Source organism: Pseudophryne corroboree, chromosome 7, assembly GCF_028390025.1.
Source record: "Pseudophryne corroboree isolate aPseCor3 chromosome 7, aPseCor3.hap2, whole genome shotgun sequence".
Classification (NCBI taxonomy): Eukaryota; Metazoa; Chordata; class Amphibia; order Anura; family Myobatrachidae; genus Pseudophryne; species Pseudophryne corroboree.
Window position 1 is genome coordinate 195,619,579 of NC_086450.1, and position 72,089 is coordinate 195,691,667.

General features: G+C 47.8%; 1 long non-coding RNA gene across 1 annotated transcript; it reads left to right on the plus strand.

The window, feature by feature from the left end:
* The first annotated feature begins 33,725 nt into the window (after nt 1-33,725).
* LOC134943510 (uncharacterized) lies at nt 33,726-46,866 on the plus strand. Its single transcript, XR_010181581.1, has 3 exons — nt 33,726-33,831; nt 46,049-46,166; nt 46,496-46,866. It is a non-coding gene; the product is annotated as an uncharacterized LOC134943510 (long non-coding RNA).
* The last annotated feature ends 25,223 nt before the right edge of the window (nt 46,867-72,089 follow it).

Genomic DNA, 72,089 nt, shown 5'->3' on the forward strand with positions numbered 1-72,089 from the left:
AAGAGTACCACCAAAAAGGGGTATTATGTTCGGTGAGGAAAAACTACCCGTAGTTTTCCTGAATCTGAGAAATTAAATGAGGTGTGTGATGATGCGTGGTTTTCCCCCGATAACAACTGATAATTTCTAAAATGTTATTGGCATTATATCCTTTCCCGCAGAGGTTAGGGTGCGTTGGGAAACACCCCCTAGGGGGGATAAAGCGCTCACACGCTTGTAAGGGCTCTACCCTCTCCTGAGATGGCCGCCCTTAAGGATCCTGCTGATAGAAAGCAGGAGGGTATCCTAAAATGTATTTACACACATACTGGTGTTATACTGCGACCAGCAATCGCCTCAGCCTGGATGTGCAGTGCTGGGTTGGCGTGGTCGGATTCCCTGACTGAAAATATTGATACCCTAGATAGGGACAGTATATTATTGCCTATAGAGCATTTAAAAGATGCATTTCTATATATGCGTGATGCACAGCGGAATATTTGCCGACTGGCATCAAGTCTAAGTGCGTTGTCCATTTCTACCAGTAGAGGGTTATGGACACGTCAGTGGTCAGGTGATGCGTATTCCAAACGGCATTTGGAAGTATTGCCTTATTAAAGGGAGGAGTTATTTGGGGTCGTTCTTTCAGACCTGGTGGCCACGGCAACAGCTGGGAAATCCACGTTTGTACCCCAGGTCGCCTCTCAACATGAGAAGACGCCGTATTATCAGGCGCAGTCTTTTCGTGGACAAGCGGGCAAAAGATTCCTCATTTCTGCCCCGTGACAGAGGGAGAGGAAAAAGGCTGCAGAAATCAGCCAGTTCCCAGGAACAGAAACCCTCTCCCGCCTCTGCCAAGCCCTCAGTATGACGCTGGGGCTTTACAAGCAGAATCAGGCACGGTGGGGGGCCCGTCTCAATGAATTTCAGCGCGCAGTGGGCTCACTCGCAAGTAGACCCCTGGATCCTTCAGGTGATATCTCAGGGGTACAAATTAAAATTCGAGACGTCTCCCCCTCGCCGTTTCCTAAAGTCGGCTTTACCAATGTCTTCTTCTGACAGGGAGACTGTTTTGGAAGCCATTCACAAGCTGTATTCCCAGCAGGTGACAACAAGGTACCCCTCCTGCAACAGGGAACGGGGTATTATTCCACACTGTTGTGGTACCGAAGCCGGACGGCTCGGTGAGACCGATTCTAAATCTAAAATCTTTGAACACTTACATACAGAGGTTCAAATTCAAGATTGAGTCACTCAGAGCAGTGATTGCGAACCTGGAAGAAGGGGACTACATGATGTCTCGGGACATCAAGGATACTTACCTTCATGTCAAAATTTACCCTTCTCATCAAGGGTACCTCAGGTTTATGGTACAGAACTGTCACTATCAGTTCAGACGCTGCCGTATGGATGGTCCACGGCACCCCGGGTCTTTACCAAGGTAATGGCCGAAATGATGATATTCCTTCGCAGGAAGGGAATTTTAGTTATCCTTTACTTGGACGATTCCCTGATAAGGGTAAGATCCAGGGAACAGTTGGAGGTCGGTGTAGCCCTATTTCAGGTAGTGTTGCGGCAGCACGATTGGATTCTCAATATTCCAAAATTGCAGCTGGTTCCGACGACTTGTCTTCTGTTCCTAGGGATGATCCTGGACACAGTCCAGAAAAAGGCTTTTCTCCCGGAGGAGAAAGCCAGGGAGTTATCCGAGCTAGTCAGGAACCTCCTAAAACCGAGCCAAGTCTCAGTGCATCAATGCACAAGGGTTCTGGGTAAAATGGTGGCTTCCTACGAAGCAATCCCATTCGGCAGATTCCACGCAAGAACTTTCCAGTGGGACCTGCTGGACAAATGGTCCGGGTCGCATTTTCAGATGCATCAGCGGATAACCCTGTCACCAAGGACAAGGGTGTCCCTCCTGTGGTGGTTGCAGAGTGCTCATCTTCTAGAGGGCCGCAGATTCGGCATTCAGGACTGGGTCCTGGTGACCACGGATGCCAGCCTGCGAGGCTGGGGAGCAGTCACACAGGGAAGGAATATCCAGGGCTTATGGTCAAGTCTGGAGACATCACTTCACATAAATATCCTGAAGCTAAGGGCCATTTACAATGCTCTAAGCTTAGCAAGACCTCTGCTTCAAGGTCAGCCGGTGTTGATCCAGTCGGACAACATCACGGCAGTCACCCACGTAAACAGACAGGGTGGCACAAGAAGCAGGAGAGCAATGGCAGAAGCTGCAAGGATTCTTCGCTGGGCGGAAAATCATGTGATAGCACTGTCAGCAGTATTCATTCCGGGAGTGGACAACTGGGAAGCAGACTTCCTCAGCACGACCTCCACCCGGGAGAGTGGGGACTTCACCCAGAAGTCTTCCACATGATTATAAACCGTTGGGAAAAACTCGACAGGTATTGCGCCAGGTCAAGGGACCCTCAGGCAATAGCTGTAGACGTTCTGGTAACACCGTGGGTGTACCAGTCAGTGTATGTGTTTCCTCCTCTGCCTCAAGGTACTGAGATTGATAAGATGGAGAGGAGTAAGCACTATATTCGTGGCTCCGGATTGGCCAAGAAGGACTTGGTAACCGGAACTTCAAGAGATGCTCACGGAGGATCCGTGGCCTCTACCTCTAAGAAGGGACCTGCTCCAGCAAGGACCCTGTCTGTTCCAAGACTTACCGCGGCTGCGTTTGACGGCATGGCGGTTGAACGCTGGATCCTGAAAAGGCATTCCGGATGAAGTCATCCCTATCCTGATCAAAGCCAGGAAGGATGTAACCGCAAAACATTATCACCGCATTTGGCGAAAATATGTTGCGTGGTGCGAGGCCAGTAAGGCCCGACGGAGGAAATTCAACTGGGTCGTTTCCTACATTTCCTGCAAACAGGAGTGTCTATGGGCCTGAAATTGGGGTCCATTAAGGTTCAAATTTCGGCCCTGTCAATTTTCTTCCAAAAAGAACTAGCTTCAGTTCCTGAAGTTCAGACGTTTGTAAAAGGGGTACTGCATATACAGCCTCCTTTTGTGCCTTCAGTGGCACTTTGGGATCTCAATGTAGTTTTTGGGTTCCAAAAGTCACATGGGTTTGAACCACTTAAATCTGTGGAGTTAAAATATCTCACATGGAATGTGGTCATGCTGTTGGCCCTGGCCTGGGCCAGGCGTGTGTCAGAATTGGCGGCTTTATCCTGTAAAAGCCCTTATCTGATTTTCCATTCGGACAGGGCGGAATTGAGGACTCGTCCTCAGTTTCTCCCTAAGGTGGTTTCAGCGTTTCACCTGAACCAACCTATTGTGGTGCCTGCGACTACTAGGGACTTGGAGGACTCCAAGTTGCTAGACGTTGTCAGGGCCCTGAAAATATATGTTTCCAGGACGGCTGGAGTCAGGAAATCTGACTCGCTGTTTATCCTGTATGCACCCAACAAGCTGGGTGCTCCTGCTTCTAAGCAGACTATTGCTCGTTGGATTTGTAGTACAATTCAGCTTGCACTTTCGGTGGCAGGCCTGCCACAGCCAAAAATCTGTAAATGCCCACTCCACAAGGAAGGTGGGCTCATCTTGGGCGGCTGCCCGAGGGGTCTCGGCTTTACAACTTTGCCGAGCAGCTACTTGGTCAGGAGCAAATACATTTGTAAAATTCTACAAAATTGATACCCTGGCTGAGGAGGACCTGTAGTTCTCTCATTTGGTGCTGCAGAGTCATCCGCACTCTCCCGCCCGTTTGGGAGCTTTGGTATAATCCCCATGGTCCTTACGGAGTCCCCAGCATCCACTTAGGACGTTAGAGAAAATAAGAATTTACTTACCGATAATTCTATTTCTCGTAGTCCGTAGTGGATGCTGGGCGCCCATCCCAAGTGCGAATTGTCTGCAATACTGGTACATAGTTATTGTTACCAAAAAATCGGGTTATTGCTGTAGTGAGCCATCTTTTCTAGAGGCTCCTCTGTTATCATGCTGTTAACTGGGTTCAGATCACAAGTTGTACGGTGTGATTGGTGTGGCTGGTATGAGTCTTACCCGGGATTCAAAATCCTTCCTTATTGTGTACGCTCGTCCGGGCACAGTATCCTAACTGAGGCTTGGAGGAGGGTCATAGGGGGAGGAGCCAGTGCACACCACATAGTCCTAAAGCTTTCTTTAGATGTGCCCAGTCTCCTGCGGAGCCGCTACCCCCCCCCCCCCATGGTCCTTACGGAGTCCCCAGCATCCACTACGGACTACGAGAAACAGAATTATCGGTAAGTAAATTCTTATTTTCTCCCCCCTCCCCGCGGCCGGAAGTCCCGCTGCCTTGGATGCCGCGGGAGGGCCCTGCCGTCTAGCCCGCTCCCTCTGGACATCACCCGGCTCACGCTGACTGTGCACCGCCGTGGAGAGAGACACCGGGACTCTGCGCTGCGGGCAGCCCTGCGACGGACGCTCAAGGCGCGCAGGTGCACGGCGGCCATCTTTGTGGAGGAGGACTCGGGCAGAGGACATCGCGGCACACAGCGGGAGAGCGTTGCCCCCCAAGACTATCCCTGCATTCACTTCCTGGTCGGGAGCCTGCTGCAGCAACTCAGAGGTGAGCTCCGGGAGCGCCGTGCAGCCGCGGTGGTCCCCTCTTCTCATTGCTCTACCGGCTCCCTCCGTCCTTCCCTGCGAGCCCCCTGGAGCCCTGCAGACCGCTGCCTCTGAGCCGCACTGATCCCTCTGGCGGCCCGTGGCCCTCTGGCGGTGTCCCTGCTGTGGATCCCTCAGGCGCACACTGCATGGTGGCTGGGGGCCTGAACACCCGCATTGGCCCTGGTCTCGCTAATTTTGGTCCCCAGTGCCCTCTACTACCCCCGTCACCGTACCTGCCCTGGTCCTCGTAAGTGGCCTTTCTGCTGCTGCGGCCTTGGTTCCCGCGACTACCACCCCTTTCCTACTGCCCCCCGGGCCTTGGGTGTGTCCCGGTCACTGGCTGGTCCATGGCCGGGCCTCACCCTGTGGAGCTACCCCATCTATTGGCCCTGAACAGGAGTGAAGTCTCGGGGAGCACTTTGACATCTTCTGCAGCCACTGTCCCCTAGCTGTCTGGCCCCCTCTCCTGGTGGGTAGGCCCTACTGTACCGGGCTCCGAAATCCCCATCAGTGCTCAACGCTCAGCCCTACCTACCTCCTCAACCCACGTGGCCTCTTTACAGAGCCGAAGATCCCTGGCCCTGCCTCACCCATGGCTCTCTGCTGACCCCTTTATGACTCTTCCCTAACTTTGCACCCTACCCCCCCCCCCCTGGTCCTGAGCTAAACTGCTGGAGCACCCTTTCTCACTCCTATCTTGTCGACTACCCCCATCTCCACCCGCTCAAGATGCCTAGAGGTGGTAAAAAATCACAGGGGTTTGACCTCACGCCCTTCCTTACTGAAAAAAGCACCTCAGCCAAGAGTAAATCCGACACTTCTGAACTCTCTCACGGTCTCTCTGACTCTGACCCTGAAGATGACGATCTCACACCCCTCACCCGCCAAGACTTTCTCTCCCTCCTTAAGGAGGTCAGAGATGTAAAGACCTCGGTTCAAGCTCTCCACTCCCTGAAGTCCAATATTGCGGAAATTGGCCAAGAACTGATCAACATGAAAGGAGGGTGGAGGAGGTGGTGACGTTCCAACAATCGGTCGAGACCGACTTCCAACAGCTCCGTCAAGATGTTGCCCAACTGTGGGAGGAGCATGAGGATCAGGACAATAGGGCGATTAGAAATAATCTGAGGATTCGGGGTATTCCTGAAGAGATTGAAACAGCCCACCTTGACCTTTACCTCAAGCGCCTCTTTACCCAGCTGTCCCCTAGCACCCCTGAAGATCATCTCCTTCTAGACCGAGCTCACCGAGCCCTCCGACCTCGCTCCCAAGATTCTTCCCAACCTAGGTGTCACGTTCAGCGTAAGTTGGGGCTCCGATAACCGAGTTTTGGCTAAAGGGATAGCTACCTGTGAGGAGAATAAACGAGGTGGCTGAATGTAATTCCTCCTCATGAGGTGGAAGCCAAACTAAGTGTTAACATTGGCCGGAGGGAGTAAAGAAAAGGAGGACTTCCCAGGAAGATAACTGTAGTTTTAATAAATAAACAGGCTGTACACGAATATTGGAGCAATTGAAGAAACTGGAAGAATTAGAGTCTATGGTTAAATGACTTGAAGAGTGAAGCTGAAGAACTCCGGTAAAGAATAACTGAAGACCGTGTTTTATGATTAAAAGACAGTGGCTGAAGAACTTGGACTTTGAAGAAATTAAGACTGTGGTTTGTAATTGAAAGACGAGGCTGAAGAACTTGGACTTTGAAGAAATGAAGACTGTGGTTTTTGATGAAAGACGAGGCTGAAGAACTTGGACTTTGAAGAAATGAAGACGTCTGCGGGAACCGCCGTTAGCACCTGGAGCTCCTCTATGACCTGGAACCCCGTGAGCGCTTCCACGAGTGGCAACGGACTTAGACAGCAGGACTGCAGCAGCGTTTAGCTAACCGATGGATGAGAGCAACCAGGACCAGGGAACCAGAAGTAACCTGGGAGCACAGAGCTGGATAACCTTTCACAAGGAGGTAACATGAAGCACTGGCACTCTACCTCTGAGCCAGCCCCCTTTTGTAAGGGGAGAACACACAGGATTGGCTGGACACAGATTGGGAACTTAATTGGTAATACTCTGGTCTCCAACATGGCTGCCCCCAGCACAGGAGACATACTTAGCTGTTAGCACACAGCTTTAGCCAGCTTCTGTCTCTGACACACTATACTGTGCCACCACTAGAGGACCTTACCGCAGCGAGCCCCGCCACAGCGCCTGGCACTCCAGACCCTCGGCCCCCGGCCCTTGGCAGCCGCACATCCGTCCAGAAGGACCCGCCGCCAGCAGCTCCCTGCCGCCGTATTATTTCACTGCAAAAGAGGCCATTATGAGAGAAGTCCGGCGATTGGGATCTGTTTCCTTCCACAATGTCTCCCTACAGATTTTCCAAAACCTATCCCCGCTCACCCTGGCCAAACGTAGAGTCTATAAACCCATCACTTCCTTGCTCTCCCAACATAACATTAAGTACCGCTGGGGCCTCCCCTTCCGCATCCTCGTATGGCATCAAGGAAAGCTACTCACAGCCAGAAATCTGTCTGAGGCCCAATCGTTGTTATCCAGGCTAGGCATCCACACCGATGAGCACGCCTGCCTCCGCGGACACAGCGGAAGTGCCCTCCGCCTCCCCGTTCGGAGTGGTTTACGGTTCCAGCATCTGCGGCCTCTCCAGCTCCGCCTCCAGTACCCTGATTTAACTTCACGTTTTCTGATTTGTTACCCTGTATCTTTGTTTATGTTGACCTGTATCTGTCGTACTCCCTAGCTGGGGAACTGTTTAACTTTAGATTTACCATGTTCTGGTTTCCCGAACCTATAGTCGATTTTCTACTGTTATGTTACTAACCTTTATTGAAATGTGATATTTCGTTTCTTCTATGTTCTCTTTTTCTTTTCTTATCTTTTTCTCTAATACTAGCGCTCCATCTGCACTTCGATTTTGTCTTTTTTCTAGTTTTTTCCCTCAGGTTCTTCGGGGGTGTCTGTCTCGCTACGCGCTCTGTGATGCACTGCCTGGACGCCTTGCTGCGCCCCCTCAGGGCTTATAGCCCCTTAGCTGACCTAGGTGCCTTTCTGACACCTAGTACCCATTCCCCCTGTCAGCGCCGCCGGTCCTGGCCTCCACTGCCGGATGACCACCTACCCCTCCCTCCCTTCCAGTTTTCCTCTCCTCCTCCCTTCCTCTTGACCACACTGTCTTATACCTTTCATCTCCCTCTTCTTGTTCTCTACTTCTCTACGCTACCTCTATGGATCTATATTTTTTCTATCTTGCCTGCTTCTTCGCTGTTTGCCCATGGGTCTCCGGGTCCTTTCTTTTAATGTAAAGGGGCTAAATAGCCCCCAGAAACGAGGAAAGCTCTTTGCATCTCTTAAACTTCATAAGGGCGATTTGGTCTTCCTCCAGGAGACTAATTTCCTGCATAAGTCCCACTGCAATGTAAACCATACCCTGATTCTTTCTATGCATGTAACCATACGGCAAAAAAACAGGGGGTCGCGATCCTGATTGCCCGTTACCTCACGTGTGAGCTTATTGATTCCCAAGTTGACAAGGAGGGACGGTTTCTTATTTTGGTGGGGAAACTTAACAACAAAATATGCACCTTAGCTAACATTTACGCCCCTAACCAACATCAAGAGTTGCTTTTTGCCAAATTGGATACCCTCCTTACTCAAGTCCGACAGGGGGAACTCATACTCGCAGGGGATTTTAACTCTGTTTTAAACCCTACCTTGGACCGCTCTCGATCTCTGCCCTCTGCCTCCTCGTCAGACTCTCTCCGCTCTAAATCCTTCCTCCGTCTCATGAAGTCCCAGCTCCTCGACAACTCTTGGAGGATAAAAGACCCCTCTGCGCGTGACTACACTTTCTATTCTTCGCCTCATAACTCCTACTCTCGCATTGATATGATCCTGTTCAGCCACAAATTTGCCTTGAATCTCTATTCCGCCTATATTTATCCTCTTATCTGGTCTGACCATGCCCCTATATCTTGTGACCTCTCAGGCCTACTCTCTCGCCCTCGTCCCATGACATGGCATCTTAACGACTCCCTGCTTCACAACCCGGTCCCACTTTCCGACTACTTTGCCTTGAATGACTCCCCAGATATTTCTAGATCCACTCTTTGGTTAGCACATAAGGCGGTTCTTCGGGGACACATCATTAGTCTGGCCTCTAAGACCAAAAAACAGTCTCTTACTCAGTTTAACAAACTTTCCATTAAACTTCATAGCCTTGAAGCTCAGCATAAGACGTCTTCTGACCAGGCTATTTTGTCTGAACTCCGTAAAGTTAATGCGGAACTTGATCTCCTTCTCTCCAGACGAGTGGCCAAACGTCTTAAATGGCTTTGCCAGTCTTTCTATGAGAAGGGGGATAAAGCAGACAAAATCCTGGCGACACAACTCCGATCCACTAGGGCCAAAACAAATATTATCTCTATTAGAGACCCCCCACAATTATTTAGTTCATGATCCTGTTGCCATTAGGGCCGCCTTCCAATCCCACTACGATGGCTTGTACAATCTACCATCCCCTTTGACTGCTTCATCTTCCCCGTCCCACTCCGACCTGATTTCTCACTTTCTCTCTGCTTCTAGTCTGCCTAAACTTCCTCAGGATGCTATGGGTCATCTTAACAGTGAGATCTCGGTGGAAGAAATTGCCCAGACTATACTCACGCAATAAATTGGAAAGTCTCCTGGCCCGGATGGGCTTACGGCTTTGTACTATTAAAAAAAAATCTGACCTTTTCTCCCCCCCACCTTCAGTCCCTGTTTAATAAGATTATCCATGGCGACTCTTTCCCTCCTGAGATGTTAGAGGCTAGAATTGTGGTGATCCCTAAGGAAGGCAAGGATACCCTTAACTGCGCTAGCTATCGACTTATCTCCCTCTTGAACTTGGACTTAAAAATATTTGCTAAAATCTTGGCCAACCACCTGAACCCATATCTCCCTTCTGTCGTTCACTATGACCAAGTGGGATTTATTCCGGGCCACCAGGCGAGGGACAACACCAGATGTGCTATCAATCTTATCCATATCTCGAACTCCAGGGGGTACCCTACTATCATGCTCTCCTTAGATGCTGAAAAAGCTTTCGATCGGATCTCCTGGAGGTTCCTGAGAGACGCCCTGGAGGCCTATGGCCTGTCTGGTGTCTCTCTCACTGGTGTTCTGGCAATATACTCCACCCCCTCCGCTACGGTCTTGACCAATGGCGTCCCGTTGCCCCAGTCCGCATCTCTAATGGTACACGTCAGGGATGCCCTCTATCCCCATTAATATTTGCCCTTATTATTGAGCTGCTCACCTCCCAAATTAGATCTCATCAGGATATACATGGAATACACGTGGGCCATACCAATCCTAAAATCTCTCTCTTCACGGATGACATTCTACTTCCCTGACTCAGCCGCTTATTTCACTCCCAAATTTATTCTCCATCCTCCAATCTTACAGTCTTATATCGGGCTACAAATTCAATTACTCTAAATCAGAGGCTATGCTGCTTCATGTCTCCCCACGGGAAGCTGAATCCCTTCGCGCCAACTTCAACTTTAAATGGCAGCCTACAAAAATCAAATATCTGGGGATCTATTTGACCTCCCGCTACGACTCTCTCTTTCATGAAAATTTTCCACCTCTCCTCACCAAAACTCAAACTGATTTAACGTCCTGCAATAGTCTGTTCATTTCGTGGCTGGGTAGGATTATAGCGGTTAAAATGAATATACTCCCCAAATGGCTCTATCTTTTTCAGACCCTCCCTATGGCTGTCCCTGCTTCCTTCCTTCGTAATATTCAGAAAGCCCACATTCATTTTATTTGGAATCACAGCCCCCCCCCCCCCCCCCCGCATCGCTGCCAACACTCTGAAAAGACCGTAGGGGTCTCCCCGATATCAAACTCTACTACCTGGCTTCCCATTTCTCTCATATTGTCACCTCCTACGCTCCTCCTGGTTCTGTCTCCTGGTTGGATATTGAATCAGCCTATAGTAACCTTCCAGACCTGACCCCCTTGTGGGGTTTATCCTCCACTTCCCGACCCTCAACATCCAAACTGCTCCCCACTATCAAATTTAATCTTAAAATTTGGGACTTTCACTCTCTGAAGATGAACCTTACCTCCACTCCCTCACCCTTGACCCCTACTTGGCAGAACCCTCTGTTTCCTCCTGGATTCTCGATTATGAGGTTTCGTGCATGGACACAGCTGGGCTTTAAATTCCCGGTTGATTTTGCCGATTGGGGCCAATGGTTGTCCCTATCTGATCTTCAACAGAAGACCCCTTCGCACACACTTAATCCCTTCCAATTCCTACAAATTCATCACTTTTTATGTTCCTTGCCCTCCTCTGTTTTACTCCGTGACCTCACCCCCTTTGAAAATATGTGTAAAAACTCCCATCTCTTCAAAGGCTTGATTTCCCAACTTTATTTCCTTCTACTATATTTTACCCTTCCCTCTTCCTGGTCCTACGAACTCGCTTGGGAACGTGATCTTGGACACCCCCCAGAGAGTGAGGACTGGGATGACATGAGACTGGGGATAGTTAGGAGCTCTATTGCAACTGCTTTCAAAGAGACTGCATACAAGATTTACTATCGTTGGTACTATACCCCTGATAGACTCAATACACTCTTCCTGTCTTCCTCCCCAAACTGTTGGAGGAATTGCGGCTGTAGAGGCACTATGCTCCATATATAGTGGACCTGCCCAATCATTGTTCTCTTCTGGAACATAGTCCACTCCCTCCTGACCTCCCTTCTGGAATCTCCCGTGTTGAAAGATCCTTGGATCTTTTTGCTGTGTTATCCTCCCCCGATCCTTGATAAATGCTCCAAAAAATTGGCTTTGCACAGTCTAACTGCGGCGAAATCGCTGATTGCTCTCAATTGGAAAAATCCTTCTCCTCCTTCTCTCTCTTCCCTTAAAGCCAAAATCTGGCATATTGCAGCAATACCTGCTGATATCTGATTGCACCGTGGTTCCCCCCCCCCCCCCTTCCCCCCAACCCCCTTCTTTCTCCCTCTTCCCCCTCTTCCCCTGCATTTGATACTTTATTACCAATGTTTCTTTTTAATTGTTCTTGTTCTTTATTCTAAAAATTATGGTTTCTGCTGGACGATGGTTCTTTGACCATTTGTTCTTTTTTTCAGTGTATTGTTTAACCATTATGTTTGACCACACAAAAATAAAGAATTTAAAAAAATAAAAAAAATAAACAAAAAACAGACAGAACGAATGGGTACTATAACCAAAAGCAGACAGGGGCAGCATGGTACACACTTGCAACAAGCCCTTCTATGGGGTACATTTTCTAAAAGTTCTAAAAGTGAAAAGTGGTGATGTTGCAACCAATCAAATTCAGTCTATCATTTTTTAGGATGCAATAGAGAAATGACACACATAATCTAATTGGTTGCTCTGGGCAACATCGCCTCTTTTCATTTATAGAACCTTTAGTAATTTCACCCTATGACAGAGCAAAATGTTGCAAAATTCTGCAGGAGTGATTTCATTTCTCCTTCATGGGAGATATTAATAGAAGAGGCTGGCAGAGCAAGCTGATATGTCTAGTACATAAGAAATAACAGGTCACCTAAAAATGTTTTTTGTTTTGTTTTTTAATGTCCACTCAGTTCATCATTCCTCTTTGATATAATAAAAGTACACAATGTTACATGTGATCTTAGGCTGGTTACACACTTGACGATGCGCATAAGATGCGAGGGGTTAAAGTGAGAGGGAACAAGGTGGAACAGAGTTCCACCACCTGTAATGGTCGGGGGAACTAGTTCCACCACCTCCTTTGCCCTGCACAGTAATTCCAACAGAAAAACCTGCCCCATCATCTACATCAATATATGATGCAGATGGCGCTAGTGTTACTGATGAGCTGCAACCACCACCCCCTTCCTCAGGTCCTGGTGGCTTCATGGTCCTCCTCCATATACAGTCCACCCCTTCTGGCACTCACATACGCTATGGGGTATATGCAATTGCGGTCGAATTGCCGCAAAAGTCGAAAAACGGGGCATTTTCGACAAAAAAAAATGTCGAATTGGATTCGACAATGCAATACAGTACTTTTCGCCAAAATACCTGCCGTTTCAGATTCGACTTTTTGCATATCGACATTTTCAAAATTCGACATGTCTGCAATGGTCAAAATGCGGCTTTTCGACAAAAGTATATTCAATTGAAGAATGTCGATTCGACAACAGTGCTTTTCGACAGTAATTTCGTCAATTTCATTCCGCCTCACTTTGCTGGCGGAATCTAATAAAAAAATTTAAAAACATGTTTTTTTTTGTGTTATTTTTATTGCTAATAGCATATCTATTTATATTAGAAGGGATTATGTACTTGGTTGGTCTATTTTTGACCCACAAGTATTTTTTAATAGATTTTTAAAAATAATATTTTTTTCTTCACTCTGCTGAGGGGAATGTACCCATGCTTCAACAGTTTTACCCAGGATACACTTCTGCAAAACCACTCCAGTATTGGACCAGTTTACCCCACTCTACCATGGACGTCCTACTTGTGATGTGGACCTGAACCACCGCCATGTTAGAGTCACTCTTTCAGGTGAGATGTATTTGCCAAAACTCCATCTTGTCTGAGTAACACGCGCAGTGTTGCTGGGACCTTTTGTTCTTTCCCAGGGTGGAGGAAACACTCTCAAATTACCTCCTTATTCTCTTCCGCAGGTCTTGTGGAGTATCCTTCACGATTAGCAGACCCCCCCCCCCCCCCCCCCCTCAGGTGAGATGTATTGCCCAAAACTTCCTCTTGACCAAGTAACCCCGGCACGTCCAAAGTGCAGCCCTCCGGCATTTGTAAAACTGCACATCCAATCATGCCCTGACACAGCAATGCTTACGCTGTTTCAGGGAATGTTTGGATGTCTAGTTTCTCAAGTGCCGGAGGGTTGCATTTAGGACAAAGGCCGATGTAACCTGTTTGTACCTTGTCTTTGGATGACACAAATACCTGGAACCTCATACTATTCTCTTCCACAGGTCTTGCTGAGTATCCTTCCCAAGTTGCGTGGAAGTGAAGGGACACGACTGTTCCCCTGCTGTACCATGGGCGACCTACTTGTGACGTGGACCTGAACCTCCGCCATGTAGCAGACAACCCCCTCAGGTGAGATGTATTGCCCAAAACTCCCTCTTGACCAAGTAACCCCGGCATTTGTAAAACTGCACATCCAATCATGCCCTGACACTGCAATGCTTACGCTGTGTCAGAGAATGTTTGGATGTCTAGTTTCTCAAGGGCCGGAGGGTTGCATTTGGGACAAAGGCCGATGTAACCTGCTTGTACCTTGTCTTTGGACCTCATACTATTCTCTTCCACAGGTCTTGCGGTGTATCCTTCCCAAGGTACAGGAACCAGCGTGGATGTCAAGGGACAAGACAGTTCCCCTGCTGTACCATGGGCGACCTACCAATACTACTGCATCTCTGAAATGCCATATTTTACATTTTATCAACTGATAATTTAAAGAAAAACCACACAAAACTTCTCATTTTAAAAATTTTTTGAAGAATTAAAATTGTATTTTTTTTGGATTAAAAAATAAATTTAAATAAAAACAAAAAAAGTAGTGTTTGTTCTTTTTTACATTCTTTTCTTGTGTAGAGATCTGTGGGGAAAAAAAGAAATTCCATATTTAGTAAAGACACTAATGATGTCATGTTCATTCCTTTCCCTAAAACATTTGTGGAACCACACAGTCCAGCATGACCCATTGCTGGACTGTGTTGTTCCCCAAGGGCAGGCAGTCCAAAGTGGCAGAGTGGTGTCAGTGGTCAGCACTTTGACACGCCTGCACTTGTGGAACCACACAGCCCAGCATGACCCATTGCTGGACTGTGTTGTTCCCCAAGGTCAGGCGGTCCAAAGTGGCAGAGTGGTGTCAGTGGTCAGCACTTTGACACGCCTGCACTTGTGGAACCACACAGCCCAGCATGACCCATTGCTGGACTGTGTTGTTCCCCAAGGTCAGGCGGTCCAAAGTGGCAGAGTGGTGTCAGTGGTCAGCACTTTGACACGCCTGCACTTGGGGAACCACACAGCCCAGCATGTCCCATTGCTGGACTGTGTTGTTCCCCAAGGTGAGGCGGTCCAAAGTGGCAGAGTGGTGTCAGTGGTCAGCACTTTGACACGCCTGCACTTGTGGAACCACACAGCCCAGCATGACCCATTGCTGGACTGTGTTGTTCCCCAAAGGCAGGCGGTCCAAAGTTTCTTGAATATATACATTGAAACATGGCTTTACTCACCTTGGTACGCACAACACGAACTACGCCGTCCACTTCAATTTTCCACCAAATCCTATGAAGAAGCCAAAAATAAACACTAGTGAATAGTAAATTCACACAACAGTGAAAGCCTATTTTACACCAGTACAAAAAGGAGTTTGTTTTAAAAAAAAAAAGTGGTATCAGAATAACTCTTTGGTCCATCATACATGTAGCCACAAGGAGCTTTCATCAGTTACCACACGCGCCCGCATACATGCCCGCGCATGTATGCCTAGACATAAAGCTCCTTGGTAGTATCCGGTTGGGGGTGGGGAGCCCAACACAAATATAAAACAATATTAAGAAAAGAAAAAAAAACTAATGGGAGGGGGAGAAAGGGAAACATGAAAAACATAAGAGTAAATAATAAAACAATAGGACCGGGCTTATGGTGGTTGTCCGTCCGGATCCTCTTCTTCCTCCTGATGGGGCGTCGATGCCCTGGGCGACTGTGGAGTGCGTTGACTTGGCCTCCGTGGCCGTGCTGGTGTAGATGATGTGGCCGATGTTGGTGGTGGAGCCATCTGGTAGGTGGGGTACATCCCTGTATATCCTTGGTACAGCTGTGACCGTCCATACCAGGATGGTGGTGGAGGAAGGGCAGGAGGCGTCCATGTGGCTTGTGATGGCGGATGTGGTGGTTCACCAGCGTGTTGATGAGCTAGCTCTGGGAGCTTATCGTACATCATCTACAGTGTGGTTGCGATGATCTGGTGGCTGGCTGCCGAATGTCGTTGGCTCTCCGACATGTTGTCCACGCTGTGTGCCAGGCATGATGTGTTATCCACTAGCCGGTTGATGGATGTGGCCAGAACTTGAAGGATGTCCATAGTCTCGCTGTGATCTTCTCGTCTGGTCTTTTGCGTTTCTGCCGTGCTGTCGGCAAGAGCCTTTTGCATTTCAATCAGACCATTTGCCATCTTCTTCATTGTCTTCTCAATGGCGTCCAGTCTGGTTTCAACAACATTCGTGTAGGTATCCTGGCGGGCAGTCATCTCTGCTGCCAGGGTGTGTATCCTCTGAACATTTGAGGGATCCTGCCCTTCCTGTACGTCTGCCACCAATTGCATTTGTGCAGTTGAAAAGAAAATTAGAAATTAGTATACACATTCATACATTTGTTTGAAGGCTCACAATTTGATAATTACTCACACAGGGATGTAGAAACAGCGGGCTGCTGCACTTCCACTTCGTCGTCCGACGAATCCTGTAGGAGATCCGGCCTGAAGGAGGGACCAATCCCAGACGCAAGTCCGCTGCTGGTCCGTGGCACCTCTATTTGCAAAAGAAGAAAAAAATAAAATAAAGTTAATAAACTTTCCAAAAATGGCACCGCGACCCCCGCTCCCCCCCAACCCCCCCCCCCCCCCCCCCAAAAAAAATAAAAAAAAATAAAAACCTTCTCCATCCGGTGGTGCTGCTGCTCCAGGAGCTTCACTTGTCCTCAATTCTGGAGACTTTTCAAGGGTATGGCTGGATACGTCTGCACGGCTGTCTTCAAACCCAAGAAAAGTCTCGTCCGTTAACCCTGTTGACTCAAACAGTTCGGGTGATGGGTCCACAAGGGTAGTGTCTTGTTGAGGCTCTTCGGTCACAGTCCCAGAGCTCCTGGAGAGATGACGAGCTGGTGATGGCATGCGCGCAGGAGATGTAGTTTGGCGCCCAGCTGGTGGTGTGGTCGCCGATGGTGTCTAGCGAGCAGGTGACGTTCTGCGCGCTGATGTCTGGCACGCAGGTGATGGTCTGCGCGCTGACGATGTCTGGCACGCAGGTGACTTTCTGCGCGCTGATGACGTCTGGCGCGCAGGTGACTTTCTGCGCGCTGACGATGTGTGGCGCGCAGGTGATGATCTGCTCGCTGCTGATGCTTGCCGCGCAGGTGATGGTCCGCGCGCTGCTGCCGATGCCTGCTGCGCAGGTGATGGTCCGCGCGCTGCCGATGTCCTGCGCGCAGGTGATGTCCTTTGGGCAGGCGTGTCTGGGGAAAAAGAACAAACACATTAGCAAATAAATAAAAAAAAAAATTAAGTACAGCTCATCTGAATGTATTCTTACCATCAGGCCTCCTCTTGGACTGCTTGTCTACCGCTGTCTTCCGTCTTCTGGGCGGTTCTTCCTCCTCGGGAAAGCCAGCAGGACGGCTAGAGTCCACACCTCCGGGAACTCCTTGGACCATAACAGGGTTCATGCGCCTTCTAATAACGTTCTCCCAGGGTAGCCACTTCAGATTGAAAGCCGGACCACCTCCCGTAGCTGTCTCATGTCGACGCTGAATCCCCATCTTCTTCTTGGTCTGTCTGCGGCAATCACTGTACCGCTTCATGCAGTTTCTGGTGCTCCGGCGGTTTCCAGATACTGCAGTGACTTGTCTCGCGATGGCATCCCAGATGTTTTGCTTGGTCTTAGCTGCTGTGCTCTGTGCCCTTGGTCCATACAGAATGTCGTAGGACCTGTCGACGCCATCCACTAGGGCACAGTTTTCCGCCTCAGTGTATCTGGGTCCACGCGGCTTCTTCTGTCCTGCGTCTTCACCAGAGGCTTTCTCCTCCGACTGATCCTCTGGCTGGCTTCTTGCCTTTAGGGATAAAAAAAAACCCATGCATTTAATAAGATCGGTATGTACCTGTGAGTGTGTCAGTATCCCTGGCAGTGCGCAAAGATACCTGTAGGTGTGCATGGCAGTGCGCAAACTAGGGTGTGTCAAGTTGGATGCTATTATGTCTGCAGGTGTTGACAGTATTTACATGTCTTGGCCTTTTCTTTTTCTTTTGCTTCTCCCTTTGGTTCCTTGACGACCGCGGCTGGTCACTGCATTCCTGGTCGGTCGTATCCTCCTCCTGGGTCTGTTCCCACTCCTCATTGCTGTGCAGGGAAAATTCTTCTGAGGGGTGAGGGCAGTGCCGTTTCTAGCGGCGGGCGAGCCGTGCAACCGCACGGGGCGCCCGCCGCGGCACTTTGTGACTACTCCTCTCCTCCCTCTCTCTCCCCCCGAGCGCTCCTGCTCGGGGGCGGGGCTTCGCGGAATGACGCGCTTGCGTCGTGACGTCACGACGCAAACACGTCATTCCGCGAAGCCCCGCCCCCCGAGCAGGAGCGCTCGGGTGGAAGAGAGAGGGAGGAGAGGACTGGAGATAACCATCGACGGAGGAGGCGGCCGGCGCGCGGGACCCGAAGAGCGGCAAGTTGTAAGTACTCTCTCTCTCTCTCTCTCTCTCTCTCTCTCTCCCCCCCCTACCCCTACCCCCCACTTGACACCTGCCGCACTGTGTAAAATGGGGATACCTGCCGCACTGTGTAAAATGGGGATACCTGCCGCACTGTGTAAAATGGGGACACCTGCCGCACTGTGTAAAATGGGGACACCTGCCACACTGTGTAAAATGGGGACACCTGCCGCACTGTGTAAAATGGGGACACCTGCCGCACTGTGTAAAATGGGGATACCTGCCGCACTGTGTAAAATGGGGATACCTGCCGCACTGTGTAAAATGGGGATACCTGCCGCACTGTGTAAAATGGGGACACCTGCCGCACTGAAAATGGGGGCACCTGCCGCACTGTGTAAAATGGGGGCACCTGCCGCACTGTGTAAAATGAGGATACCTGCCGCACTGTGTAAAATGGGGGCACCTGCCGCACTGTGTAAAATGGGGGCACCTGCCGCACTGTGTAAAATGGGGATACCTGCCGCACTGTGTAAAATGGGGACACCTGCCTGCGTACTGTGTAAAATGGGGATATCTGCCTGCGTACTGTGTAAAATGGGGACACCTGCCTGCCGCACTTTGTTAAATGGGGACACCTGCCTGCGTACTGTGTAAAATGGGGATATCTGCCTGCGTACTGTGCAAAATGGGGACACCTGCCTGCCGCACTTTGTTAAATGGGTACACCTGCCTGCCGCACTTTGTTAAATGGGTACACCTGCCTGCCACACTTTGTAAAATGGGGACACCTGCCTGCCGCACTTTGTAAATGGAGACATCTGCCTGCCGCACTTTGTTAAATGGGTACACCTGCCTGCCACACTTTGTAAAATGGGGACACCTGCCTGCCGCACTTTGTAAATGGGGACACCTGCCTGCCGCGCTGTGTAATATGGGGACACTTGCCTGGTGTAATGTGTAAAAAGGGGACTTTTTTATTTTTATTTTTCCCCCCTGTGGTGGGTGTGATATCAGACGAGGCCACGCCCACGGTAATGAGACCACGCCCATTTTAATCAGGCCACACAGCCTTGTCGGGAGCGCGCGCGCCTTTGGCGCGCGCATGCTTTTTTTCTGGCTATATGGGGGGGGGGCACGCAATTTTTTTTAGAGCAATGGGGGGGGGGGGGGGCGCATTTTGAAATCTCGCACTGGGAGCCAAATTGTCTAGAAACGGCCCTGGGTGAGGGGAAGGTGGGAATCGGGGCCGCTTGTCCCTGGACATCTCTGTTATAAAAAGAAAAATTATTTTTACAAATTTAAACACACATTACATAATTACATGCAACCACACGTCATGCTGTTGGGACCCCAGTGCTCAAGCAGGACCAAACACAAAAATTTTTTTTTTTTTTAAAACCTCCGCCAAACAAGCCAAAACCCCTGCACATGCTGGAGGTCAACCAGTATTAAAGTAGGAGCAAAAAAACACGTTTTGGAAACAAACGACAACACATGTCGGCCACATGGCTCATACCGACATGCTCAAAGTCAGCCCAAACAAGCCAAACAGTACCTCCAGCATGTGCAGGGATGCACCAGTGCTAAAATAGGAGCAAAAAAACATGTTTTGGGAACAAACGACAACACATGTCGACCACATGGCAGATACCGACACACTGAAAAGTCACCCCAAACATGCCAAAAAGCATCCCTGCACATGCTGGAGGTCAACCAGTGCTAAAGTAGGAGCAAAAAAAACATGTTTTGGAAACAAACAACACCACATGTCGGCCACATGGCAGATACCGACACACTGAAAAGTCACCCCAAACATGCCAAAAAGCATCCCTGCACATGCTGGAGGTCAACCAGTGCTAAAGTAGGAGCAAAAAAAACATGTTTTGGAAACAAACAACACCACATGTCGGCCACATGGCAGATAACGACACGCTCAAAGTCAGCCCAAACAAGCCAAAAAGTACCTCCAGCATGTGCAGCGATGCACCAGTGCTAAAATAGGAGCAAAAAAACATGTTTTGGGAACAAACGACAACATATGTCGGCCACATGGCAGATACCGACACACTGAAAAGTCACCCCAAACAAGCCAAAAAGCATCCCTGCACATGCTGGAGGTCAACCAGTGCTAAAGTAGGAGCAAAGAAACATGTTTTGGAAAAAAACGACACCCATGTCGACCACATGGCAGATACTGACACGCTCAAAGTCAGCCCAAACAAGCCAAACAGTACCTCCAGCATGTGCAGGGATGCACCAGTGCTAAAATAGGAGCAAAAAAACATGTTTTGGGAACAAACGACAACACATGTCGACCACATGGCAGATACCGACACACTGAAAAGTCACCCCAAACAAGCCAAAAAGCATCCCTGCACATGCTGGAGGTCAACCAGTGCTAAAGTAGGAGCAAAAAAAACATGTTTTGGAAACAAACAACACCACATGTTGGCCACATGGCAGATACCGACACACTGAAAAGTCACCCCAAACAAGCCAAAAAGCATCCCTGCACATGCTGGAGGTCAACCAGTGCTAAAGTAGGAGCAAAAAAAACATGTTTTGGAAACAAACAACACCACATGTCGGCCACATGGCAGATAACGACACGCTCAAAGTCAGCCCAAACAAGCCAAAAAGTACCTCCAGCATGTGCAGCGATGCACCAGTGCTAAAATAGGAGCAAAAAAACATGTTTTGGGAACAAACGACAACATATGTCGGCCACATGGCAGATACCGACACACTGAAAAGTCACCCCAAACAAGCCAAAAAGCATCCCTGCACATGCTGGAGGTCAACCAGTGCTAAAGTAGGAGCAAAGAAACATGTTTTGGGAAAAAACGACACCCATGTCGACCACATGGCAGATACTGACACGCTCAAAGTCAGCCCAAACAAGCCAAACAGTACCTCCAGCATGTGCAGGGATGCACCAGTGCTAAAATAGGAGCAAAAAAACATGTTTTGGGAACAAACGACAACACATGTCGACCACATGGCAGATACCGACACACTGAAAAGTCACCCCAAACAAGCCAAAAGTATCCCTGTACATGATGGAGGTCAACCAGTGAAGTAGGAGCAAAAAACATGTTTTGGAAAAAACAACACCCATGTCGGCCACATGGCAGATACCGACATGCTCAAAGTCAGCCCAAACAAGCCAAAAAGTACCTCCAGCATGTGCAGGGATGCACCAGTGCTAAAATAGGAGCAAAAAAACATGTTTTGGAAACAATCAACATCACATGTCGACCACATGGCGGATACCGACACGCTCTAAAATCACCACAAACAAGCCAAAAAGCATTCCTACACATGCTGGAGGTACACCAATGCAAAAGCATGACCCAAAAAACATTTTATGAAAACAAAAAAAAAAAACGTAAAAAACTACCCCCAAACACAAAACTCCCCAAAAAAAACATGCAGCAATACAAGCAGGAGCTATATACACATACCTGCACACATATACATACCCCAAACACCTCAAAGCAGCGCCACATGTACACCTCATGGCACCCCCCCCCCCCACTACACAAACACATACATGCAACGCCAGACCACATGTGGTACTTACCTACAAATGTAGAAATCGCTCCAAAAACGACTCTCCTCTGGGGTAACAGGTATCCTCCTGTCCGTCCTGGATTAAAGCCTGCTGGGTGTCCAAACGATACCACAGCAAACAACAATAAAGGGCTCAAAACGGCGGGAAGTCGAATCCAGGACGCCCACTACTCGACGATTGGTCCGTTATTCGACAAGGGGAGTGTCGAATGCGTTTTGTATTAAATATGTCGAATTCGTGGTCCCAGGTGGAGGGTTTCGGGCCGTCGAGTACAGTAGAATCCTAAAACGGTCGAAAAAAAGGCGCAATTAGTCCGGAATTGCATATACCTATATGTTTGTTGTACAGTATTTATCCCCTCCTCAGGTTCTAGTGGTTTCCTTTTCCGGGACGGCGTATGTGATATAATGTTGTCACCGCTGCTGAAGTGAAGAGGAGCCATGAAGAGGAGCAGGCTCTGTGCATCTTGAAGACAAGATGAAAGGTGGCTGGAGGGACAAGAGCAGTGGGGAAGCTGCTGGAGGGATACAGGGCATGTAGCTGCTGGAGGGACAAGGGCGGTGAGCTGCTGGTAGTGACAGATGCAGAAATGTGTATAAGGGGCACTACTGTGGGCATTATGTGTATAAGCGGCACTACTGTGGGCATTATGTGTATAAGCGGCACTACTGTGGTCATTATGTGTAAGGGGCACTACTATTGGCATTACGTGTAAGGGGCACTACTGCTGTTTGAATTGTGTATAAGGGGCACTATTGTGGGCATTGTATATACAGGGCACTACTGTGTGGCATAAAGTGCATAAAGGGTACCTTTGTGTACTGCAATGTGAATAAGGGCACTACTGAATGATGTAACCTGAATAAGGGGCATTACTATGTGGTTTAATATAAATCAGGGGCTCAACATGCGGTGTAATGTGAATAAGATTGTGCTACTGTGTGGTGTAATTTGAAATTGTTTTACTATTATTATGTGATCGCACTGCTTCTTTGTGAGATCAATGTCCCTTCATAAAGTATGGGAGGTAGAGCATTCATTTATAGTTTGCAGGGAGGTGCAGAAAACACTAGCACTGGTGTGTGTGTGTGTGTGTGTGTGTGTGTGTGTGTGTGTGTGTGTGTGTGTGTGTGTGTGTGTGTGTGTGTGTGTGTGTGTGTGTGTGTGTGTGTGTGTGTGTGTGTGTGTGTGTGTGTGTGTGTGTGTGTGTGTGTGTGATGGGTGGGGGGAGGTTGTGGGGTAAATGAGTTCCACCATCTCTCCAGGACCACTTTAAGCCCTGCACTGAACGATATCATCACCGATATCGACAGTGACGGCATACAGTCAATCCAGGTGCATGCAGTCGTGTCCAATATCTTTAGATTTCAAGGCTGGAACTAAAGATATTGGACTTCATTAACGACCTGCTGGAGTGCATCGTTACCAATATAGACCCAGGTTTATCAAGCTTTGGAGAGTGGTAAATTGCATGGTGATAAAGTACCACCCAATCAGCTCCTGTCATTTTTCAAACACAGCCTGTCACATGGCAGTTACAGGTAAAACTCAGAAAATTAGAATCTCGAAAGTTAATTCATTTCAGTAAATTCAACTTAAAAGGTGAAACTAATATATTATATACTCATTAGATTACATGCAAAGTGAGATATTTCTAGCCTTTATTCGTTATAATTTTGATGATTGTGGCTTACAGCTTAAGAAAACCGCAAATTCAAAATCTCATTAAATTGGAATATTACATAAAATCAATTAAAAAAGGATTTTAAATACAGAAATGTCAGCCCTTTGAAAAGTCTAATCAGGCATATGTACATAATTTTCTGAGTTTCACCTGTAGGAGTTGATTGGTTGGTCCTTTATCACCGTGCAGTTTATCACTCTCCAAGGATTAGGCCATAGTGTGTACACACTGAATGAGATCAACGATATATTCTTAGACCGGCCGCTCGGACAATATATCGGGTGCATAACGTGAAGTGTGTACCCAGCCTTATTTTGCCTCTGCCTCTAACATGTTCCATTAGGTGTAATCAGAGATGGACTCGCCCACAAGGTTACAGTGGTAACCCCTGGTGGGACCCACTGCCTAAGGTCCCATGCCTTCCCCTAGGGATCAGGTTTCAAACTGTGCACTTGAATTATACATTATACACGTTACATTATATTGCACAGTGGATCCAGTCAGGATCCCGGCGGTCGTGATCCAGGCAGTCACAATACCGACACTATTCAGAATTGCGACACTAGCATCCCAAATATGGTCACAAGCCTGGCACCAGAATCCCGACCGCCAATCTGGTACATTATAATGCATGCACAAGCAGTATTTGCTGTATATACGGGTACATGTATAAAAAAAAAATAGGATTTAAATTTTCTCATAGTCCGTAGAGGATACTGGGGTTCCATTTAGTGCCATGGGGTATAGTCGGGTCCACTAGGAGCCATGGGCACTTAAAGAATTTGATAGTGTGGGCTGGCTCCTCCATCTATGCCCCTCCTACCAGACTCAGTCTAGGAAACTGTGCCCGATGAGACGGACATACTTTGAGATAAGGATAGATAAGGATAGTGGTGAGAGTCCAAACCAGCACGCACAAACAAGAGGAAAGCCATGCTAACAAACTTGAAACAGGAACAGCAACAGCTGAACCAAACCACAATACTTAACCAAGTAACAGTGCAGGAATAACGAAGCACCGAGCGGGGGCCCAGTATCCTCTATGGCATGGGTAGCCAACCCTGGTCCTCGAGAGCTACCAACAGTGCACGTTTTCCAGGTCTCCTCACAGAGCCCACCTGTGGATCTTTTAAAATGTGACAGTTAGTAATAACTGCACATGTGCACCTGCCAGGTGAGCTGGAAAACGTGAACTGTTGGTAGCTCTTTTGGACCAGGGTTGGCTACCACTGTCCTAGAGGATACTGAGGTTCCATTTAGTACCATGCGGAAGTACCAAAGCTCCCAAACCGGGTGGGAGAGTGCTGAGGTTCCTGCAGAACTGATGGACCAAACTGAAAGTCGTCAGAGGCCAAAGTATCGAACTTGTAAAACTTAGCAAACGTGTTCGAACCTGACCAAGTAGCTGCTCGGCAGAGCTGTAAAGCCGAGACGGCCCGGGTAGCCGCTCAAGAAGATCCCACCGACCTAGTCGAGTGGGCCTGAACAGATTTCAGAACTGGCAAGCCTGCCGTGGAATAAGCATGCTGGATCGTGAGCCTGATCCAGCGTGCAATGGACTGCTTTGAAACAGGACACCCAATCTTATTGGGATCATAGAGAACGAACAGCGAGTCTGGTTCCTGTGACAGCTATCCTCTTTACATACACCTTCAAAGCCCTCACAACATCCAAAGACTTTGAAGTAGCAGAGGTGTCCATCACAGCCAGAACCACAATAGGTTGGTTTATGTGAAACGCGGACACCACCTTAGGAAGGAATTGCTGACGAGTTCTGAGTTCAGCTCTGTCCTCATGGAAAATTAAGTAGGGGCTCTTGTAAGACAATGCCCCTAGATCCGACGCACGTCTCGCTGAAGCCAAGGCCAACAGTGTGACTGTCTTAATTAACATCCACCTCCTGTAACGGTTCAAACCTGTCGGATTGGAGGAACTGCAGCACCAATTGAGATCCCAAGGTGCCGTAGGCACAAAGGGAGGTTGGATGTGCATAACACCTTCCAAGAACGTCTGGATCTCAAGAAGAGAAGCCAATTGTTTCTGAAAGAAAAAGGACAAGGCCAAAAACTGGACTTTTATTGAGCCCAGACGTAGGCCCACATCCACACCCGACTGCAGAAAAAGCAGGAAATGTCCCAGATTAAATTCCACCGCAGAATATTTTCTGCTCTCACACCAAGAGACGTATTTATTCCAAATACGGTGGTAATGTTTAGACGTTATCCCTTCCTGGCTTGGATCATAATCAGGATGACTTTGTCAGGGATGCCTCTCCTGGCAAGAATCAGCCGTTCAACTTCCATGCCGTCAAACGTAGCCATGGTAAGTCTTGCTAGACAAATGGGCTCTGTTGCAGAAGATCCTCGCGAAGAGGTAGATGCCACGGATCTTCGAGGAGCAATGAGAATTGCCTGAACCTCTTCCCTTTTTATTCTTTTCAGAATTCTTGGGATCAGAGGAAGTGGAGGAAACATGTACACCATCCTATATACCCATGGAGTCTCTTGACCTGGAACAATACCGCTTGAGCTTCTTGTTGAGATGAGAGGCCATCATGCCGATCTGTGGATATCCCCATCGACTTGTCAAGCACATGAACACCTCCCGGTGAAGGCCCCACTCCCCCGGGTGCAGGTCGTGTCTGCTGAGGAAGTCTGCTGCTTCCCAGTTGTCTACTCCCGGAATGAAGACAGACGACAATGCAGCAGCGTGTTTTTCTGCCCAGAGGAGAATTCTTGACACCTCTGACATTGCTGCTCTGCTTTTCGTTCCGCCCTGTCGGTTTATGTATGTTACTGCCGTCACATTGTCCAACTGGACCTGAATGGCCCGACCTTGCAGATATGAGGCCTGCAGAAGGGCATTGTATATAGCTCTGAGTTCCAGAATGTTGATTGGAAGGACAACTTCCTGACTTGACCATCTTCCTTGTAATTGCACCCCCTGGGTGACTGCTCCCCAACCTCTGAGCCTTGCGTCCATGGTTAGCAGAATCCAGTTTTGAATCCCGAACCGTCGGCCCTCAATTAGGTGAGAAGTCTGCAGCCACTACAGAAGGGTGATCCTGGCCTTTGGCGACAGACGGATCCTCTGGTGCATGTAAAGATGTGATCCGGACCATTTGTCCAACAGATCGAGCTGGAATGGTCGTGCATGAAACCTTCCGTACTGAAGAGCCTTGTAAGAGGCCACTATTTTTCCCAGAAGGCGAATGCATTGGTGCACCGATATCCGGGTTGGCTTCCAGACATCCCGAACCATCAACTGGATTACCAATGGCTTTTCCGGTGGAAGAAAAACTTTTTGCAACTGTGTGTCCAGTATCATTCCCAAAAATAGGAGTCTCCGAGTTGGCTCTAAGTGAGATTTCAGAAGATTCAGAATCCAGGAGTAGTTGGGTTGTGAGGCCAATGCAGTTCAACAACCTCTCCCTGGACGGAGCCTTTATCAGAAAATCGTCCAGATACGGAATTATGTTCACTCCCTACTTGCGAAGGAGAAACATCATCTCTGCCATCACCTTGGTGAACACCCTCGGTGCCGTGGAGAGACCAAAAGGTAGGGCCTGGAACTGGTAGTGACAGTCCTGCAGTGCAAACCGTAGACAAGCCTGGTGAGGCGGCCAGATCGGAATGTGAAGGTATGCATCCTTGATATCCAGAGATACTAGGAATTCCCCATCCTCCAGACCTAAGATCACCGCTCTCAGAGACTCCATCTTGAACTTGAACACTCGTAAGTACAGGTTCAATGATTTTAGATTCAGAACCGGCCTTACCGAACCGTCCGGTTTTGGTACTACAAACAAGTTGGAATAATACCCCTTGTTTTGGAGATGAAGTGGAACTGGAACAATGACCTGCGTTTGTACCAGTTTTTAAATGGCATACTGTAAGGTTATACCTGCCTCCTGGGAAACTGGTAAGCCTAATTTGAAGAATCTGTGATGTGAAACTCCAGTCTGTAACCCTGGGAAATAAGAACTATGACACAGGGATCCTGGCATGATGTTGTCCAAGTGTGACTGAAATTTTTTAGTCGGGCTCCCACCTGCCAGTCTTCCAGGCATCGCGGTCCACCGTCATGCTGAAGGCTTTGCGGAAGCAGAGCTGGAGCTCTGTTCCTGAGAACCTGCAGTTGCTGGTTTGCGTTGTTTTCCTCTAGCGCCTCTGTTGACTGTAGAAGATCCTCTGGCTTTGCCCTTAAACTTGGCAGTCCAAAAGCACTGTAGAGTAGGTCCTGAGTAGGTCTTCCTATTTGGGGGAGCTGCAGAAGGAAGATATGTAGACTTACCCACAGTAGCTTTGGAGATCCATTTGTCTACTTCGTCTCCAAATAAGGCCTCTCCTGTGAAGGGTAGACCTTCCACGCCTTTCCTGGAGTCTGCATCCGCAGTCCACTGGCGTAACCATAAGCCTCTGCGTGCTGACACTGCCATAGCCATGGTGCATGCATTAAGCAAACCCACTTCTTTTATGGCTTCCACCATAAAGTTCGCAGAATCCTGTATATGTTGCAGGAGTAAAACAATCTCCCCCCTAGATAAGGAATCCAACCCCTCAATTAGGTTACCTGACCATCTAGCAATAGCTTTAGTAATCCACGCACATGCTATAATGGGTCTCTGGGCCACCCCAGCAGCCGTGTACAAGGATTTGAGTGTAGTCTCAATCTTGTGATCAGTCGTGTCTTTCAGGGAGGCTGCATCAGGAACAGGCAACACTATTTTCCGTGACATTCTGGATACTGATGCATCCACTATCGGTGGATTTTCCCATTTCTTCCTATCCTTCGGAGGAAAAGGAGAAGATGAGATTAACCTTTTAGGGATATGAAATTTCTTATCAGGATTAACCCACGGTTCTTCAAACAGGGTATTCAATTCCTTTGACACAGGAAAAGTGACTGAGAATTTCTTTTTTACATTAAAATAAGATTCCTCACACTCCTCTGCCACTTTATCAGGAATTTGCAGAACATCTCTGATAGCTTCTATAAGAGCCTCTATTCCCTGTGACAGAGCAGCGTTCCCCCTTCTGAATCCACCTCCCCCTCCACCATGTCTGACCCCTCAGCGTCAGAGTCAGATTGCAGGATATGGGCCAGAGTTCGCTTTTGTGGACAAATGGCAGGGGACTGAGATGCTTGTTTGGGGACTGAGTCTCTATTCATAATCTCATCTACAGACTGTCTTAAGTATTGCATCTCTGTCTCATGGCGGGACAATTTATTAGATATATTGGAAATCATTCCTTTAATGGAATCCAGCCACGCTGGTTCAGCCCCGCTAGCTTGACAAGGTGCACTACACTGAGTACAAAGTAGTGAGCTCCCTGGGAAAGAGTAACACTCTGCCATACATGAAACACACTCTTTGCCTGACATATTGTAAACGTGACAGCACACACACACACACACACACACACACACACACACACACACACACGGTTAAAAGCACCATTAACCCACAAAGAGCCCTTCCAGGGAGACACAGAGATATTTTGGAGCCAGCCAGTGGCAAACGCAGGATTTAGCGAGGGGGGTTTCCGTGGGTGTGTATGTATATGGGCCATTCCCTTTCCGACCTTAAACATTTTATAATTGATCATGTAGTGGAATCTCCACGTGGAGGTGATCGTATTAAAGCTCTGTGTATTTTGGAATCCAGATGGATTGTCAGATTGGGCACTATAGCTCCAGATGGATTAAATGACAAAATTAACTGGAATAGCCTGCGATGAGATGTTCTATAATATCCCAGGGTATTACTTTGTACTCCTTAAATTGATAATCTTGAGCATTTATCCAATTGATGGGACCTATATGGTTATTGGTATAGAATATGCTAGTATATGAATATGTGAACTGTTGTTGTACTGACAGGCAAACGTTTTAATATTGTTTTTAAATTTAAATCTATTTGTGCATGATTGTTGTAACAGGTCCGCCCACACGCCGCACTGTTTAACTACACGGAAGCCGGACTTACAGAGCAGGAGCGCAAGCCACGGGTTGCCTGGTAACCACGTCTTGCGTAACCCGGAAGTGAGATCCCGGAAGTGAATCAGCGGCGGCAGCTGTGGACGCGGACGCTGACAACAGGTGAGTTTTGGTATTAGGTATATAAATGTTCTATATATGTATGTCTTGTTTGTTTTGGTGGGTCCTGACGAAGGGGCGCATGCCCCGAAACATGTTGATCACAGCACCTTATTAAAAGTCTTTCTGCAACGAGTCCCTGGAGTGCCGTGCCTATTGTATGGGTATATATATATATATATATATACAGCGGTCGAAGTGGAAATTTTGAAGTGGGGGTATGTAAAAGTCAAGGACGTAATTATGCGCGCCGAAGGCGCTCTCGCTCCAGAAAAGGGGGATGGTCACCAAAAAAGGGGCATGGTCGCCCAAAAGTGGGTGTGTCCAGTGTAGTAGAACCCCTTTTACTATCTAGTACTGGTGCTCCTTTCACCTTATAGCACACGGTACGAGCTGAAATTCACATTATAGCACACGGTACGAGCCGAAACTCACATTGTAGCACACTGAATGAGCCGAAATTCACATTGTAGCACACTGAATGAGCCGAAATTCACATTGTAGCACACTAAATGAGCCGAAATTCACATTGTCGCACACTGTATGAGCCGAAATTCACATTATAGCACATTGAATGAGCCGAAATTCACATTGTAGCACACTGAATGAGACGAAATTCACATTGTAGCACAGTGAATGAGACGAAATTCACATCGTAGCACACTGAATGAGCCGAAATTCACACTGTAGCACACTAAATGAGCCGAAACTCACATTGTAGCACACTGAATGAGCCGAAAATCACATTGTAGCACACTGAATTAACCGAAATTCACATTATAGCACACTGAATGAGCCGAAATTCACATTGTAGCACACTGAATGAGCTGAAATTGTGACAGCAGGGACAGCCAGAGTGACAACAGGGAGAGAGAGAGTGACGACAGGGAGAGAGAGAAAGTGACGACAGGGAGAGAGAGAGTGACGACAGGGAGAGAGAGTGACGACAGTGAGAGTGACGACAGTGACGACAGGGAGAGAGAGTGACGACAGGGAGAGAGAGTGACGACAGTGACGAAAGTGGAGAGAGAGTGACAACAGGGAGAGAGAGTGACAACAGTGACGACAGGGAGAGAGAGTGACGACAGGGAGAGAGAGTGAAGACAGTGACGACAGGGAGAGAGAATGACGACAGGGAGAGAGAGTGACGATAGGGAGAGAGGTGACAGCAGGGGAACATTACCTCATTTGTTGCTGGTGGCTGGCAGCGGTGAGCGGTGGGCTGCTGGCGGGGGCGGGCGGCTGGTGGCAAGCAGCGTGTGGTGAGCGGCTGGCGGTGAGCGGTGTGCGGCGGTGGGTGGCTGTGAGCTAATACAGCGCTCTACACAGCCGCCGGCCGCCGCGCAGGAACAGGGAGCACAATGTGTAGCAGGATGGCCACTTTCCTCGCCTCCTGGTGCACTTTCAGTGCATTTCCGCCGTATACCGCCTCACTTCGACCACTGTGTATATATATACACACACACATACGTGTGTGTGTGTGTGTGTGTGTGTGTGTGTATAGATATATATATATATATATATATATATATACACACACACACACACATACATACATGCTATACATACATACATACATACATACATACATATATATCACATTCAAATATACATACACAAACAAACACACACACATAATATACACAAGTACACATACATACATACATACATACATACATACTGTACATACACCAGTGCACAAACATACAGGCATACTGTACATACAAACATACAAATACACACATTAACACTGGCTGCAAACTTACATGATCCATCAGGGCCTGGGAGCAGAAGGACGGCAGAGTGAGGACGCATGCGCAGCCAGCCGCTCCCCCGGCACATTCTGTAAGCAGAGAGCTCCACAGCTCTCTCTTGCTACTGCAGCTTCGCGGTCCTGATCGCGATCGCGGCAGCGGCTTTTGCTGAGACGGAGACAAAGCCCTGCTAAGCAAAAAAAGTTTCCAGCAACCTAGGAGTAAGACTGGATCTACTTAACCTGTGCAATGGATCCAGCGACTTTCCTCCCAGCTTTGATGTCAGGCATCCGTCCTCCGTTTGCCTGGACACACATGCGTTCGGACGACCACTCCCCGAAAACGGCATCCAACGGTGAGTATCCGCCCCGGACCGCCTCTCCGCTGTCAATCTTCCTGCGTTCGGCACTGCATCTTTTTTTTTCGTTGTGAGCGTCGTTACCCGATGACTGTAGTCGCCTGGCAACAAAGCGCGTGCACAATGCGTACGCCGCTCATGCGCAGTTCTGGCCCATTCGCACAGCAGCGAAGAACTGCTGCGTTTGAAAGGGTCGGAATGACCCCCTAAGTACCCAGATTGGGGACTTAGTACACTAATAATCGTTCCCCCCCATACTATGACCCCCTGGTACCACTGAGGTAATCTGGAGTCACACCGGAGGAGCTGCACATCCCTGTCAGTCAGCGTCTGTGAAGTGAAGCCCCGCCCCTTCAATGGCGCACGGTCTTCCTGCTTTTTTTATACTGGCTGAGGTAATTTTGTGTTTAAAATGAAGCATGATCCGTTTTAAGCTTTGTTTGCCAGTGTGGGTACTGTGTACAGTGTACTGAGACGCAGTTGGGTACTGAGTCTGGAGATGCAATCCACCCCGGTGAGAAGCCGTGCGTCTCCGTACCCTTATGCCGCCATAGTGGCCGGCGACCCGCTAACCGGGACGCCGGGTTAGTACTCACCACTCTTCTTTCTTCTGGCTCCTTTAGGGGTGGCGGCGTGCTGCAGGAATGTACACTCGCCGTGGTGGGGCTTGCGAACAGTTCCCTCAGGAGCTAGTGTCCTGTAAGCGGGGAATGGGACCATTAACCCTTCAAGAGGTTGGGCTGACCTCCCTCCCCCCCCCCCCAAGTCCCACTAAGCAGGCAGGCTGGTGCAATCCAGACCTGCCTGAAAATAACAAGCAGAAAAATAAATGCAGAAAACTCTTCAGGAGCTTCCATAAGCGTGACAAGCTCCTCCGGGCACATTTTCAAAACTGAGTCTGGTAGGAGGGGCATAGATGGAGGAGCCAGCGCACACTATCAATTTCTTAAAGTGTCCATGGCTCCTAGTGGACATGTCTATACCCCATGGTACTAAATAGAAACCCCAGTATCCTCTAGGACGTAAGAGAAAGCATACATCATTCTTATACTGTTCAGACTCGCTTCGCCACATTATCGCAGCTGGAACATACTTCACCAGCATCTATTAACATTAACATGCTTGTTGCTGATATGGGAGTGCGTTAGCTCACCTCTCCGGTGATACACATCCTCCCATATCAGCTTACTTTATCGGAGGCCACACCAACAGTGTGAATGCGCCATCACACTCACTTCCCCGGCTGGCTCACAGGACATGCTCGAGATCTCACATGGGCACGGCAGCCGCTGCAGCCAGGGACAAAGCTGCAGGTCAGCAATGCCGACCATTCATACAGTGGGGCTAATTCGGGTTGGATCGCAAATCGCGATCCAGCCAGAATTGTTATGATCGCCCCGCGGGCGCATGTGCAGCGCCCATCCTGTGCATGTGCCCGCACTATCTGCGGGGGGGGGCGCAGAAAATGCAAATCACCTCTGCCTGTCACTCAGGCAGAGGCGGTCGTGGGGCGGGGGGGAGGGGTTAGGCGGGCAGGAGATGGAGCGTTGCGGAGGCGGGGTACCCCAACGAGGGACAGTGCGGCGCAAATGGGGGCTTATTGGGGCTGTGGTCACGGCAGCTGAGTGATGTCACACACAGCCGCCTCGACATGTCAGATGGCGCCGGGACTCTTGCAGCCGCAGCTAAGCTATGCTGGCAGGAGTCATCTTTAGTTTCTGTTGTCAAGCAGAAATTGCAAAGCGATCGCAATTTCTGCTTGTTGAAGGGGGGAGGCGCGGGTCAGTATGGTGGCGGCCTTGCCCAGCGATGGGCGGCCCCCAGCATGCGACCAAAAGGATAGATTGTCCCCTTATATCTTTTAGATAGCAGCGGCGATATGGACAGCAGCGCATAGCTCCTCTGTCACTGAGCCCGCACCAGACTCCCCTTCCCTTCCTCCCTTTTTTCTTTTTCCCTGCAACTAACAGAGGGGTGAAATCAAAACCTCTAATAAATCACTACATTATTGCAAGAAATTTTATTTTTTGTACTTATAATATTTCTTTCAAAATATATATTTAGAATAACATCCTAGCAAACAAATTCTAGTACTTTTAAAAGGTCACAGAGAATAGAGCCATCAGCAGTAATTAAATCATTGGGATGGAGAATAATGGAACCAGGTGAAACCAAGTGATACAAGGCGCAGGGAGTGGTCACTGGCTTTATAAATCACCTGAAGGAGAGTCCATGTTGTGCTGAGCAGTGAGGTCTGTGCTGTAGTGGGTTTGTAGAAAGAGTCAGGTATGCTATGAATGTGGGGTTGTGAAGCCATTTAATGAATTTGCAAGAGTTATATGGGTACTTTTATTGTCTGCTGCTGGGACTTGTGGTTATTCATGAGAAGTATTTCAGTTTGTTTAGATGTGTAACAGGGATGTGTGGTGAGGTAAATAGCTCAGGAGGCACTGGATAGTGTCAGAGACAGATTTACATGCAATATTTGAGCCAAAGGGTTCTTGTGGGCATTATACAAAGATGCAGCAGTATATGCTGCTGGAAATTTGATAAGTTTTGATCATAGATGTGTGGAAAAGATAGGCACCTGCCATAGACTTTACTCAATAGTTTTGACTCTAAAAATTAGAACAATATAAACAAGATATTTCTAATAGATTCTTTGTATACTTTATACGCTCAGAAGTCTGGTGTATGCATCAGTAGGACAGGAAAAGCTCTGCCTCACCCCACCGCATGTCACTAATGCATGACTGGTCTAGTAGTTACATCTATTTCAGTGTACTGTATTTTAAGCACTCAACTGTTTTTTATTTTGTAACACCTACCCACCCTTTTTTTTTTTTTTTTTTTTTTTTTTTTTTTTTTCTAGAACGCACACGTTTGGGGTTTATTTTATTTTTTATGAGTGACGAACATGAATTTCAACTTTATCCAAAATGATGTTTAGTTAGAGGGTTTTGTTTTTTTGTGTTTTCAAACATCGGTGGGGAAAATTGGTAACATTGTGCCCATTGCGATGTTACTTTTTACACCCCCCCCCCCCCCAGACAGCTGGCAGGTACACAGATGGGTGCTATGGGTGGCTTGGTGGGGTTGTTTTACACTTTCCCAGTGGCTGCTATTGTCTGCAGCGCTGGGTGAGGGGTCCTGCTGTGCTGACCCATCGGCAGCACAGCAAACACTGGGGGAAGGTGCAGGTAGGCAGAGGAACCTTCTGGTCCCTCTGATGGCAGCAGCGGAGGGAAGTTTCCCTTCCCTGCCGCTGTTAACACTGTTTATCTGATTGGTCGCATCCTGTGCGACCAGGTCAGAGAAAGCACTTGCTGGTGTGGTCGCATCTGATGTGACCATGCTAGGCAAGTGGTTAAGAATATTCTAATCTGTTGACTACTATATGCTGTTGTGCTCTAATTATTGGAAATCTTGGATCTGCAAACCATGTTACCAAACTGTGTTTTAACTGAACTCTATTTTTCAGTAAAGGAGGACATCTAAAAAAAATAAATAAAAAATAAAAAAAAAAACACCTCTGGTTGATGGGTATACTCCGGTGTTTTTCCAGCTTGTGTGCCAGACTTAAAGGGCAATAACATTAATCCTTGCTTTTAATATTATTGGCACTTTAAATACAGCAGGTAAAGTGGGTTTTGAAAATCCATAACTTAGTCACTATACCCTTTAAACCTATAAAATTAATGTTATGCCATCCCTAAAGCATACCTCCCAACTGTCCCGATTTTCACGGGACAGTCCTGTGGTTTTTTTTTTTTTTGTTGGGGGGGGGGTCTGTCCTGCTGTCCCTCCTGCGGGCTGCAGTGTCCAGCGGTCGGTGGGGGGGGGGGGGCGCGGGCAGTTGGGAGGCTCCTGATCACTCGCTGCTCTGCTCAGTTGAGAGCAGAGGTGAATAGATGCTGTAAGCATGCGCACAGCGTCTATTCCAGTGAGCTCACAGAGCGCTGGCCATGCCTCCTCAGTGAAGAAAACTGGGTGTGGCTTGTGATCATGGACCCTCTGAACCCACACCCCCTTCCACATAGGCCACACCCTTTTCAGGCACGCTACACGTGCCAAGATGTCCATCGTTACGGTCCTTAAATGATGTGAGGTATTCCTAAAGAGCAGGAAATGAGGACCTTATTGCTGCCCCCAGTAGCTGGGTTACTGGCTGTACACTGACCAGTCCACTCCCTCTTGTGGAGTCTCTGGCTTTCTTTTGTGTTACCACACATCACAAACCTCCTGAGTTCTAGAAAACTTCAGGATGGTAGTGGTTTTGCCAGAGAAAGGTCTTTTCTCAATTATCAAGAGATTTATACATTGACACTTTCACTTGTGATGTAGTATTTTATTAAGCAGTCCCCACAGCTCTTTAGGGCAATAGTGCCCAGTCCAGGGGTGTATCTACCCATTGACCAGGATGGCACTCGCCAGGGGCGCCAGCCGAGGAGGGGGCACCGCCCGGCAGTGCCACCCTCGACCAATGGGTGGAATCACTTAGTAGTGGCATCGCCTGGGCTGGAGGCAGGAACAGGCGCTGGTGTTCGGCACCGCAATGCATTAGTGAAGAACGTGAAAGTAAACTACAGTTCCCAGCAGCCCTTGCTGTCGGATCTCCTGGCAGCAAGGGTTGCTGGGAGCTGTAGTTTACTTTCACTTTCTTCTAGAGATGAGCGGGTTCGGTTTCTCTGAATCCGAACCCGCACGAACTTCATGTTTTTTTTCACGGGTCCGAGCGACTCGGATCTTCCCGCCTTGCTCGGTTAACCCGAGCGCGCCCGAACGTCATCATGACGCTGTCGGATTCTCGCGAGACTCGGATTCTATATAAGGAGCCGCGCGTCGCCGCCATTTTCACACGTGCATTGAGATTGATAGGGAGAGGACGTGGCTGGCGTCCTCTCCATTTAGATTAGGAGAGAGATTGACCTGAGGCTGATACTGTAGAAGAGAGTGCAGAGTTTAGTGACTGACCACAGTGACCACCAGCAGTGCAGTTGTTTTATTTAATATATCCGTTCTCTGCCTGAAAAAAACGGTACACACAGTGACTCAGTCACATACCATATCTGTGTGCACTGCTCAGCCCAGTGTGCTGCATGCCTGCATCATCTATGTATATATTATATATCTGACTGTGCTCAGCTCACACAGCTTATAATTGTGGGGGAGACTGGGGAGCACTGCAGTGCCAGTTATAGGTTATAGCAGGAGCCAGGAGTACATATTATATTAAAATTAAACAGTGCACACTTTTGCTGCAGGAGTGCCACTGCCAGTGTGACTGACCAGTGACCTGACCACACTGACCACCAGTATAGTTAGTAGTATACTATATTGTGATTGCCTGAAAAAGTTAAACACTCGTCGTGTGACTTCACTTGTGTGGTGTTTTTTTTTTTTATTCTATAAAAAACTCATTCTGCTGACAGACAGTGTCCAGCAGGTCCGTCATTATATAATATATATACCTGTCCGGCTGCAGTAGTGATATATATATATATATTTTTTTTTTTATATCATTATTTATCATCCAGTCGCAGCAGACACAGTACGGTAGTTCACGGCTGTAGCTACCTCTGTGTCGGCACTCGGCAGTCCATCCATAATTGTATACCACCTACCCGTGGTTTTTTTTTCTTTCTTCTTCATACATACATACTACGACATCTCTTTATCAACCAGTCTATATTAGCAGCAGACACAGTACAGTACGGTAGTTCACGGCTGTGGCTACCTCTGTGTCGGCACTCGGCAGTCCGTCCATAATTGTATACCACCTAACCGTGGTTTTTTTTTCTTTCTTCTTCATACATACATACTACGACATCTCTTTATCAACCAGTCTATATTAGCAGCAGACACAGTACGGTAGTTCACGGCTGTAGCTACCTCTGTGTCGGCACTCGGCAGTCCGTCCATAATTGTATACTAGTATCCATCCATCTCCATTGTTTACCTGAGGTGCCTTTTAGTTGTGCCTATTAAAATATGGAGAACAAAAATGTTGAGGTTCCAAAATTAGGGAAAGATCAAGATCCACTTCCACCTCGTGCTGAAGCTGCTGCCACTAGTCATGGCCGAGACGATTAAATGCCAGCAACGTCGTCTGCCAAGGCCCAATGTCATAGTACAGAGCATGTCAAATCCAAAACGCCAAATATCAGTAAAAAAAGGACTCCAAAACCTAAAATAAAATTGTCGGAGGAGAAGCGTAAACTTGCCAATATGCCATTTACCACACGGAGTGGCAAGGAACGGCTGAGGCCCTGGCCTATGTTCATGGCTAGTGGTTCAGCTTCACATGAGGATGGAGGCACTCAGCCTCTCGCTAGAAAAATGAAAAGACTCAAGCTGGCAAAAGCAGTAGCACCGCAAAGAACTGTGCGTTCTTCGAAATCCCAAATCCACAAGGAGAGTCCAATTGTGTCGGTTGCGATGCCTGACCTTCCCAACACTGGACGTGAAGAGCATGCGCCTTCCACCATTTGCACGCCCCCTGCAAGTGCTGGAAGGAGCACCCGCAGTCCAGTTCCTGATAGTCAGATTGAAGATGTCAGTGTTGAAGTACACCAGGATGAGGAGGATATGGGTGTTGCTGGCGCTGGGGAGGAAATTGACCAGGAGGATTCTGATGGTGAGGTGGTTTGTTTAAGTCAGGCACCCGGGGAGACACCTGTTGTCCGTGGGAGGAATATGGCCGTTGACATGCCTGGTGAAAATACCAAAAAAATCAGCTCTTCGGTGTGGAACTATTTCAACAGAAATGCGGACAACAGGTGTCAAGCCGTGTGTTCCCTTTGTCAAGCTGTAATAAGTAGGGGTAAGGACGTTAACCACCTCGGAACATCCTCCCTTATACGTCACCTGCAGCGCATTCATAATAAGTCAGTGACAAGTTCAAAAACTTTGGGTGACAGCGGAAGCAGTCCACTGACCAGTAAATCCCTTCCTCTTGTAACCAAGCTCACGCAAACCACCCCACCAACTCCCTCAGTGTCAATTTCCTCCTTCCCCAGGAATGCCAATAGTCCTGTAGGCAATGTCACTGGCAATTCTGACGAGTCCTCTCCTGCCTGGGATTCCTCCGATGCATCCTTGTGTGTAACGCCTACTGCTGCTGGCGCTGCTGTTGTTGCTGCTGGGAGTCGATGGTCATCCCAGAGGGGAAGTCGTAAGCCCACTTGTACTACTTCCAGTAAGCAATTGACTGTTCAACAGTCCTTTGCGAGGAAGATGAAATATCACAGCAGTCATCCTGCTGCAAAGCGGATAACTGAGGCCTTGACAACTATGTTGGTGTTAGACGTGCGTCCGGTATCCGCCGTTAGTTCACAGGGAACTAGACCATTTATTGAGGCAGTGTGCCCCCGTTACCAAATACCATCTAGGTTCCACTTCTCTAGGCAGGCGATACCGAGAATGTACACGGACCTCAGAAAAAGACTCGCCAGTGTCCTAAAAAATGCAGTTGTACCCAATGTCCACTTAACCACGGACATGTGGAGCAGGGCAGGGTCAGGACTATATGACTGTGACAGCCCACTGGGTAGATGTATGGACTCCCGCCGCAAGAACAGCAGCGGCGGCACCAGTAGCAGCATCTCGCAAACGCCAACTCTTTCCTAGGCAGGCTACGCTTTGTATCACCGGTTTCCAGAATACGCACACAGCTGAAAACCTCTTACGGCAACTGAGGAAGATCATCGCGGAATGGCTTACCCCAATTGGACTCTCCTGTGGATTTGTGGCATCGGACAACGCCAGCAATATTGTGTGTGCATTAAATATGGGCAAATTCCAGCACGTCCCATGTTTTGCACATACCTTGAATTTGGTGGTGCAGAATTATTTAAAAAACGACAGGGGCGTGCAAGAGATGCTGTCGGTGGCCAGAAAAATTGCGGGACACTTTCGGCGTACAGGCACCACGTACAGAAGACTGGAGCACCACCAAAAACTACTGAACCTGCCCTGCCATCATCTGAAGCAAGAAGTGGTAACGAGGTGGAATTCAACCCTCTATATGCTTCAGAGGTTGGAGGAGCAGCAAAAGGCCATTCAAGCCTATACAATTGAGCACGATATAGGAGGTGGAATGCACCTGTCTCAAGCGCAGTGGAGAATGATTTCAACGTTGTGCAAGGTTCTGATGCCCTTTGAACTTGCCACACGTGAAGTCAGTTCAGACACTGCCAGCCTGAGTCAGGTCATTCCCCTCATCAGGCTTTTGCAGAAGAAGCTGGAGACATTGAAGGAGGAGCTAACACGGAGCGATTCCGCTAGGCATGTGGGACTTGTGGATGGAGCCCTTAATTCGCTTAACAAGGATTCACGGGTGGTCAATCTGTTGAAATCAGAGCACTACATTTTGGCCACCGTGCTCGATCCTAGATTTAAAGCCTACCTTGGATCTCTCTTTCCGGCAGACACAAGTCTGCTGGGGTTGAAAGACCTGCTGGTGAGAAAATTGTCAAGTCAAGCGCAACGCGACCTGTCAACATCTCCTCCTTCACATTCTCCCGCAACTGGGGGTGCGAGGAAAAGGCTCAGAATTCCGAGCCCACCCGCTGGCGGTGATGCAGGGCAGTCTGGAGCGACTGCTGATGCTGACATCTGGTCCGGACTGAAGGACCTGACAACGATTACGGACATGTCGTCTACTGTCACTGCATATGATTCTCTCACCATTGAAAGAATGGTGGAGGATTATATGAGTGACCGCATCCAAGTAGGCACGTCACACAGTCCATACTTATACTGGCAGGAAAAAGAGGCAATTTGGAGGCCATTGCACAAACTGGCTTTATTCTACCTAAGTTGCCCTCCCACAAGTGTGTACTCCGAAAGAGTGTTTAGTGCCGCCGCTCACCTTGTCAGCAATCGGCGTACGAGGTTACATCCAGAAAATGTGGAGAAGATGATGTTCATTAAAATGAATTATAATCAATTCCTCCGCGGAGACATTGACCAGCAGCAATTGCCTCCACAAAGTACACAGGGAGCTGAGATGGTGGATTCCAGTGGGGACGAATTGATAATCTGTGAGGAGGGGGATGTACACGGTGATATATCGGAGGGTGATGATGAGGTGGACATCTTGCCTCTGTAGAGCCAGTTTGTGCAAGGAGAGATTAATTGCTTCTTTTTTGGGGGGGGTCCAAACCAACCCGTCATATCAGTCACAGTCGTGTGGCAGACCCTGTCACTGAAATGATGGGTTGGTTAAAGTGTGCATGTCCTGTTTTGTTTATACAACATGTGGGTGGGAGGGCCCAAGGACAATTCCATCTTGCACCTCTTTTTTTTCTTTTATTTTTCTTTGCGTCATGTGCTGTTTGGGGAGGGTTTTTTGGAAGGGACATCCTGCGTGACACTGCAGTGCCACTCCTAAATGGGCCCGGTGTTTGTGTCGGCCACTAGGGTCGCTAATCTTACTCGCACAGTCAGCTACCTCATTGCGCCTCTTTTTTTCTTTGTGTCATGTGCTGATTGGGGAGGGTTTTTTGGAAGGGACATCCTGCGTGACACTGCAGTGCCACTCCTAGATGGGCCAGGTGTTTGTGTCGGCCACTAGTGTCGCTTAGCTTAGTCATCCAGCGACCTTGGTGCAAATTTTAGGACTAAAAATAATATTGTGAGGTATTCAGAATAGACTGAAAATGAGTGGAAATTATGGTTTTTGAGGTTAATAATAATATGGGATCAAAATGACCCCCAAATTCTATGATTTAAGCTGTTTTTTTAGTGTTTTTTTAAAAAAACACCCGAATCCAAAACACACCCGAATCCGACAAAAAAAATTCGGTGAGGTTTTGCCAAAACACGGTCGAACCCAAAACACGGCCGCGGAACCGAACCCAAAACCAAAACGCAAAACCCGAAAAATTTCAGGCGCTCATCTCTACTTTCTTCACGAAGTGTGGTGCGGTGCTGAAGTGTGGTGTTCCTGCCTACTGTGCAAACCTCCAGCCCAGGCGATGCCCAGCTCATCACACTAGGTACTGCAACATATTAATTGATATGTGTTTTGAGCAATGGTACCGAGAAGGGGGAGAGGGTACAAATTACCCGGTCCGTGGTATGATGGAGGGGCCCAGTGAGGTCCAGTAGGGGCCCAGGCCACCTCCCCCTTACCAAGCAGATGCAGCTCTTTTCCTCAGCCCATCACACGTCGCTGTGTACTGGGCTGCAGTGTGGCCATGGAGGTGCTTAAAATACTATTTTTTTTTTTTCCAGTATTTTTTTCTAAGGGTACATGACCACACCTCCTGTGATTAGGCCACACCCCTTGACAAGTACCTGGGCCCATCCTGGCTCTCGACTGCCCTGGTTTTAAGTGGGGAGGACTATATGCAGGGAGGGGGTTGACTGCGCTGGGAGGGGAGAGGACTATATGTAGGGGGGAGTCTCTGTGCTGGGAGGTGAGATGACTATATGCAGGGGAGACGACTCTGCTGGGAGGGGAGAGGACTATATGCAGGGAGGGGGTAGACTATGCTGGGAGAGGACTATATGCAGGGAGGGGAGAGACTCTGTGCTTGGAGGGGAGAGGACCATATGCGGAGGGGGACTCTGTGCTGGGAGAGGAGAGGACTATATGCAGGGAGGGGGGAGACTATGTACTGGGAGGAGAGAGGACTATATGCTGGGAGGAGGGACTCTGCTGGGAGGGGAGAGGCGTATATGCAGGGGGGACGACTGTGTGCTGGGAGGGGAAAGGACTATGGCCCTCATTCCAAGTTGATCGCTCGCTAGCTTTTAGCAGCAGTGCAAACGCTAAGCCACCACCCCCTGGGAGTGTAGCTTAGCAGAAGTGCGAACGAAAGGTTCGCAGCATTGCTACAAAAAAAGATTGTGCAGTTTCAGAGTAGCTCGAGACTTACTCCTAGCTAGCGATCACTTCAGACTGTTTGGTTCCTGTTTTGAGATCACAAACACGCCCTGCGTTCGGCCAGCCACTCCCCCATTTCCCCAGCCACTCCTGCGTTTTTATCGGGCACGCCTGCGTTTTTACACACACTCCCCGAAAATGTCCAATTACCACCCAGAAACACCCACTTCCTGTCAATCACTCACCGATCAGCAGTGCGACTGAAAAGCGTCGCTAGACCTTGTGTGGAACTGCATTGGCTTTTGTGAAAGTACGTTGCGCGTGTGCACTGCGCCCCATACGCATACGCAGAAGTGCTGATTTTTTTGCCTGATCGCTGCGCTGCGAACAACGGCAGCTAGCGATTAACTCGGAATGACCCCCAATACGCGGAGGGGGACTCTGTGCTGGGAGGGGAGAGGACTATATGCAGGGAGGGGGGAGACTATGTACTGGGAGGAGAGGACTATATGCAGGGGGGGGGGGACTCTGTGCTGGGAGGGGAGAGGACTATGGGGGTCATTCCGAGTTGATCGCTCACTAGCAGTTTTTAGCAGCCATGCAAACGCTAAGCCGCCGCCCTCTGGGAGTGTATTTTAGCTTTGCAGAAGTGCGAACGAAAGGATCGCAGAGCGGCAAAAAAAAAAATTGTGCAGTTCCAGAGTAGCTCCAGACCTACTCAGCGCTTGCGATCACTTCAGACTGTTCAGTTCCTGTTTTGACGTCACAAACACGCCCTGCGTTCGCCCAGCCACGCCTGCGTTTTTTCAAACACTCCCTGAAAACGGTCAGTTGACACCCAGAAACGCCCACTTCATGTCAATTACCTCTGCGGCCAGCAGTGCGACTGAAAAGCTTTGCTAGACCTTGTGTGAAACTACATTGGCCGTTGTGAAAGTGCGTGCGCATTGCGCTGCATACGCATGCGCAGAAGTGCCGTTTTTTTTTTTCATCGCTGTGCAGCGAACATTTTCAGCTAGTGATCAACTCGGAATAACCCCCTATATGCAGGGGGGGGGGAGACTCTGTGCTGGGAGGGGAGAGGACTATATGCAGGGAGAGGGGAGACTATGCACTGGGAGAGGACTATATGCAGGGAGGGGGGAGAGGACTATATGCAGGGAGGGGGGAGACTCTGTGCTGGGAGGGGAGAGGACTATATGCAGCGAGAGGGGAGACTATGTACTGGGAGGGGAGAGGACTATATGCAGGGAGGGGGGATACTCTGTGTTGGGAGGGGAGAAGACTATATGCAGGGAAGGGGGAGACCATGGCTATGTGCTGGGAGCGGCATGGAGACTACGGCTATGTGCTGGGAGCGGGATGGAGACTACAGCTATGTGCTGGGCGGAGGAGGGGGATTACGGCTATGTGCTGGGAGCGGGATGGAGACTACGGCTATGTGCTGGGAGCGGGATGGAGACTACGGCTATGTGCTGGGAGCGGGATGGAGACTACGGCTATGTGCTGGGAGCGGGATGGAGACTACGGCTATGTGCTGGGAGCGGGATGGAGACTACGGCTATGTGCTGGGAGCGGGATGGAGACTACGGCTATGTGCTGGGAGCGGGATGGAGACTACGGCTATGTGCTGGGAGCGGGATGGAGACTACGGCTATGTGCTGGGAGCGGGATGGAGACTACTTCTATGTGCTGGGAGGGGGTGGGGACTACTATGTGATGGTAGGGGGATAGGTACTATGGCTAAGTGCTAGGGGAGACTATGGCTATGTCCTGGGAGGGGGATTGAGACTATGGCTATGTGCTGGAAGGATGTGGGGACTACGGCTATGTGCTGGGGACAGGAGGTTATCTACCCATTGGCCAGGATGGTACTCACCAGGTGCACTGGCCGAGGAGGGGGCGCTGCCTGGTGGTGCCACCCTTGGCCAGGGAGTGGAATCACTTAGTAGTGGCAGTGCCTAGGCTGGTGGTTCGCACAGCAGCCAAGAGCTGGCGCCGGTGTTCGGAACCACAATGCACCACAGTAGAGAAACTAAAAATAAACTACTAGAATGCTATTCTTAATATATCACTACATCACCACTACTAGGTAATGTGCAGAGATACCTTTTTACTGCCATTAATATTTGATTATACCCCCTGACTGCGGGTGGCATCGCCAGGTGGTGCCCCTCCTTGGCTGCGCCAGGCACTGCTGATTTCTCCACAGTGTGACAAGGATTACTGTGTGGGCATGATGTGTAAGGGGCACTAGTGTGTGACATAATGTGTATAAGGGGTACTACTGTGTAACGGAATTTGAATTGAGAGTGCTATTGTGTGGTCATGCCCCTTTCCCACAAGTTCATGCCCCTTTTTTGCACATGCACCTTCGCTATTTCAAATATTGGGGGGCAAGGGGGGGCGCCAATCCCTTACTTTGCCAGGGGCGCCTGGTCCCCTAGATACGCCTCTGGCCCAGTGTAACAAGTGGTGACAAGTATTGGTTTTTGTCACTAGCTAACACCATCTTGGTATGGTGTTGAACATGGCTAGCAATGTAAGTCCAGCTGGAGTGACTTTACTGGCTCCCCTATGGGTCAAATCTGTGTATTGTAACAGTTTGAGAGTTTGGGTGTCAGTGGATTGGGTTTTCATTAAGTCTTAAGGTGTGTAATCACGGTGAGATTTCTTTGCGATTTTGACTATATAGTCAAAATCGCAAAGAGTTAGTGCAGATCGCAAGGTTAAAGTCACCTTGCGATCCCAATGCGCAGTTGGTATCGCATGCCTAGGTAGACTGTGCAGGCAAGTCAATTTTAATGATCTTGTAGAAAATAGTCAAAATTGACACTTCGCCAAAATCGTACATAGTCAGTATCACAAGCACTCATCTATGCTTGCAATACCGACCTAGTCACTATCTCATAGTGAGAATCGGGCATAGCCCGAATCTCACCGTGTATGCACCTTTACAGTGGATTCCCTGGTTAGTATATAGTGGAGCAATAATATTCTATTTGCTGTGATGCACATCTACGAAGAGGTTTTTTTCCTCACCAACAACCAGACACTACTGGCAAAGTGTTCTAGCAATATGTGCAGCTCACCTGGCTTGAAGTGGACCTAGGGCCTAATTCAGACCTGATCGCAGCAGCAAAATTGTTCTCTAATGGGCAAAACAATGTACACTGCAGGTGGGGGAATATATAATTTGTGCAGAGAGATTTGGGTGGGTCTAAACTGCAGTGTAAAAACAAATCTGCCTGTATTTACTCTGCACAGAAACAAAATAATCGACCCATATCTAACTCTCTGAACATGTTATATCTGCACCCCCCTGTCTGCAGTGCACATGGTTTTGCACATTAGAAAACAATTTTGCTGCTGCGATCAGGTATGAATTAGGCCCCTGATCCATAAAAGCCTCTGGCGTTGGAGGTCTACCATTGAATAAAGGGCTTTCTCAAAATGCTGTAGCCTAGCAATGAAAAACATGGCTTTTTGCTGTATGTCCAATTGAGCCAATGCAAAGGTGACTAGGAAGAAGCTGTGATTACCCACTTTCAGCACTCCTGGTTCAGTTAGTCTGGGTCAGCTGTGAAGCAGAGCTCTATCTACTTGTCAGCCACTAGCTTAATTGGATGGTCAGTAAATCAGACTGATTTATGTTTTATAACCGATCAGAATGAAGCCTGTTGCAGTGATTAAGAAAAGAGGACAGAGGACCTGGCTTCATCCAAAAAAGGGGATACAGAAACCTACAAAGGCCTACAAGAAGTACCTTGGAAAAGTCTATGGCCAGGTATGGTGCAATGTATGTACATACATACTAGACTTCTTGATAGGTAGACCGTACATAGACTTCTGTATTTAAACAGTGATTAATCAGAACTTGCATTGCTACATATTGCAGTAAGGCTATGTCTATCACTTGCTCAAATCTACAGGGGGTACTGAAGTGTGCAGTGTATAAATACCTTAAATAGCACTTGTTTTACAGTAATAAACAGGTGAAGGCCCTAAAAGCTTGAGTGGACGTAGTTGTGGTGATACCACAAGGGGTGTGTTGGAGTTTTTGTTTTTTGGTCTGTTCATTTTTAATTGCTTACAATCTCTATCCCTCTGTCCCAGGCCCAGCAGGACCAGAGCCATTGTGCACTGGATGTTCTTATCCGACAGAATATCTGCATTGATGGCTTCAGGCTGATAGCGTCAGAAGCTGCACGACTCTCCCACTGCAGAAGCAGGAACAATGTAACCAGACGGATCTGCTCCGCTCTGACAGAACTGTACCCGGCCAGGTGCCAGGAGCCCCCAGTGAGGGATGGCCTGGGCTCTGATCTTGTGGCTTATCAGTCTTAAATAAATAGTTTACTGTATGTTGCCTGCAAAAGCTGTTTTAATAGTAGCACTGTAATGAATGGGATAACAAAGTTGTTGTTTTTTTGTTTGTTTTTTTTTTAGTTTTTATTACACTTTAATAAATATTTTTAGTAATCTGATCTTTATGGTCCAGAAACTATTTCCTTCCCTGGTGTACTATTCTTATCATGGCAGTCGGATATCAATCATGTTAACCTGTTTGTTTACCAGGTTAATTCTCCCTTGTGTATGTGAAGGAACGCTGTCATTTAACTCCCAATGAAGCTAAATAACAGGATGTGTAACATAGAAAGGCCAGGCCTCCTAACAAAACTTGGCCAGGTCCCAGCAATGCCATTGTAGCCACCCAAGCTCTCTGAAGTGGGTGAGCTTGGTTCTGCCAGGTCCTCCCTCGCCTTGAGTTATGTAGTGGCAGTGGTTATTCTGTGTGGGTCAGAATGGCATTATTAACCCATCAATTATATGGCCTCAGGGGTTCTTGCAATACCAGATATTTTAAGGATAGAAAGGAGCAGATGAAATTGTGCTTGCTCTAGTAATAACCTGGTGTTCCTGGCACGGTCATCCAGACTAAAGGGTTTTCTTCCCTTATAGGACATGCAGTAAAGACGACATTGGTTTGGTGGGAGACCCTTTCAAACAAAAAGCTGTGCTCCCCTTCTCATCATTTTGTTGTAGTCCCAACCACCGCTGGAAGAGCCTGTCAGACTCTTGTGTAATGTGACTGCTACACAGAATATGACTAACTTTTTATTACCACAATTTTCATTGTAGGCTTACATTCCACACAGGAGCAGATCTTGGTGTGGGCAAGCAGTGCCTTTGCCCGGGGTGCTGCCGTCTGCCCGCTCCCCGGCTGCAGCAGACGCCGAGGGCTGTGTGGGCGTCTGCTGCAGCCGGCTCCAGGTACACACTAGAGGTCGTTATTGACCTCTAGTGTCTGTGCGGCGCTATGGGAGAGACAGAGCCGGCCCTAACCAATATGATGCCCTAGGCAAGATTTTGTCTGGTGCCCCCTAGCACCACCGCTAGTTCCGCCTCTGACCCTGCACCTATACCAGGACCATCACCCCCCACACATAGCAGTCCTTTTTTTTTTTTTTTTTTCCTTCCCCCTGTAATTTAAATAAGAACAGTGCAAAAAGGTATGTGTTTTTGTTGGTAAGGAGCATGGCCACACAATAGTACCCCCAATTCAAATTATGCCTCACAGTAGTGCAACTTTATTCACAATTTATCATGCGATAGTGTCCCTTATTCACATTACATCACAGTCGTACCACTTTACCTTATATACGTTACTCCTCACAGTAGTACCCCTCATTCACATAACATCATACTGAATTGCTCCTTATTCACATTACACTAAACCATATTGCTCTTTATTCTCATTACACCACACCATATTGCTCCTTATTCACATTACACCACACCATATTGCTCTTTATTCACATTATACCACACAGTAGTGCCCTTTCTATACATTACGCCACACAGTAGAGCACCTTATACACATAATGCCACACATTGGTAATGCATTTATACACATAATACCACAGTAATGCCCCTTATACATATGACACACATTATTAATGTCCTTATAAACATAATGCGCCTTACACATTATGCCAACCCTTATTAATGCCCTTATACACATAATTTCCCTAACACATATGCCGCACATTATTAGTGCCCTTATACACATAATGACACACACAGTGCCCCCTACATCATATGTTACACATTATTAATGTCCTTATACACATAAAGAAACATTTAGTTCCTGGCGTGAGTCAACTGGCAGCTCTGCTAACGTCGGGTGCCTATTTTTTATGAAAATGCATCTTATTTGCATTGCTATGTGGCTAGGATGCACAAGCAGCTTCTGCTGATTAAAATGATATGCAGCATTCCTATATACTGTGTGCGACTTTGGTTGTACCTTCATACGGAATGCTACACACAGAATATAGGCATGCCGCATATCATTTTAATCAGCAGAAGCTGCTTGTGCCCCTTGGCATACCAGATGCCCTAGGCAATTGCCTAGTTTGCCTATGCCTAGGGCCGGCTCTGGGGAGAGACGTCATTGACGTCTCTCCCATAGAGAGGAGCGGGCGGCCAGACTGACGGAGCAGCAGCAGCAGGAGCGGGGCAGTGGTAAGTATTGTTTTTATTATTTTGTGTGTGTGTTTGTAAGCAGGGGGCACAGCGACGGGGGGCAAATAAAGAGGTAGCATATCTACAGGGGCAAATCAATTGGGGGGCACAGCTACGGGGAGCATAACTGGCCACGCCCCTTCCCTATGAAGCCCCCCCCCGCACACTGTTTTGCCACGCTGGGTGGGGGGCGCCAGTGGAAACTCTCTCACTGGGTGCCACAAGGAGAAGAACCGGCCCTGATTCCACACAATTGAAAAATTGTGTATAGCTGAAAAATGGTTAAATGCCACTGATTTTAATTTTTTTTTTTTTTTTGTTTGTGTGGACTGCTAAAGTCTTTTGTAGTATAACTGCACCTTTAATTTATAGCCGTATCAAAATCTATGTTTAGAACTTGCCACAGTACTTTGAACACTTAAATGACTATGTAGACAAGTGTTCATTGTAAATACTTCTATTAGGTTGCAGCTCTGTTTCACAAATGTTCTGTATAAATGGTTTCCTCTGATTAAAACTTGTAAAGTTTCATGAGGGTTAGCGGAGATTTACATAATGTGGCGGAACTAGCGAGTGGGGGGCCCAGGTGCGAGACAATGCTCCGGGGGGTTCCCCCATCCCAGTCCACTCCCTCACCTCTAGAGAGGATCTGGTGAGGGGGACCTGCACAGGGCCAGAGAAATGGATACCTGGCAACAGTGCCGTAACTAGACATTTTAGCCCTGTGTGCAAGAAATGGCATCGGAGCCCCACCCCCTGCATGCCGTAGGCGCGTGCAAAAATACATAGGGGCGTGGCATTGTGGGGAAGGGGTGTGGCCATAAAATAATACCAATTCATAAAATGGTGCACAGTAGTCTCCATTATTCAAATTACGCCGCACAGTAGCACCACTACACCAGGTAGAGACCCTTTTTACATATTACGGCGGGCAGCGTCCCCCTTTTTGGTAAGAAATTAATAATACTTAACCTCTCCGCTGGCTCAGGCTCCTCGGTGCAGCTTCTCTAGAGATCCCGGGCAGGAGAGGAGGAGGAAGGTGGAGGGAGCCGCAGCAACGCTGTGTTATTTGTGGAGGCGCTGCTGCTGCTGTCCCTCTGCTTCACTATAGGCTGTTTTCCGCCGCTGTGAATGCTGGGATGGGCGGAGAACAGCCTATAGTGAAGCAGAGGGACAGCAGCAGCAGAGCCTCAACCAATAAAACAGCGCTGCTGCGGCTCCCTCCTCCACCTCCCTCTTCTTCCCCCACCCCCGTACCACTGCGCTGTTCTCTCCTGTCCGGGCGGCTGTTTGCTGCGGGCAGTGGTTGCCCGCAGCACACAGCGGCATGTAATGAGTCAGTTTGACTCATTACATGCTTGCGGCCCCAGTGCAATGCACTGGTTGCACTGGCGGTAGTTCTGCCTCTGGTGGTGGTGTATGGTTTGATCTCCTTTCCAGATATTAATGTTCTAGTAAAAAAAAAAAAATCTGGATAGCTGTGCTGTGTTAGGAAGTAATATGGCAGTTGTGTATCTTGAGTCTCTTGTATAGCTTTCCATATTCTAATGCCTTGAGTTTGGTTGATCTACCACCTGGAAGACTTGCTCCCTATTAGTTTCATCTATTTTCAGTTGACAAAATGATCAGGAAGACTTTTTTGTGCATGTTACTGGGCACTGGCTAGGTGCTGGAACCTCACGGGAGATCATGAGGCACTTGTATGTACAAGATCGCTGCACTGTGTGTGGGGGCACATGGTGGGTGACCAGCAGCCCATGGCCTCCTCCAAATCTTATTCTGCCAGAATTATGACTTGCAACTGTGGGTTAAGGTCCCCCAGGAATGGAAAACTACAAGAAAATGGAGGAAAGTAGGTACCCAGGAAAGATGGGTGTTTCAGCAGCTTGGGGCTGATTTTAAATTTTGCTTAAAGCACAAACCCGTGTACATATAAGCCAGTGCTTCCTAGAGTGGTGTGTTTGTTTTTTTTTATTTGATTTTTTTATTGCTAAAGCTCTGAAAACATGTAAACTGTGGAGGCTGCTCCTCCATCCCCCCTGCCTTATGCCTTGAATATCTGTGCTTTGCTTACATACTGCCACTAGGCTACCTCCCGCTTGCTTGCACCTCATGTCATCTGTCTGTCGCTCCTTCCCACTAGATTGTTGGCTCTTCAGAGCAGGGCCCTCTTTCCTCTTGTTAAAGTCCTCTTCTCGACACACTTCACCTGCAGCTCTCTCCTACTCGGTGATCATCTTTACCCACTTTTTCTCCTGCTGGTAAAGGCTCAGCTCTATCTATGGCCGCCAGCCCCAAGTAATACAATTACTCCCTTGCTACTTACATGTTAGCTGTATTATGTTTTGAGAATTGTGGTTCTTTGTTACCTGTTCTCTATTTTTGCCATTTATTGTAATGCTAAGTTTTGTCTCCCTGTACTGTCCTTTCTACAGCGCTGCAAAACACTTGTGGCACCCTATAAATAAAATGTAATACCTGTCATCCTTGGGTTCAGTTATGTGGTGGTAGACAGTGGCGTAACTACTGTCCTCGTGGTGGCTTGGGGGCGAGGGGCTGCAGGGGCGCCACTGACTTAGAACAGATTGACATGCGTCCGCTCATCCGCATGTCAATCTGCGGTCTCCTTCCCTCCGCTGCTGTGTTGGAGGGACACGGAGGGCACTGCGCGCGCCTCTCCAGTGTCCCTCCTGGCTCTTGGGCCGGTCTAATAAAGGAAGTGCCGTTCGTGAGCTCTGATTAGCTCACGAACCGGCACTTCCTTTATTAGACCCGCAGGAGAGCCAGGAAGGACACGGGAGAGTCGCGCGCTGTGCCCTCCGTGTCCCTCCAACACAAAGGGGGGGTGGGAGATAAGGGAGCAGGCACTGTGGGGGGCATATACCTGGCACTGTGGGGGGCATATACCTGGCACTGTGGGCATGGCCCTACCAACAAGCACTACCCCCTAGCAATGAGCATGACACCCAGTGCATGAAACCCCTGGCAACGAGCATGACACCCTGAGCATGAAAATCCCTGGCACCATGCATGGAACCAAGAGCATGAAACCCCTGGCAACGAGCAGGTAATTTAAAAGTATTTAGAAGCCTTACTGTAGAACTTAATGTGTAATGGGCATTACGGTGTGTGGCATAATGTGTCGGGTATTACGGTGTGTTGTATACTATATCACGAGCATTGTAGTATAATGTCTCGGGGTCATTGCGGTGTGTGTCATAATGTGTCACAGACATTGTATGTGCTATAATGTATCAGGGGCATTGCAGTGTGTAGCATAATGTATAACTGGCATTGCGATTCCTGTCATAATGTGTCACAGGCATTACGGTGTGTGGCATAATGTGTTGGGGGCATTACAGTGTGTGCATATTGTGTCATGTGCATTATTGTGTGTGGCAGAATGTCTAAGGGCCATTGCAGTATGTGGCATAATGTATATTGGGCATTACTATAAGGAGGAAAAATGACAAATAATGTAAGGGGCATGAATTAGGATGATTTTTCTTTCCTGTGGTGGCTAACGTCTGGGCGTGCAGGTTGCAAAACTGGGGTATAAGGTAGTCTTTTCCTGCAATGCCACGCCCCTTTATGTGAAGCCATGCCCATTTCAATGAAGCCACACCCCTTTTTGGCGGTGCATATTTGTCCCTTTTACTAGTGCCAATTATGAGGGAGGGCGCAGAAGAATTTTTTGGCTTGGGGGAGAAAAATTTCTAGTTACGCCACTGGTGGTGGTAGATTTATGGTAGACTTGCATTGTTAAATCTTTCTGCAAGGTACACTGGATGCCACAGGGAATAACACCGGCGTGGAGAGTTGGATCTTGATCTGTGGCACCAACAGGCTAAAGCTTTGACTGTTCCCAGGATGCACTGCACCACCTCCTCTATATCTCCCGCCTCCAGACACTGGAGCTCAGTTTTGTTAACCCATAGGTCTGCAAACTTGGTCCTCATTACCCCACACAGTGCATGTTTTGCAGGTAACCCAGCAGGTGTATTAATTTACTCAGACACATTTTAAAAGGTCTGCAGGTGGAGTTAATTATTTCACTTGTGATTCAGTGAGGAGACCTGCAAAACATGCGCTGTGTGGGGTAATGAGGACTGAGTTTGCAGACCTGTGTGTTAACCAGTCCAATGCAGGAGCAGGTAAAACAGTAGTTAGTAGCCACAGATAACTACATTCTCACGCCAGGAGATGGTACCAGCGGCTAATGCCATACAAACCCAAAGAAGCTAAGTGCGTAAGGGTGGGCGTCCTGTGGAATCCAGTGTACCTCACAAAGAGATTTAACAATGGTAAGTCTTACCATAAATCTCCTTTTCTGCAGCATGGTACACTGTATTCCACAGGGAATAATATTGGGGTGTAGAGTAGGATCTTGATATGAGGGAACAACAGGCTAAAAGCTTTTACTGTTCCCAATAAGCATAGTGCCGCCTCCTCTATAACCCTGCCTCTGTGCATAGGAGCTCAGTTTGTAAGTTGGTGCCTGCGAGTAGCTCACTAATACCCCTTTCACATTGCACAAATAACCTGCTATCGACACTGCATATTGCCGTGTTGACACGGGTCAGTGTGCGATGTGAAAGCACTTTCTGAGAATTAGCGGGTCGTCTGACCCGGTAATTCAACCCGGTATAAAAGAAGGATTATACCCGGCTTGAATACCGGGTCAAGTGCAGTGTGAATGGGAGCCGCGTCGATGCGACACGGTTCCCATTCACAGCATAGGGAGAGGCGGCGCAGGAGATGCTCATCTCCCAGTGCTGCCTCCACCCCCCACGCTGCTATGGCAACCGACCCGGTCGGAAAGCCAGCAAAGGAGAGCAAACGCCGGATCCCACCCGGTAAGGACACGTTTTTCTTACCGGGTGTGATCTGGCATTTGCGATCTGAAAGCGGTATAACAGGGAGGGCTGCCCAAGCAGCCCTGAAAAGAGCTTTTACATTGAAAAAAAAAAATAGAAGACTTCAAGGGCTGCAGCATAGGTATTGCATACTAGATGTCACTGACATCTCATGCTGCAGCTCCATCACCTCCCCCAGCAGCACTGTATACTCCTGTGCCCGGGTACTTACAGTGGAGGGCACTGGTCTCCATCATGGTGTGCACACTCACCGCTGCTCTCCAGGCTTGCGTGGCCGCACCAAGGGAGGAGGTAAAAGGGTCCCCCAGGCGGGACCTGCTGAAATTGCAATCTGGCGCGGCCTTAATGAGACGGGCTCCGCGAGCTGGCGTGGATACTGTGGCCGTTCAGGGACCCCACTAGACCGCAAGGGCACAGGTCAGATTTTACAAAAAATCTGTTTTAATAAAGTCTGCAGTACCTGGTGGTGAAGTCCAGCAAGGGGATAAGGCTTTGACCTGTAGCCCCTCCCCCAGGTGCCATTTACTGCAAGTGTTCCCACCTTGGAGTTGCTTCTCTCTGCCTCCGGGTGTGGTATTGAAAGTCGACAGTAACTAGGTCGACAATGTCTAGGTTGACCACTATTGGTCGACAGTAACTAGGTCGACAGGGTCAAAAGGTCGACAGGGTCAAAAGGTCGACATGTTCTAGGTCGACAGGTCAAAAGGTCGACATGAATTTTTAATGTTATTTTGGTGTCATTTTCTCCGTAGAGTGACCGGGAACCCCAATTAGTGCACCGCGTCCCCTCGCATGGCTCGCTTCGCTCGCCATGCTTCGGGCATGGTGCCTTCGCTCCGCTACCGCTTCGCTCGGCACAGATTACCGTTCCAATCGTAGTCCACGTGGATCGTTAAGTATGAAAAGGTTCAAAAAAAGAAAAAAATTGTGAAAAACTCATGTCGACCTTTTGACCTGTCGACCTAGAACATGTCGGCCTTTTGACCCTGTCGACCTTTTGACCCTGTCGACCTAGTTACTGTCGACCAATAGTGGTCGACCTAGACATTGTCGACTTTCAGTCCGGATCCCCTGCCTCCCTCACTCCCTATCAGCATTTGGGTGCCATTTCTCACATGCTGCGCTGATCCTGGGACTGCTGGGCTCTGTGTCCTCTATAAAAACTGCCTGCATCCAGCGCTGTGTATTTAAGGGATACTTGATAATGTCAATTATTACCTTGAAACATAAAGCTATACACTATTACGGACTAAGTATGCTATTTGCGCACTGAGTACCGTAGGGGTACGCACTTAGCGTAGCAGATGCTAGGCCGTGGGTGCAACACGTACGCTCACGGATTCACACTTCGTACCAAGCACGTTATCGGCGTACTGAGTACCTTACCGTTGCGCTATTAGCGTAGCAGATGCTGCGCCGTGAGAATGAAACACGAGCGGTGCAGATGCTCACAGAATGATATACAGTAAACCTTGTTAACTAAACACAGAATATGTTTATACTCTAAACCTTAGTAGTCAAATAGTGTGACGATGTAACGCTTAATAACCTTAATAATGTGTATGCTGTTTGAGTGATTGAGACGCTAAGAAAGCCCTTAGCAGAAAAGTGAAAATACAACACTGGGTTTTGGTAAAACCACAGCGGCTCTAACACCGCAGTGGATTGAGTCTAATAAAGGGTAAAACAATACAAGTCATACACTACAAACTAACATAGAAATGTAACCGAGAATAAAGATGGCCACAGAGAATATACATACGTGAGAATGATTTGCAAGCGCGACCTGGATCCAGTCCTCAGCTATTCAGGGAGAAAGTCTTCAGAGTCATGAGGCTGGCCAGGCAACAGTGGTCTATATATACACCACATACATTCACAATACAATGGTACCTGTAACCTCATTGTTCATTGGACACAGGGATGTGTCTCTACATTACAGCAAAGGTCATAGGTGGATTTGAACAGGTGGGCTGTGTCTTTCCCCAACTGGTCAGGTGGGAGGTATCCTTTGGATTCCCGCCGCATGTGTAATAAAACAGCAAATACAGTTAATGTTCATAATCTACTTCTGTACATAACTATACGCAGGAGCGAGCGATCCTTTCCTAACTAACACCGAAATGTTACCCTTAAAATACCCTACAGCTGAATACTAGACACCACCTTTCAACCTTTATCTGACCCTTCCTATCATGCAAAGAGGAATCTCTCTGTCCAGGAACAGTTTAAACTAATCATACTCGCTGACATGGTCTAGGGGAATATTATCTACAATATGCACCATTTGGGTTAAATATGCTATGTACGAGTCGCACGCTACATGCTCACAAACTCTGCCGTAAGTACACATCTCATGCGCACGAGATGCTGGAGCGTCCCCTACGCAACTTGCGGGTATGTGCACGCACAGGGGACTAGGTGCACGAGCAGCGCGCGTGTGCATGAGGGGTCAGTTCAAAGGATATGCATCATGATATTTTTTGACTTTGGCAGTCAACAATAACTGCCACTATCTAAACAATTAAGCAGAAAAATATACAATACAATGAAATACCTATAAATGATTGGGTGGAGGGAGGAGAGGAGAAGGTGGGAAATGTATGACCTAGTGGGATAGTAAAAGCATGTATGTATGAAATTCATGTCTGAGGGGCATGTATCATCGTGCCGTATGTGTTCTAAATAAGCTTCGAGGTATTGCGAAGTATACATTAAATCCTTCTTGTCCCATATTAAGGGTCTGTAAGTGGGCCAACAAACACTACTGAGCTCTTTTCGGCTTCTTGTTCCAACAAATGGGGTGCACATTAGTTGATGATACATGGAGGGGGAGAAAACATGTGAGTGCTAATATATGTACCTATGTCTGTGTGCCACTACCTGAAGGTTGTAGAGATGAAGATAAGAAACGTGTTATAAATGCATTCATATGGTAATGTGTGTAATTGTCCGTGGGTGTCTGTTGAAGTCTTGTCCGGATGGCTGTATCCTTGCTGTGGGTGATAATCAAAGTCCTTCAAGTGTCCATAAAAGTATTTTAAAATCTCTAAAGTGTCTCGCAAAGTCCGTGAAAATGTTCATCAATGGTCTGTATAAAGGTTCATCAAAATCTTCTTCCGAGTGGATGTCTTTTTACCTTGGAGAAAAACAAAGGAGAAACGGGTTTAAGAAACGGACCGTGGAATCACGTCTTATCACAACATTGTCTCAATTGATGGGTCATAAATTAAACCAGTTGTTGTAACAATACCCTCGCTCCTTAAACTCATCACTCTGGTACTGCACTTGCAATGCATTAATATCCGAACACATCTAAATATCAAACCAATCATTATGACAACTCCCAGGATACACAAGAGAAATTTTCCTACATTCACGATAACATTTTGAGCCCATTCTCCTAAACCTGAGAACCAATTGCGTGGGTTCAACCATGAAACCCAGCCGGTCAGTTCATTACTCACAGCAGTAACGGTAAGGTTGTGTCTCCTTCGGAACGCTCATTTCAATTGCAAGATATCGTCCATCTTTTGATCTATGACCTCGGTTGGGTCATCAGTGCTGTTTGTGATATATGTACAGCACTTCACACCATACTGAGTTGCTAGGGTGACACAATACCCGCTTGTCACTGCTGTGATGTAATTGAGAACCATCTCGGTGATATTGTCTATCAGGTTCGCTAGTGCATTAATATACCTAAAATGTATAATTCCTCTGGCGGTACAGGTGATATCTAACGCGAGTAGGAATTGAATCCTGGTGGATTCATGGATCAAATCAGAGGCTGCGTGCTCTGTCCTATCTACAAGGTGTCTCTTAACAATGTGTTCGTAGTGAGTGTGAGTGTAAGGAGCTTGAGCATTGCGGTGAACGTCTTTCATCTTATCATGGGTAATGGTCATTACTTCTGGCAACACTCTTCCAATGTAACACAATCCCTCTAAGTTTGGGGCAAGCCACTTATACGCCTTCCTCCCGCATATGAAATATGCATCATCGGGGAGAACATATGGGACAGAATATGACATCACCATATTGCAAACCTTCCAGGTGAAAAATCCTATCCCTAGCTCTCTCATCTGTTCAGTACACATATCTGGCTGTATGATATGCGCACAGTATCCTGGTGATACTTCTCCAACCCGCATGGTCCTACTTCCTAGAGTGTACCTGTACCGAAAATATCTCCCACCGTCGGCTATTTGGCGTATAAGTTCTGAGTCTACGGGCATACTATCGGCTCTGTGTGAAAAGGCCATGGTATGGTTATTCCATGTCACTTCCCAATTTCCCGGCTTTCGGGGATTGGAAATGTTAAAACATATTAAGGACCTATCTACATGATATTGGTGGAGCTTCAAACTAGGAGGCTTAGAAATATAAAATTTCTTGTCCACCGGTCTCCCACCCCTTAATTCAAGTACCTCATCTAGTGTTAAAGGGTATGGTACTAGTCCTGACTTGCGGTGACCTTGAGGTACTTGTGAGCACACCCAACATTCCGTTTGGTTTAAAACCTTATCCACTAATGAGTGATAGTCACTCAATGGATGATGGTCCATGTTGATATTAAGGCTGGACTGACATCTCTGGATGCACCCATCCTCAACTATGTTTTCACAATTCCTACAGATACAATTCTCCTCAGCTAACAATCCTTCACAATGTCTCCTAGTGTCATGACTACCAGATCGTTTTCTGATACTCGCCTTTGTTCGGTGACTGTGTTGCTCTTGGAATTCTACTAATCCGTCCTTGTCATCAGAACCCATTCCAGATCCTTTCTCGACCTCTCTGGTACTCTCACCAAAACTGACTGTTCTGGTCAACAACAGGGTCAACAGGAAAACCCGGAACGCAGTCTCTTGGGGTAAGTTAATCTTGCAGGAGGAGAAAGAAAGAGTGGTAATGGGAGGTAAAGAAAATAATAGAAGGGAAAGAAAACTGGTGCGACAACCGCCTCTGGTCTTGTAGTTCTCTGCTCAGGTGCCGTGACAACAGTCCTGCCTCTCAACCTTCCCGGAACAGGCACTCCAGTGATATGGTTTACTCTACACTCTGCTCTTTGTCACGGGCTTTCTCTGGGTCAGCGACCTTCTTACAGTGGGACGAGTGGACCCAAGTCTCTCTTTCGGCAACCTTCAATGCTGTCGTGCTGGTCAGTAAGACTTGGTACGGTCCTTCCCAACGATCAATCAGGCAACCTGAGCGTAGAAAATTTCGAATCATTACATAATCCCCAGGTTCAATGTCATGACAATTACTGTCTGGCAGATCAGGAATCACTAGCTTTAGATTGCTGTTTTGATTCCTCAACTGCTTGCTCATCTTAACCAAATACTTCACAGTTACTTCATTGTTATATTTCAAATCATCCTGGGGGTCGATCATTACATGGGGTTGTCGACCAAAAAGAATCTCAAAGGGTGACAGGTTAAGAGGGGACCTGGGAGTGGTTCTGATGCTATGCAATACAAGTGGCAAAGCTTCTGGCCACAACAATACAGTTTCAGCCATCACTTTGCTCAACTTGTTCTTAATAGTGCTGTTTACTCTTTCCACTTTCACACTCACCTGTGGAGTATGCAGCTTACTATTAATTCCCATTAATTTGCACATTACCTGAAAGACTTCACCTGTAAAATGGGTACCCCTATCACTTTCAATTATCCTAGGGATACCGTACCTGCACACAAATTCCTGCACAATTTTCTTTGCAGTAAACACAGCGGTATTTGTGGCAGCGGGGAACGCTTCTACCCAATTTGAAAACACATCAATACAAACCAACACATACTTTACATTTCTACAAGGTGGCAATTGTATGAAATCAATTTGTATTACCTGAAAAGGGCCGTCTGTTGGCGGGATATGGGATGGTTCTGTTGGTATTGCCTTTCCAATATTCTTCCTCAAGCAGGTGTGGCATGTCATTGCTCTCTTACCCGCATGAGAAGAAAATCCTGGCGCGCACCAGTAGGCTCTTACCAACTTCCACATACCTTCTTTTCCCAGATGAGTCAGACCATGTGCCGCCTCAGCTAAACTTGGAAGGTATGCTCTGGGAGCCACTGGCTTACCCTGTCCATCTGTCCAGAGTCCTGAGGACTCCTGGCCATATCCTTTTGACCTCCAGACTGCCTTTTCCTGTGGGGAACACAAATTTTGTATTTCACTCAATTTCTGTGTGTTGACGGTATTGAATACCATTAGTTGTGTGATGTCTGTCTGTATGGGGGTGCTGGCTGCTGATTTAGCAGCTTCGTCTGCCCGGCTGTTACCAAGTGACACTGGGTCTTGGCTGTACGTGTGGGCTTTACACTTGATAACAGCCACTCTGTCAGGTTCCTGTATCGCTGCTAGAAGTCTTTTGATGTGGGCTGCATGCGCCACGGGTGTGCCAGCTGCCGTCATGAAATTGCTGAGGCGCCATAGGGCCACGAAATCATGCACTACTCCAAAGGCATACCTAGAATCTGTGTAGATATTGGCTGATTTACCTTTAGCCAATTCTCACGCTCTGGTTAGGGCGACCAGCTCAGCAACTTGTGCTGAGTTAGGTGGGCCCAGGGGTTCCGCTTCTATGGTACCTTTTGTCATCTACGACTGCGTATCCAGTACACAAGTCTCCCGCGTCCGTCTGTCTGTGGCAACTACTGTCAGTGTAAAACGTAAAATCTACACCTTCCAGTGGGTTGTCACTGATGTCGGGCCTTGCAGTGAAATTTTGGGTCAAATATTCCATACAATCATGTGTGTCAGTGTTTGTACTAAATCCTCCTTCACCATCACTCTCATCCCCCACCCTTTGTGCCTGTCCAGGCACACCTGGGAGATACGTTGCAGGATTTAGTGCGCTGCATCTCCTTATGGTGATGTTTACAGGAGCCATTAGTGCTAATTTCCACCTTGTAAACCGTGGTGATGAGACATGTCTGGTTTGGGCAGAATTCAGTAAGGCTGACACTGCATGAGGTGTATGGATGGTCAGGTTGTGACCTAACACTACATCTTCGCTTTTACTCACTAGCAATGCTATCGCTGCAACACTTCGCAAGCATGTGGGGAGGGATCGTGCTACGGTGTCTAGCTGAGCGCTGTAGTAGGCTACCGGCCTGCTGGCATCACCATGTCTCTGGGTTAAAACACCTGCCGCACACCCAGCACTCTCCGTACCGTACAATTCAAAGGGTTTCCCATAATCTGGCATACCTAATGCTGGTGCCTGCGATAGGCACTGTTTGAGTCTCTCAAATGCCAGTTCGGACTCATCTGTGTGTGAAATCCGATCTGGTTTGTTTGACGAGACCATCTCTTGTAAAGGTAAGGCTAGTATGGAAAACCCTGGGATCCAGTTGCGGCAGTACCCACACATTCCTAGGAAAGTGCGGATCTGTTGCTGGGTTTGTGGCAGAGTCATGTCGTGAATCGCCTGTATTCTATCAGCGGTGAGGTGTCTCAGTCTTTGTGTTAAGCAATGTCCCAAATATTTTACCTTTTTTCTGGCATAACTGCAACTTATCCTTTGAAACCTTGTGTCCCATATCAGAAAGATGAAACCGGAGCTGTTTTGTGTCTCTCAAGGACGATTCGAGTGTATCCGAACACAGCAGTAAGTCATCTACATACTGTATTAATACCGATCCGCTCTCAGGTTGAAAGGATTGTAAACAGTCATGCAAAGCCTGTGAGAAAATACTTGGGCTGTCAATGAAACCTTGTGGTAAACGAGTCCAGGTGTACTGTATGTAAATTCAAAGTATTGGCTGTCAGGGTGCAGAGGGACCGAAAAGAAAGCGGAGCAGAGGTCAATAACAGTGAAAAATGTTGCAGTAGGAGGGATTTGCATAAGGATGACAGCTGGATTTGGCACTACGGGGAATTGGCTCTCAACTATTTTGTTGATCCCCCTTAGATCCTGCACTAGCCTGTAACTCCTCCCCCCACTCTTTTTCACAGGGAAGATGGGACTATTGGCAGTGCTGGACGTCCTAACTAGGATGCCCTGTTGCAGCAAGCGCTCTATGACTGGGTACACGCCTAACTCCACCTCTGGCTTCAGAGGATACTGTGGGATTTTTGGAGCTATCCTACCATCTTTTACTTGAACTACTACAGGAGCTACATTTGCCATCAATCCAGTGTCTTGTCCATCTTTGGTCCAAACTGATTCCGGTATCTGGGAGATCATTTCCTCTACCTTGGATGGACACCTGTCTGTAACAGCAGTGTGTGACATTAACCTTTGAGGGGAGTCTAACATATCCTGCACTTCCTGAGCGTGATTCTCGGGTATATCTAAGTAAACACCTCCAGGAGTACAATATATGTCACACCCCATCTTGCACAGTAAATCTCTCCCAAGTAGATTAGTCGGAGCCGATGCAGCTAGCAAAAAGGAGTGCTTGGTCTGCAAAGGCCCTATCGTAATCTCTGCTGGTTTACTTAAAGGGTAGTGTTGTACTACTCCTGTTACTCCCATTGCTGGAATTGTTTTACCCGTGGTCTTCATACCCACCGTTGAATTTAACACTGACTTGGCCGCCCCCGTATCTACAAGGAAAGGTAGTGATCTACCAGCTACATCAATTGTGACCTCAGGTTCACTTCCAAGGCTCGCAATTAATTTCACTGGCTGCAGACTACAGGTGTGGCCTGATCCCTATTGTAAGTTGTGGGCCTCCCGCAGCGCGTTGGCAGCTACAATATGTGAGGGGGGTAACTGAGAATTTTCAGAGACCTGCCAGTCTCTCCTTGGTGGGTACCTCTTTGTTTCCCCTGTATGTGGCTCATAACTCCTCCTCTGCGGTCCCTGATCCCATTTGCGTGCGCCATACTGTGTGTCATGTTCTGGTCTAGGGGGTCGATGTACCTTATGTGGGTCTCTAGAGCTGCAGCTCCGTGCATAATGTCCTTCCTTCTGACAGTTATAACATTTTACCACATACGACTTACCATCAAGGGGTCTGGGGCTTAGGCTGAGGTGGCCTTGTGGTAAGGGCCTGTATACTTACTGCCATCAGCTTATCGCCCTGTGACTCCCTGTGTCTAACGATGTTCCGATCATGCCCGACAGCGGACTCTCTTAATGCAGCCACCGAGATACCTCTCCAGCTAGGTTGAGTGGTCTGTACCCTTGTTCTCAACACTTCCTTTAAACCGTCCATTAATACGGACACTGCTACCTCCCTATGATGCACACTTTCCTCAATGTCCATGACCCCAGTGTACCTAGCCATTTCCTGCAGTGCTCGATGGAAATAGTCAGAAGCAGTTTCACATTCTTTTTGTCTAATGGAGAAAATTTTGTTCCACTTGACACCAGCTGGGAAATATACTCCTAACTGCAGATTGATCTGTTTAACATTCTCCTGATTGTATTCATCAGTGAGAGCCACCTCCACATCTAATTTACAATCAGTAATGAATTTCACAGGGTCAATACTGGAGGGCAAACATGCCCTCAGCACTGTCCGCCAATCTTTGTTATTGGGTTCGGCGGCGTGACCTAGTTCTTTAATAAACTTTTGACATGCGGCTAGATCTTTCCTGGGCTCAGGAAATTCAGACATAATTGTCCTTAATTCTGTCTGGGACCACGGGCAATGCATTGCAATGTTCCTGACGGGAGTGACTCCGTGTGCGTCAGTCTTCCCATTAGGGACCGCAATCACCCTGACAGGATTAATTTCAATTACATCACTCTGGGTTGATTCTACAATGTGAGGTGCAATTGTTTCTGCGTAATGTACAGTACCGTACTTACCTGTGGACACGACCTCACCTGTCCCTCCACTAGGGGCCTTCGGTACTACTCTTACTGGTTGGGCCGTGCCCACTGGAGTATCGTGTATGGTGGCTGCTAGAGAGAGTGCAGATATCGTGGTGGGCTCATCTTCCTGGTCGCAGTCCTGAGGGAAGTTTAAGATGGGATACAACTTGCACGGGTTAGCATTAGCATTAAGACATTTATCTACTTTACTCTTATCATTAATACATATATCAAGTGCACTCTTATTGTATACCAGTATGCCATTCTCTGTAGCCACTTTCTCTCCTGTTATGTATGGTGGTGGTGGTGCTGTTGCTATCAGTTTTCTGCTAGGGTGGGAACCAGCTTCTTGAGCTAATCCCCGTTGTATCTCACCCTCCTGTTGCCATAACTTTAAATAATCATAATGTCTAATCCGTTGCTTTCCGGATTTTATCAGACATAGCCTTCTCCTTAGATTTTGCAACACCTCAGGATTAAAATTGCCTACCCTAGGGAACGGTTCCCTATCGTCCACAGTCATACGTTCCCACTCATTGCATAAGACCTCTGCGTGTGATCCATATTTCTCACACATTATGTACCTAACCGACCCTTTGGGCCGACAAATATCAACGTGAACCCTTGTTGATCGTCCCTTACTTGAGCAACTGGCCCCCATTCTTTGCAGGTATTGCCTTCTCAGCTAATCCTTACAAAAACCAAATTACTCAGTGATAAGGCGACGGTGAAAGTTCTCCGAGCGCTCTCACCCACTTACGCCCCTGCTGGCCTGTACACCGAACACTGTGCCCAATGCTGGTCGTACCCAACCTCTGGCTCCTGTGTAACCTCTATTTACTGAGAGCGTGTGGGAGTATGCTACCCTTCCCAGTAAATATCAGTTGTTGGAGATTTCCTGAGTGAACAGCGAAACTGTCTTAAAATAAAAAAAAACCTGTTACACAAATCACGTTACGTGTACAATTAGCGTCTATGACCCCGCAAATTGAGTGGGTATCAAGGTAACGTGCGGTACAGTCGCACTGCGTATAAGTAACTATTACTTATCCGCTGCACGACCAACGGAATCGGTTGTTTAGGCTGCGAAACCTCAGCCGGAGCGTATTCTCAAAACGGGCCTATATGGGTACTACGCAAACCTCCGGGGCTGCGCTCTCTACCGCTGACCTTTCCCAGGCCAGGGTTTTCAGAACTTCGCTTGACCTGTTTAGCGGATTTCTAACTTCGTCGATCTTTTGGTCTGCTGTAACTTGCTACCTTGCTCCTTTATACGTTATACAATGTTAACGTGAGAAAGCCACTCCCACGCCACCAAGTGTCCACTCACCTGATGTGGTCTTTAACGGGATCCCGAATTCTGGGTTCACAAAACCTTTATTTGCACACTCTCACTCTTGCTCACTCATATACACTTCGATTTTTCTGTACAGAAAATTACTTTAATTCAGGTGAAACAGGCTAATCCCAGAGGTGTCGCAATAAGAGAAGGTTCTTTTAAACCAAAATTTTGGAAACTGAAAAAAAATTGTGCTATTATCGCGTGGCTACCGTATCGCCTAAACTAAAGCAATGCTATCGTGTGATTTGTATTTAGTGGGCATATCTGTACGCATGTTGCGTAATCTACGCCACGTGTGTAGGCCTTTGCGTTGCGTACGCAGTCTCGCACGCTGTCCGAGACACGTGTACAAAGGCCGGATGCGTCCGCAGTAATACAAATAACACGCTTCTATAAATGTAAACGATATTCAACTATAATCGCTTACCAAGCACCACACAGTATCTCCTGTTTAACCCTTTTTAACTGGGCCAGGCTGCGTGTGTGTTTTACACTTACTCCCTTAACTATTACTTTATATTTTTAACTAAATAGCAACAAATTTCTCAGCACATGTCTAACAATCAATGCTAATGGCAACAAGCGAGTAGATATGCAAAGTACACAAATAAAATATAGGTGTGTGCGTGTGTTACGTGTGTTGCGTGCGCAGTTGGCACCAAACACAAATTTAACAGATTTAAAACAATAGCTTTACGTTCTTACCTTTCGCGGAACCCATCAGCATCCCTTCAAACCAAGCGGAGCAGACGCTTATCTAATCAGCACCAGTGTATCCCCGACCACAAAAACGGCTAACAGGGGATACTACCTTCCCGCCCTTTGCTGATAGATAAAAGTCTGCCTTGTCCTGCTAGGCTGCGGATATGAGGAGAACCGGACGATGCCCCCAATTGATAATGTCAATTATTACCTTTAAACCTAAAGCTATACACTATTACGGACTAAGTACGCTATTTGCGCACTGAGTACCGTAGGGGTACGCACTTAGCGTAGCAGACGCTAGGCCGTGGGCGCGACGCACGAGCGACACGTACGCTCACTGATTCACACTTCGTACCAAGCACGTTATCGGCGTACCGAGTACCTTACTGTTGCGCTATTAGCGTATCAGACGCTGCGCCGTGAGAATGAAACACGAGCGGCGCAGACGCTCACAGAATGATATACAGTAAACCTTGTTAACTAAACACAGTAAGAATATGTTTATACTCTAAACCTTAGTAGTCAAATAGTGTGACGATGTAACGCTTAATAACCTTAACAATGTGTATGCTGTTTGAGCGATTGAGACGCTAAGAAAGCCCTTAGCAGAAAAGTGAAAACACAACACCGGGCTTTGGTAAAACCACAGCGGCTCTAACACCGCAGTGGATTGAGTCTAATAAAGGGTAAAACAATACAAGTCATACACTACAAACCTACATAGAAATCTAACAGAGTAACAGAGAATAAAGATGGCCACAGAGAATATACATACATGAGAATGATTGATTTGCAAGCGCGACCTGGATCCAGTCCTCAGCTATTCAGGGAGAAAGCCTTCAGAGTCATGAGGCTGGCCAGGCAACAGTGGTCTTTATATACACAACATACATTCACAATACAATGGTACCTGTAACCTCATTGTTCATTGGACACAGGGATGTGTCTCTACATTACAGCAAAGGTCATAGATGGATTTGAACAGGTGGGCTGTGTCTTTCCCCAACTGCTCAGGTGGGAGGTATCCTTTGGATTCCCGCCGCATGTGTAAAAAAAAAAAAGCAAATACAGTTAATGTTCATAATCTACTTCTGTACATAACTATACGCAGGAGCGAGCGATCCTTTTCTAACACCGAAATGTTACCCTTAAAATACCCTACAGCTGGATACTGGACACCACTTTTCAACCTTTATCTGACCCTTCCTATCATGCAAAGAGGAATCTCTCTGTCCAGGAACAGTTTAAACTAATCATACTCGCTGACATGGTCTAGGGGAATATTATCTACAATATGCACCATTTGGGTTAAATATGCTATGTACGAGTCGCACGCTACACGCTCACAAACTCTGCCGTAAGTACACATCTCATGCGCACGAGATGCTGGAGCGTCCCCTACGCAACTTGCGGGTATGTGCACGCACGGGGGACTAGGTGCACGAGCAGCGCGCGTGTGCATGAGGGGTCAGTTCGAAGGATATGCATCATGATATTTTTCGACTTTGACATACTTAACTAATGCTGTCTAAAGACATGTAGAAAGAGAGTGCATACATTCAGGGTTATTTAGTACAAGTACCCTGTGATATACATCCAGTTTCACTGTGCATTGTTTTATCTATATTTAGCATTACTCTGTAGTCTTACTTAGTATTGCTAGTCCAGTGCAGTTTTATAGTTTGTAATTACTTAATTGTACATGTGACTGTGTGTGCTAGTAGCTGCTGTGTGATTTCTGTTCCGTGTATCCCAAAGGTTTTGCTATCCCTATATTTTATACCCTGAGGGGGGTTATGTGCGTCAGGGTCCCATAGAAATAGTATTTCACATGATATACTTGTTTGGTATTTTGCACAAACTGGCTCTACAGAGGCAAGATGTCATCCTCATCCTCCGATTCCTCACCCCTTTCACTGTGTATGTCGTCCTCCTCGCAGAGTATTAATCCGTCCCCACTGGAATCCACCATCACAGGTTCCGGTGTACTTTCTGGAGGCAATTGCAGGTAAAGGTCTTCCCGGAGGCATTTATAACTCATTTTGATGAACATCATCTTCTCCACATTTAGGGGGTAATTCCAAGTTTATCGCAGCAGGACATTTTTTAGCAGTTGGGCAAAACCATGTGCACTGCAGGGGTGGCATATATAACATTTGCAGAGAGAGTTAATTTGGGTGGGTTATTTTATTTCTGTACAGGGTAAATACTGGCTGCTTTATTTTTACACTGCAAATTAGATTGCAGATTGAACACACCACACCGAAATCTAACTCTCTCTGCACATGTTATATCTGCCTCCCCTGCAGTGCACATGGTTTTGCCCAATTGCTAACAGAATTCCTGCTGCGATCAACTTGGAATTGCCCCCGTAGTGACAGTAACCTCCTAGGCCGATCGCTGACAAGGTTATGGGCTGCACTAAACACTCTTTCGGAGTACACACTGGAGGGGGGGCAACTTAGGTGAAATAAAGCCAGTCTGTGCAAGGGCATCCAAATTGCCTCTTTTTCCTGCCAGTATACGTATGGACTGTCTGACATGCCTAATTGGATGCTGTCACTCATAATCCTCCACCATTCTTTCAATGGTGACAGAATCATATGCAGTAACAGTAGACACGTCAGTAATCGTTGGCAGGTCCTTCAGTCCGGACCAGATGTCGGCTTTCACTCCTGACTACCCTGCATCACCGCCAGCGGGTAGGCTAGGAAATCTTATCCTTTTCCTTGCAGCCCCAGGCTGGGAGAAATTGAAGTACGAGCTGTTGACGGATCACGTTCCGCTTGAGTTGACAATTTACTAACCAGCAGGCAGTGCCGTAACTAGACATTTTAGCGCTGTGTGCAAGAAATGGCATCGTCGCCCCCCCCCCCCCCTCCCCCCTAACGTAAACCGGCGGCAGTGCATGCCGTTGGGGCGTGCAAAATAAATAGGCGCGTAGCCACAAAATAATACCAATTCATACAATGGTGCATAGTAGTCTCCATTATTCAATATACGCTGCACAGTAGCACCCCTACACCAGGTAGTGCCCCTATTTACACATTACACATTATCGTACCTATCTAATCGCTCCTTCAGTGTTCGCTTCTCTGAATCTACCTCCTCTTCGCTACCTCTTTCAGTTGGAGTACCGCAAGGCTCAGTCTTGGGTCCTCTGCTTTTCTCTATCTATACCTCATCTCTTGGTAAACTAATCAGCTCTTTTGGTTTTCAGTATCATCTGTACGCAGATGATACTCAAATCTACCTATCCTCCCCTGACTTGTCCCTATCTGTACTGGACCGTGTCACTGAATGCCTTTCTGCCATCTCATCCTGGATGACATCTCGCCACCTCAAACTTAATATTTCAAAGACAGAGTTAATTATATTTCCACCGGCCAATAGTAGGTACCAACCTGATATCTCTATCACTGTTGAAAACTCGACTATCTACCCTACCCCACAAGCTCGCTGCCTAGGTGTCATCCTTGACTCTGATCTGTCCTTTGTTCCCCACATTCAATCTGTCTCAAGATCATGTTACATGCATCTAAAAAACATATCCAAAATACGACCATACCTTACACAAGACACTGCAAAAACTCTAATCCACGCGCTCATCATCTCCCGCATTGATTATTGCAATAGTCTCCTAACTGGTCTTCCCAAAACGAGACTCTCACCACTACAATCCATTCTGAATGCAGCGGCGAGGCTTATCTTCCTCGCTAGACGTTCATCGTCTGCAGATCCACTCTGTCAGTCCCTCCATTGGTTACCTGTACTCTACCGCATTCAATATAAAATACTTTTACTCACACACAAGGCCATTAACCAAACTACACCAACGTACATCACTTCGCTTATCACAAAATATCTCCCAACCCGACCTCTTCGCTCTTCACAAGACCTGCGTCTCTCATCCACACTCATTACTCGCTCCCACTCACGACTGCAGGACTTTCATCGGGCTGCACCCACTCTGTGGAATGCCCTACCACGCACAATAAGACTCTCCTCTAGTCTCCAAACCTTCAAGCATTCCCTCAAAACTCACCTCTTTAGGCAAGCTTATCACATTCCAGAACCGCCCACATAACTTTCATAAACCTTCCTATCAAATTACATCCACTCTGTACAGTCCACACATATCCTCACATGTCTTTTCATTCTATGCAATAGATAGCACCTTTCCTTGTGTACATATGCCTATTTCCCTATAGATTGTAAGCTTGCGAGCAGGGCCTTCCTACCTCTATGACTGTTATCACCCAGTTTGTTATTGTTATTTCAAATTGTAAAGCGCAACGGAATTTGCTGCGCTATATAAGAAACTGTTAATAAATAAATAAATTACGGCAGACAACGTGCCCTTTTTCACATTATGGCAGACAGCGTCCCCTATTTTACACGTTATGGCAGGCAGAGTCCCCTATTCTACACGTTACGGCAGGCAGAGTTCCCCTTACATGCCCCCCCACCCTTAGAGTGTAGTGTAGTGTCTGTGTAGGCAATTACGTGAAGTGTACGGTCTTCCAGCGCTGTTGCCGGCTCCTGACTCCTCCTGACAGAGTCCACTTCACAGGGAGAACTCAGCTGCAGCACTGCCAGGACCTCAGCAGCAGCAGTGGCTTCAGCGGGACACAGGTACGCGGGCGGCGGCTTGGGCGGCAGCGGCTTGGCTGGGAGAGGAGGCGAGTGGAGGACGGACACTGCAGCTTCACGCGCTGCAGCACTGTAAGCTCTGGCTTGGCTGCGGGAGGAGGCGGAGATCATCGCGGAGGCGGGCATTACTCGCGGCTTCATGAGCTGTACTGCTAGCTCCGGCTTTGGGGCGGGAGGAGGCGGAGATGACAGATCCTTATCACCTGAGAGTAGTTTGTGAGGCTGGCTGATTGCGCCCCAGGTCATCCTGCGCTGTGTGCAAGGTACACAGCGCACATACCTAGTTACGGCACTGCCAGCAGGTCTTTGCACCTCTGCACACTTGTGTCTGCTGGAAAGAGAGCTACAACGTAGGCTTTAAACCTAGGATCGAGCACGGTGGCCAAAATATAGTGCTCTGATTTCAACAGATTGGCCACCCTTGAATCCTGGCAAAGCAAATGAAGGGCTCCATCCACAAGTCCCACATACTTTGCGGAATCGCTCCGTAGTAGCTCCTCCTTCAATTTATCCAGCTGCTTCTGCAAAAGCCTGATGAGGGGACTAACCTGACTCAAGCTGGCAGTGTTGACTTCACGTGTGGCAAGTTCGAAGGGTTGGAGAACATTGCACAAGACAGAAATTATTCTCCACTGCGCTTGAGTCAGGTGCATTACCCCTCCTTTGCCTATATCGTAGGTGGATGTATAGGCTTGAATGCTCTTTTGCTGCTCCTCCATCCTCTGAAGCATATAGAGTGTTGAATTCCACCTCGTTACCACCTCTTGCTTCAGTTGATGGCGGGGCAGGTTCAGGAGTGTTTGCTGGCGCTCCAGTCTTCGGCACGCAGTGGCAAAATGCTGAAATTTTGCAGGCCACTGACAGCATCTCCTGCACACCCCTGTCATTTCAAAAAAAAATTTGAACCACCAAATTAATTGTATGTGCAAAACATGGGACATGCTGGAATTTGCCCAGATGTAATGCACGCACAATATTAGCGGCGTTGTCCGATATCACAAATCCCCAGGAGAGTCCAATTTGGGTAAGCCATTCTGCGATGATGTTCCTCAGTTTCCGTAAGAGGTTGTCAGCTGTGTGCCTCTTAAGGAAAGTGATGATAGTGTAGTCTGCCTAGGAACGAGTTCGTGTTTGCGAGATGCTGCTGCTGTTATTGCTGCGGGAGGCCATACATCTACCCAGTGGGCTGTTAGTCATATAGTCCTTAGTCTGCCCTGTTCCACTTGTCCACATGTCCGTGGTTAAGTGAACACTGGATACAACCGCATTTTGTAGGACACTGGTGACTCTTTTTCTGACGTCTGTGTACCTTCTCTGTATCGCCTGCTTAGAGAAGTGGAACCTAGATGGGATTTGATACCAGGGACACAGTACCTCAAACAATTCTCTAAGTCCCACTGAACTAATGGTGGATACTGGACGCACGTCGAACACCAACATAGCTGTCAAGGCCTCAATTATCCGCTTTGCAAAAGGATGACTGCTGTCATATTTCATCTTCCTCACAAAGGACTGTTGGATAGTCAATTGCTTACTGGAAGTAGCAGGGACGTGCAGTCAGGGGAGGCAGGGCCTCCCCTGCCATTAATGATTAAAATAATAACAAAAAGAAACTTATGACACAGATTTTGTGTCATATGTATATTTTTATTATTTTAATAATTTTCAGCTTTGCAAAAATCCATGGCAAGTGTTTCGGAGGCACCGCTCTCGGTGTCTCCCGCTGACGATGTAAAAGGGCCGGAAGCGGGGGGCGGGGCCAAGCAGCGGGGAGTAAAATCCCATTAACAAAAAGCCCTGAAAGCCGCACTAGTATAAGTGCCTCTT